Genomic DNA, 72,089 nt, shown 5'->3' on the forward strand with positions numbered 1-72,089 from the left:
CGATGAGGGTTGGTGAGTAGGCAGCGGCTGATAGTGACTTTAAGTACTAGAGCGTGCTGCTCGTCGTACTGTTGTCAGTGAGCTGTCGCTGCTTTGGTCAGATCTTTTGTCCATACCTTGGCAGGTACAGTACAAAAGATCCTCCAGTAGCGTACGGACTGGCTCATTTGGGCGGGAGTATTCCCGGCTTTGGGCGGGAGTATTCCCGGCTTTGTGCGGGAGTATTCCCGGCTTGCTCATTCCTTCTTCAGGTGACTACTGAATTATTTGAGAGTTAGTGCCTTGTGCGTGTAGCCTTGCTGTTAGTGCGGATAGCCTTCCCTGATGGCTAGTATTCGCAGCTGCGGGAACATGCGGAGTACGTTACCATTGGGAGGCTTTTCCTGCGGGAACAGCTTGCGTACTGCGCGTAAGGACGTCATCTCTCTGAGCGTGGTGGGTCCTGCAGATCCAGTTGGTCTTTGCGCAGACGTCCCTTTTTAAGGTGAGTCTTGTGGGTCCAACCGCACAGACGTCCCTATTCAAGGTGAGTCTTGCGGGTCCAACTGGGCTCTGCTGGAACCTACCTCTTCAGTACAATAAAGAAACTATTAATAGCATTATAAGGTGACAATAAATAGCTTTATGGCAACTTAGTGTAAGTTATTATACATCCATGTTCTTCCATAAATGACAATAAATACTATTTATTAGCACTTAATAATGTACATAACACGGTATGAAAATAACGCGTGACAAAATAATGTGTAGTTTACATCGTTAAAAAAAAGAGTTTGGAACGGGAAGGGGGACTCGAAAGCCCATGTATCGATAGGAACACCTGTACAGGTTTTTTAGTATCAAATATATTTTTCCTGATTGGGTTATACACACCGATCATACTGGTGAAGCCAATCATACTATTACCTTTTAAAAATTAAAACTAGATGTTGGCTATTCTTATATGTTCGTGTTTATTAATGATATTCTATGAATACGCTAGTTAAGTCCCGCAAAATAATTCGTAGACATTAATTGAATCTTCTTTCTATAAATGAAATCAACTACCCCACAAGGATGGAAGTCAAATCTTGATCCCAATAGAGTTAGAATATACCACTACATAAACACTAAGATATGTGGTGGTTATGTTGAATATAACTTTACAACTATTGTTGATGTTCAATCAAGAGTTATCTTTGCACACTTCGTCTTAGAAATAGATACAAATCGTCTTATACAATCTTCTATTTAAATTTATATGTAAATCTACAAGTAATTTCTCCTTAATTACACTTTACACATCATCCATGATGTTTGAATGTATTATAAAAAATTAAAAATTGCAATTAGTTTAAGAAAATGTGTTAGTTTAGAACTTGAAAACAAAGTCATACCAAAAGCCCCAACAAACTCTTTCACTTGTGATGTTTATTAAATATCCAAAAGTGATATATATATTTTTTATGTCCACTCTTCTAAACATATTTAAGAAAAACAAAGCAAATAACCACCATTTTATCGATTTACAACTATACAATTATTCAGTACAAGTACTACTGGTGTGTTTTTACCATTTATACTATTATAGTATTTTGGCTTCTTTTTAGCTAAATCTTTTGACCCTCATAGTTTATTTATTTATGCATATATGGGTTTAACATAAAAGGTCGAATACTTAAAATGTTTTTATGTATTTTTATTTAGGAGTGTAAATGAACCGAGCTCAACCTCGACTAGGCTCAAGCTTGGCTTGCTGGACTTATGTGTGCTCGAGCTCGGCTGGTTTTGTGCTCTTTTTCTACAGTTCGAGTTTGGCTCGTGAGTTGTTTTTCAAGTTTAGGTTCGGCTCTTTTTTAAATTTATTAATTAACTTATATTTATTTATAATTATTTTTATATATTTTGAGAAAGACCTAAAACGAGCATAAGCTCAGCTCGAGCTCGTATAGTACCTTAAACGAATAAACATGCCAAAGCTTACCTGCGCAATGTGAAATTAATACATAGAAGCCTAAAAAAAGTAAAACTTAAAAAATACACATGTAATGCCTAAACAAACTTCACATACAAGGCTCGAGATTGGCCTCGATAACTAAACAAGCTTTATTTTGAGGCTCGAGCTTGAGCTAAAAACAACTCATCTAATTTCGAGCTTGATGTCGATTCGAGAGCAGCTCGGCTCGTTAGCACCCAAATGTTACTCTTAAAAGAAATACGAATTAAATTTCAAATAAAAATTGGAGTTGGTGCACCGGTGTTTGTCACGGGTCAACCGCCCTATTGTTAGTTGGCTGGCTAGTGAAATTGTATTATGGTTCTAGACACCGATAATTTAAAGCAATAAATGCCATCACATATGCTTGTATTTGAAATATCTTATATTATTTACTATTATATTAAAATGTATGATCATAAGTTTATTTTCCTTACAAATATGTGACATGTGACATCATTTTATTAGTTAATTAAATCTAACCGATGCATATATTTTATTAGCATTAATTAACCCAAAAAGTTCAGTAAGATACAAATTTTTGTATAAGGTTGTAAGGGGCCTCATCAGCAACCCAATTCGGGTTCGTCAGATAGTTCTCCAACGGTCCAACACTGTCCTGTCCCTTATTATTCGTCACACTCGTTTTATATTTTTAACTAAATAAATGATTCAATTATAATAAAGAGGCAGGTAGGTGGTCAATAAGTTGCGCTGTCACCCCTTTTGAATGACAAAACCAATCATACCAAAAACAAAGTTATCGTTCTTCGGTGTCGTTGAGTTACTGTGCACAACCCGCTGAAGGCTTTTTAAAAACGAGACCCAAATGTATCAAAACAAAATGAAAATTAGGTAGGCGAACTCGAATGTGGAAAGCTGGAACATTATTGATTTGGGTGGCAAATTGAATCGGTAAATTTGGATACACCGTCTCCGCCTCTGCCTCCGCCTCTTATGATTCGGTAAACTTTGGGTAAAAATAATGAGATGTAATAATTTAATTGGTCAGTTGCAATCGGTATGTTTGGATGGGAGCACCCTAAGCATGTTATGATAGTTTTATGTGGTTTTATGAACAACAACGCCATTTGTGTCCCCACATACATGGTATATTAAATGTTCTTGTTAGGATGTCATGGTATAAAACTATAAATTATTTTAAATATATTTTTACGACTAAATAAACATCGAGTGTTATCGATAGGTTGGGGGTCTATTGATCAAAACAAAACCTTTAAACTTCTTGGGTTAAGAGGGTATGGGAGTTCCTGGTTTCAAAACTATAAATTCGTCGTTCAAAAAATTTTTAAGTGTTATTCATTACTATATTGTATTTATAAAATAATTGGGGGGGGGGGGGGATTCTGGTGCAAATAAACTTACGAACTAAACAAACAAATAACTTGAGTAATTACAGTTTTGAAGTAGAGTAATTATGTTGTTAAAAATAAAATACAATAGTGTAATAATAATTACTTTATTTCGAAAGTTATAGAATAATAACAATTACTCTATTGAAACACACCGTAACACACCTCCAAACTCAAGGAATTCCCTACCACTTTCAAAAGTCTTCTAACAATCTTTTATCATTCATGTTGTAAGCTTTAGGTCTAATTCAGGTGTTTGTATCTTTCATGGTAGTACTAATTGCTTCGGCTGTTTTATTTTAAGAATAAATACGTTTTTTTGTTTGAATTCCTAATATTAATTTTAAAGAAACTAAGTTGAGCACGAATCCTTAGACATTAACTTATGTTTTTCATCTTCTTTTTCCATTTTATTTGTTTTACTTTATCATAAATGCTAATATTATTTTACTGTTTTCCTTTTATTTTGTATTGTATTACAACTAAAATGTTTTTTATTTGTATTATTCTACGAACAAAAGAGTGTGAAACCTGTTTGACAACAAGTCAAATGGATAAGGGTCATATGTCCACTAACATTTTGTTTTGATTCTTAAGAAACACTAACCTTTTTACTTAAGTCTTAGTTATATCATTAAAATATAACTTAAAAAAATAACAACCACCTTTACATAAAAAGAAATTATTTAACTATGACCACTACCAAAGTTTGCTCATTAACCATTAAATACATAAACATTGTTAGATTAAAATTAAGATATATTTTTTTCAATCATAGCCTATTTTTTCTTTAAAATGACCAAAACAGTGTATAAAACAACTCGTTAGGAACCACGCAACTCAAGTGTCTATCGTTGTTAGATTTTTACATTTTTCGTTGGTCGCGTTTGTCACTTGCGCTATAATACATGCATTGCATTATAAGAGCTTCTCACGATAACATTTTTTAGCATAACTGCTCATATAGTACATATTAAATACTTAATTTCGAAATCCATGCACATAATTTGCATACGCCATTCTACAACTTTCATTTAGTTACACAATTAACCTCACACACATATTTACATATGGTACCCCACAACTTTAATTTAGTTGCACAAGTAACCCCACAACATTTATAATATGGTACCCCCTCAAGCTTCATTAAGTTACATAAACAACCTAGCAAGTTTTTAATATGACACGAACCGATACCATAACAAACCTGTAGAGATAGGACCTATCCGCACCGCCAAGGAAAGACAACATAAGTCCTAGACAAGGTCCGCGAGACAACCCCAGTCACCCACAAAACAATCATTGAACACATCACAAGAAACTCATGGGCATCGCCCGCGGACACGAGACCTGTCACACACGGGAGAAACAAACAATACCGAACGACTAGTCCTCAAGTCAATCACGCTGCAAGATTCCTTTAAGCGACAACCAGTATAAAAAGGATCACAAATGCACGATTGTCTTATCAACATACGCCAACACTGTACCTCCAGGTAACAGTAGCCTCTATCTATCTACCAGCTGTCACAACAATCAGAAATCTCATATGTCCTCTAATCAAAACCGGTACCAAATTCCTGTAATATTCTTGTTGTAACACTCGGGTTTAAAACATCTGGTTTACATATGTTATAATAATAATAATAATAATAATAATAATAATAATCATAATTATAATTAGAGTGGAAGTAAATATATGATGTAAAGTGGTGTGGAATCATGTGATCCTATTTAGGCTCTCCATCTTTTGTCTTTCTTTCACCTCACCAAAAATATAACACACATTACACATACATACAGTCCACCTCTAAAGTAAACACAACCTTCATTTCATTTCTTTATTCTCATACCCTCATAGGATCCTTTCTTATTATTTTCACAATTACAATAATAATAATATTGTGTTCTTGATTGGTTCAATGGCTTCAAGTGCCTCTAAGTTCATCAAATGTGTCACTGTTGGTGATGGTGCTGTTGGCAAGACTTGTATGCTTATTTGTTACACCAGCAACAAATTCCCAACTGTAAGTCCTATTATTATTATTATTATTATTATGCATCTGGTTTTTTCATAAAGTTGCAGCCTTTATTGTTGTTTTCAAGAATCTTGAACCTAGGGTTCTGGGGCTTCTTTGGTTTCATCTTTGGAATCTTGTGAATTGGCCATTTTAATATCTGGGTGTCTTTCTTTTTTTAAAAAGATTGAATTTTTGACACCATTTTATGGTATGTGTTACTCTTATTAATCCAGATTTGAACCTAGATTAATTGATGAATTAATGGACTAGGCTATGGTAACTAAATCTTTATCTGGTTTATTAAATTTGCACAAATTATTAACTTATAGATGGGCTTAAAGTTTTCAAATTCTGCCAAATATAATGTCAATTTTGCGTTAGAGAGTTTTGCTCTTGTGACGACGGAACGACTGTCAAGTGGGCCTTGGTGCCTGGGGTGGCCTCGGCCCCTCCCATTTTTTGCTCGATGATGTAAATTTAACATTTTTCGTTCGAAAATTTTTATACATAGTGTAAATTTACCCGGACCTAAATTTTGAGCCCGACCCCTCCGTTTTTCGCTTTGTAGTGTAAATTTTATCCTTTTTGTCCGAAAATTTTTATACATTGTGTAAATTTACCCATTTCGGACCAAAATTTTGAGCCCGACCCCCTAAGTTTTTTCTCTGTAGTATAAAATTATTCTTTTTCGGCCGAAAATCTTTATACATAGTGTAAATTTACCCATTTCCGACCGAAACTTTGAGCCCGACCCCGTCTAGTTTATGGTTTTCTTTATACATATTGAGTCCGGCCCCCTCGACATGTATGTGCAAGTTTCGCCACCGGTGGCAGTCGACAGTATGGTTACCCGGAAAAGCCCAAGCCAAACTCTAAAGCCAGCGTGGGCCCGGTTAAGACAACATAGTTTGTCAGATTCGGTGGCCTAACATACAAAGAAAGTCGTCGTTAAAAAAATAACAAAATTTAAATGCTAATTTCGAAAGACTGTTACTTGTTAATGATGGTTTATTTCAAGACACACATTTATGTGTTTATGAGGTGTAATTTTAAATTTTTAATAATATAATGTTGTTAAATCCAGGACTATGTACCAACTGTATTTGATAACTTCAGTGCAAATGTGGTAGTTGAAGGCACCACTGTCAATTTAGGCCTCTGGGATACTGCTGGTTAGATCTTATCCACAATCACAAGTCATATATTTCCATTTATAATTAAAAAAACAGTACTAGTTAATTATGGTAGTTCTAATTATATTTTGTAACATTTTGTTAATGCAAAAGGGCAAGAAGATTACAACAGGTTGAGACCGTTAAGTTATCGGGGAGCCGACGTGTTTGTTCTAGCTTTTTCGTTGGTTAGTCGAGCCAGCTATGAAAATGTACTTAAAAAGGTAAATTAATAAATAAAAAACAAATTATCATTTTATGGTTCAATAATATTTGTTGGTGTTTTAGTTGATTTTTTTAACTAATTATTACTTGAGCAGTGGATACCTGAGCTTCAACATTTTGCTCCCGGAGTCCCTGTTGTTCTTGCTGGAACCAAACTCGGTATGATTTTATAAAAATTAAGTTGAATGTTCCATTTTGACCCGTTATTTGACCCGCTCGTGTTGTCAAATCTGATTTGATGTATGATTGCTTGTTTGTTTAGATCTTCGCGAGGATAAACGCTACTTAGCTGACCATCCAGGACTAGTACCCGTGACCACTGCACAGGTTGGTTTTCTGCTGCTTTTTTAGTGGTGTGCATGAAACCGAATTAATCGAACCTAATAAAAAACTGATGGGTTGGTTTTATGTTTTTTGGAAAAAACAAGTTTTTTGTTCAGTTTCGGTTTCTGTATAACCGAATAACCGATATTAGGTAATATATAAGAAATTAGTAAGTGGTGTAGCCCAAATATGTTAGGTCCAAATGTGTAACAATTAATACTTATTAATTAGAAAAGATTACATCCAAAGTTTCTAGCCCAAATTCATTATTTTAGTCCATTTTTTTAACCCAAAATTTGCAAGCCCAAATGATAAAACTGAAACCGAATTTTTATATTTTGGTTCAGTTTAAGCCCAAAACTGACCCATGCACACCCCTACTGTTATTGCTTCCCAATTGTAGTTGTAACGAGATCGACCCATTTACTTATGACTGGATCTATACGAGTTGTGATCTATCTCAAACAACATTTAACTATAACGGGAATGGGCCAAATACAAGATTTTGATTGTTATAGTAATAATATTAATATTGTAATCATAGTCAATGCAATAATTATTAATAAAAAAAATAAAAAGTAGACAAAAATGACCTGTATCAACAACCATTTGACCTGCCACCTCATCACCTGTACAAATTAATATTCAGATTTTGGATGTTGGTTAACAATGTTATTAGGGAGAGGAGCTGCGAAAACAGATGGGCGCTGCATATTACATCGAATGCAGCTCTAAAACTCAACAGGTGTGAATATTATTCATCTGATCAAGTTTCTTGTTTCAGTAACTATTTATTAACTTTTTAATTTATCTTTTCTTGATGACAGAATGTAAAAGCAGTTTTTGATGCTGCTATTCGGGTGGTTATCAAACCACAACCACCACCGAAAGAGAAGAAGAAGACGAAGAAGCAAAACCAAGGATGTTTTGTGTTAGTTTCTTAAACTTTTATCCTCTAGATATATCATAATTTGCCATATGTAGACAGCTCTATTGGAGTAACCTTTTTTTGGTGAAATTGTTAAAAAAGTTATAATTTTTAAGCTAAAAAACATACCCATGGCCATGAGAAACATGCACATATTAATAAGTAAATGATTAAAGCCTTTTTATAAAATTTTTCATTTGTTGCTAGGGGTATAAATGAGCCGAGCCGGGCACAAGTTAGACTAGGATCAAGTTCGGCTCGTTTAACTTACGAGAGCTTGAGCTCGAGCTTGGATCATTTCGAGCTCTATTCTTAAAGCTCGAGCTTAGCTCGTGAGTAGTTTTTTAAGCTCAAGCTCGGATTGTTTATTGTTTTGTAATTACTTTATATACATTATGGTTATTTTCATATACTTTTTAGTTATAATTTTTTATACATAATATATACTATTTAGTTAAATTATATCATAATTTTATATACACTAATAGTTATTATAAAAATATATATTTAATAAATTAAAAAATATTTTAATAAAGGTAAGTGACTAGTTTTAATGGGATTGCAGGAACATGTTTTGCACAAAGAAACTCGCTTGCTTGGGATAAAACCGACACTGGATTTGTTCGTATTGTGTAACTTAACGCTTAAAGCTTTGATAGAATCAGGTGCAATTGTTAGTATATAGGCAAGCAGAGAAGGTATATTTGTTGAAATATATAAATATTTCGATTTATGCGTGTTTTAACAGTAACCGTTTTGTATAATATCAATAGCTACTTGTAATTCAGTTCCTAAGTATTCGTTTTGTTAGGGCTCTGAAACATCATATAATTAAAACATGTTGAATAATTGTGTATTTAGGTGGAATATGTTTTAGATGTTTGTGTTGATGTTGCAACAGTTTGCTTAAAACAATAATCAGTGACCACCTGTATCAACAACATTTTAGATAGTCCGTACACACTTTCTATAAATTGATACGAGTTAGAAAATGTGAGCTATACGCTTTTTCATAACTGTTCTTATTTCATCCATCAATAAACCCAGGGGCTTAAGACTTGAGAGGACACCGCCCGGTACCAACTTGGTATGGTTAATTGTATACAACTACATATATGTTTCTTATTATTTAATATCCAGTTATATAATGTACACATATGCACATTATCATTTATCATAATTGTGTATATGTATATAAAGAATAACATGTATTTACATACATGTTTAATATTGAAAATTAAGTATTATACATATATATATATATGGTTAACTGAGTTCTATTTTATAAGCAGTGATAACCTAGTTTATTAACGGCAACATAAATACATCATTTGGTCTATTTGGTCTAGTTTTGTTCTTACATGGCACTTTATGAATTCCTAGCTTTTATCCTCCGGGAGTTATTTTACATTATTCATTCTAATATTTAAATATTTTTTAGATTTAATTTTATTTATTGTAAGTAAGTTAATAATATATTTAGGATTTGATGATAAAAGAGTTTCAGAAATAAATGAGATGTTATAACCCGGTTTAAAAGTTATCTGGGTTTGGTTAGACTATGACCTGCTTAATTTTTCAAATATAAAATTGTTTCTTAATTATAAATAATACATTTTTAAAAAAAATCGGATATTAATTTTTAGTATATCCCTATTTTATAGGTTTTTCACATCAAATATATGGTGAGATTAATTTTTAATTTAATGAGATGTTATAACCCGTTTAAGAGTTATCTGGGTTTGGTGAAACCCATACCCATGAATTCGGGTCAAATGTATGAGAAACCTTTATTTACAAATAAACAATCTGGTGGTTTAAGAGAATGTAAGAGTAACCAGAGAGCTTTTAAAGGTTTCGTTTATTTAAGATTTAAGATTTGATTACTAATGTGAAAGTATGATATACAAAACCTACCAAAGATATATTGCATATATGCCCAAATATAATGAGTCAACTGGCTGCTTCATAGGTTTCAAAGTATGCAAGTGGAACTACTTGTGGGCTGGCTGGTCAATGGTCGTTATCACTTCTTATATTATTTAAAATTTGTTATGGAAATAATAATAATATTTTAGGTTATATGTCACGTATATGTCACATGTTTTATGAAAATACAACATCTGTTACACTTGAAAGACTCAAGGTTGCGTATTTGACTCGCGACATGTCTAAACAAACTGAAGTACGAGTTTTTGTTTTATAGGGAATTGGAATATCGGTGTCTCGGGTTTATTTGTGTAACGATAATTGTGATTTAAAGTGATCACTGAAATTCTGTTACTTCGTTTCATGTTATTTTTTATACCGTTTACATATTTATTACGGAGTGTTGGTTTTCCGCACTTTAGAAAGCCACATTAAACGACACATTGTTGGAGTACTAATGATTTAACGAATCCATATCGGCTATGGACCTGAAATTTCATAAGTTTGACCTTAGAGGTCAAATGGCACCTTTATTATGTGACCAGTTTAGTTTATTAGTGGGCTGCTTGCCTGCTAGAGTCATTGGGATCATTTATTGTTTATGTTAATTTTATGTAGATGCTGGGTCAAGTTAGAGGTGCACAAAATACCTGGTTCCGGACCCGACCATGAACCAGTTCCTATCCGTACCCAACCCGTGGGTATGACATGGTATTAGATTTCTCCCCGGAACCGGAAATACCCGGTCAAAACCTGACCTGATCCTACCTGAACCCGGTCAAATACCCGGAACCGGTTCCTACCCAACCATGTTTTGACTTTTTTTGAACATTCCCGGAACTGGTTCCTGAAAATACCCGGTTTGTGCACCTCTAGGTCAAGTTCTAGAACATTATGTTTAAGTTGTTCGGTTTGTTTCGGTCACATTTAGGGTTTGATGTTTGGGACTTTGGGCCGTAGGCCGATAAATGTGTTTGTTTAGAAGAGTTTAAACTCCATGATTAAGTAGTTATTGGCGGTTACTATCCCAAACCTTATATGTGACGGACTGACGGTAATCCACAACCATCATCTAAACGTTGTGTCTATCGAGTTCGTTTATATAGGATAGATTGGAAGTGTCAAACAAGTTTGTTAATCCACTTAAACATTTTCAAGTTCCAATCTTTTGTTATAATTGTTTACAATTGCGAGCGTGTACGTTTTCAATATGGTATCCAAGATCGTTAACACGAATCAGAAAGCTACCGAGGAACTAAAGGCCATCATAACATTTTGGTTTCTTGTAACTAAAGATGTAGCATCTCATTACTCATAATTAGTAACTGAAGAAACACTAAGTAACCCCGGGCAGATTATGGGTAATCTGGGGGCTAGGTAATGTTTCCCACGAAGGTTAGGTCCAGCAGAGTAAGTTGTACTTCAGGGAACCTGCAAAACAGACACCGTAAGCTCGTCACTGAGAAGGGGGGGTTCCTCCTTGTGACCACCCTCCGGCGTGAGAATCAGTCTATATTGCTCTTTGAATATAAAAGTATATGAATACTATTAGAGCAGTTATCAAGTAAGTTATACGAGATAGTAGATGATCTTACCATTCCAAGATATTGGAGTATTTATAGCCGAAGGTAGGTTTTCTAGAAGGTACAGCCGGCTGAATAGTATTCCTGTTCAACCAACAGTGGATTACGCACAGGCCATACTGGTTGGTGGGTAGGTTACAGCCAACAGTAATAAAGTCGGCTGCACTATTCCACCAACTGTAGACCATGCACGTCCCACTGACTGTGGATTGTACGCAGGCCATGCTGGTTGGTGAATAGGTTACGGCCAACAGTAATACTATTCCACCAACTGTAGGCTGCGCCTGCTCCACAGTGAGGGTTGGTGAGTAGGCAGCGGCTAATAGTGACAAACAGTACTAGAGGGTGCTCCTCCTCGCACTGTTGTCGGTGAGCTGTCACCCTGTGATTGGCTCATGGGCTGTTCTGGTCAGATCGTCTGTCCTATCCATACCTTGGTAGGTATGGTACAAAAGATCTTTCAGAATCAGACTGGCTCATTTGGGCGGGATTGTTCCCGCCTTGCTCATGCCTTCACGTGACTGCTGAAGTAGCTAGTGTCTTGTACGTGTAGCCCTGCTGTCTGCGGGTAGCCTTCCCTGATGGCTTGTATCCGCAACTGCGGGAACAGGCGGGGTACTTCACCATTGGGAGGCTTTCCCTGCGTGTACAGCTTGCGTACTGCGCGTAAGATTCTATGAGCATGTTGGGTCCTGCGGGAGCAGATGGCCTTTGCGCAGACAACCCTGTTCAAGGTGAGTCTTGCGGGACCAACTGGTCTCTGCTGGGACCTACCTCTTCAAGTCCCCCCAGTCCAATGTTCTTCTCATGCGTGTTTAATAAAGTGAGGTGAACTTTTGGACTTAAGCAAAGGGTTTTGAAAAGGGTTTTGTAAGGTTTTCCATGGGAAGTCCTTGTCACTTGCAGAAATGCCCGAGTTTCCTGCTTGGTCTTTGGGTATGATGCGGGTAGGTCTGTAACCTCCTCGCAAGTCAGGAGCATTGAGTCCCAGTTGTATGGATTTTCCATGAGGTTTTGGTAGTTTTGAACATAGTGATCAATTATGTTAAGACTACCAATTCCATCCTGGAGCTTCAAACAACGTAGTTCTCGACGTTCCCGCTATGCGGGGATGTTATTTCCGTTTCCGCAAGCATTGCCCAGAAGATCCTTCTTGGTTTCAATTCCCAGCGGAGCGCTAGGTATGTGAAGGGTTTTGCCTTAACACTGTACCTGCGCTCGTCTTACGTTTACTTTACTTCCAAGGTATTCCTGGCGTCAATTCTCTGCGGGTGCTAGGTATGTGAAGGGTTTTGCCTTTACACTGTACCCGCACCCGTCTTATAGTTACTTGGTTGCCAAGGAATACTTGGCTTCAATTCCCTGCGGGTGCTAGGTATGTGAAGGGTTTCGCCTTAACACTGTACCCGCATCCGTCTTACGGTTACTTGTTTGCCAAGGTTTTCTTGGCTTCAATTCCCTGCGGGTGCTAGGTATGTGAAGGGTTTCGCCTTAACACTGTACCCGCATCCGTCTTACGGTTACTTGTTTGCCAAGGTTCTTGGCTTCAATTCCCTGCGGGTGCTAGGTATGTGAAGGGTTTCGCCTTAACACTGTACCCGCATCCGTCTTACGGTTACTTGTTTGCCAAGGTAAGGGGGGGTTTTCCCGCTTACTTTTTAATATTTTCGAATTTTGAATTTTGAAATTCGAAGAGTTGGTGAAAAGATAAGAACAGTCCAAACCTCTGAAACGTCGTGCGACAGTTTCTTCTGACTGTCAGGACGTGCAGGAAGTTATGGTGACGTGACAGAACATGGTCATTCCAGTCGCTTTTTCAGGCGCGTGGGGCGTGATTTTTCGGGCGCGTGGCCGCGAAATTACTGGCACACGTCTTTTCAACAGCTGTTGCCAGCCTGCTTTTTGCCACGTGTCATAGTTTCATTGCACCTTTGATTTCTCTCTCCTCCGCATTAAATTCACCGCATTAATTGCGATTGCTATATAAAGGGGAAGAGAGTTATTTGCAATTCACACTTTCACCTTTCTTCTTCTTCTCAAGTAATTTCCGGCGAATTTTCCTGTTCAGTAAAGCCTTACTCTGAAATCTTTTTCTTTTTTCCACCATGTCTTCTCATGATACTGATGATCAGAAGACTGCTGGCGAATGCCAGTGTTCTCTTCCTGTCGATCTGTACCAGTATATCGTCAGGAAGTTCATGCTCGAGTCTCTCGAGCCTGAGTTTCCTGAACCCCACCATACTGTGTACGATGCCCCTAGTGGCAAGATCGGGGTTTATGCTGCATTCTTTGTCTACGGAAACCTTAGGTTTCCGTTGACAAAGTTTGTGTACCGTGTCCTGGAGAGGCACGGTGTGCACCTGACAGAGGTGCACCCCATGGCCATTGCCAAGGTCCGGCACTTTGAGTGGGTGTGCCGGATACTGGGCCTTGAGCCCTTTGTTGACCGTCTGATGACCTTCTACACTTGGAGGTGCATCCAGGGGTGGTACACTCTTACAACCCGTATCAAGGGTTTAAAGATTTGTACCACCGAGCGGAGTCTTCGCTCATGGAGAAGAGAGTTCTTCTTCATATCCGCTCGCGCCGTCCCCATCGCCATGAAGTTTAAGAATGGCCAGGCGCTTCCGAACCTTCCCGCCCTCAACTACGAGGAGGCGGAATGGTTTTCGAAGATATCCCGGGTCCAGTCCCCGGTTTTCCGTTTTCCGGAGTCGGCGATGGTGATGCTGGGGATGAGCCGGGTGTGGAAGGCGGCGAATGCGGATAAGGTTCCGATCGTCCTTGAATATGGTTCGAACTCTACCCCTTATGGTATGTCTTGTTTCTTTTTTGCTGACTACGATTTTTTCTAACTTTCTTGTTGATTTCAGAGGGTAACGATCTTCAGTCGCTCCTGAATCCGCGGGAGGAAGATGGTCCTGCGCGGATGGGTACTCGTGCTCTGGACGAGAACGAGTTGCCCATCCTCGAGCAGACTGCGGGTCGGTTCGTGGAGGTTTACCCGCCAGGCCAAGAGATCCTGAGCCACCGACGGCCAGGTAAGCCTATCTTCTACCCTGAACCTCTCAATGCTGTGCCTGCTGCTGGAGTTCATGACATTTCTTCTTCTGAGGAATCCGCAGAAGGTCCTCCGCTGGTGCGGAAGAAAAAGGCTGCCGTCGGGAAAGGCAAGGAGAAGGTGGCCTCTACGGCCGACCCGGTAGTCCTATCTGACTCGGAGTCAGATAATGCAGAGGTGGCGGGGAAGCCCGATGGTGAAGAGACCACCGTTCCGGAGGCTGCAGGTGTTACCTCCGGGGAGGCAGCGACGACGACGGTTACCGGTGTTAAGAGGCCGGCTCCATCGGGTTCGCCCCCACTCGTCCGTGCGTTCAAGCTCAAGAGACCCCGTAAGTACCCCCATAATTCTTGTCTAGATTTGTTTCGAACAAATTTTTCTAACACTTTTGCTCGTGCAGGTGCGGATGTTGACGCATTCCAGGGCGGAGTTGGAGCAAGTATTCCCCCGCCAATGACGGTAGGCTCGGTCAGCCTTCCCGAGGCGTCGACCCAAGCGTCTACGCTTGCTTCCGCTGGTTCCAGCCTTCCTGAGGCTGTTCCAGCTGCGAAGGTGTCTCCGCCGGCCGTGAGTGCAGTTTTTACAGCATCTTTCACGGCGCCGGCGGTTACTGTTGCTGAGCAGTCGGCGCCAACAATGGCTACCACGGCGGCTGCCACTATACCTGTGCCAACGGCACCGACGGCCGGACCATCAGGTACGTGCCGGGCTTCTCGCCGATCTATGCCACCTTCCCGTCTGCCTGACCTGTTGGATGGATTTCCTTTAGGTTCAGGTGATGGGTTTGGCGGCTATCGGCCTGTTATTGACCCTACAGGTACGTAGGGTTCTTTTTTTCTTTGTATATTTTTGTCATCTTTTCCTAACTGCCTTTGTTTCTTTTGCAGTGTCGGATTCCAATGAAGTGTATGTTCCAAGATGGAACATACGCCGAGGAACAACCCTTCGCACCCCTGTGGAGTGCGTGGACTGGGCTCGCCACGCTGCTCCTCATGGTGCGTTGGGGGAAGCCATGGCTAGCTACCAAGAGGGTAGGCTAACCAATGAGCTTCGGGTTCTCCAGGCCCGAACGCAGCCCCGCGTCGAGCTGCTTTGTCGTGAAAACGACAAGTTAAAAGCAGCTCGCGCCAAAGATATATCTGAAGCGCGGGCTCTTCGGGAGGAGAACCGGCAGTTGGCCGCTGCCGCAGCCGAGAAGGAGAAGGCATTCAAGGCCCTCGAGGTTGAAGTCCAGGCGCGACTCGAGGCCCGCTCCAAGGCTGCCCAAGCTGTGAATGAACAGCTTCGGCTGGCCAAGGAGACTGCGCGAAACTCAACTGAGAGGGCTGCCAAGGCTGAAGCTGTTGCTGAGCCACTTCGCGAAGAGAATGAGCAGCTTAAATGCAAATTAAAGGCTCTTCAGCATGCTCATGACGCCTTGGCAATGGAAGATGCCAAGAAGCTGCAGGAGATCCTTGACCAGAGGGGGGTGCTCGACCGTACTGAAAGGAGACTCAAAAGCGTCGAAGAAGCTGCCGCCAAGGAAGTTCAACTTGCCAACCTTGATAAAAGCGGAGCCGAACGTGCTTACAAAGAAAGTCAAGCTACCCTCCAATGGCTGCTTCGAGAAGCGTTGCCTCAGGTATCCTCTTTTTCTTTACGCTTTCTGCTTGTAATTAGAAAATGTTCTAACTTTATTCTTTTGTAGGTTGTGCGTCAGGTCCTTTCAGAGACCTCTTATGACGATGCGATGAGCGCAGCCCTCAACGCTTCTCATGAGGATGGGCAGAAGACTGGCTTCCTGCTTGGTCTAGGGTTTGCTGAGAGAGGCTTTCCGCCCTCCAACTTCCCTTTATTCAATGTTAACACTGAAGCTGCTTATGACCAAGCTGTGAACCAGTACGCTGCCTTCCCGCATCCAGTGGTGGAGAAGGTGAATGAAGCTGCTGCTGCTGATGATGGGCTAAACATCCTTAAGGCTTTCCTTGGGCAGCCGCGCTCTGATGGTGCTGGCCCAAGCGGAGGTGGCCCTGAAGCCTGATCCTGAAGATCCCTTCCCGCTGCTAGGATAGACTTAGCTTTGTATAGATTTTTTTTAGGCGGGTAGTTACCCAGCCCTTGTAAATGATTGTGAAATATTAATCTCTTTGCGTATAAGATTGTTATTTCCTTCCTTGGGTTCTTTGCTTTATAAACTTATGACTTGCATACTTAGTTTAAATTAGCAATTTCCCAAGTGTTTAGAATAAGAACCTTTGAACGTGGTTGATGATGGGTTAAAGTTTCGCCTCCTCCTTCGTGATTGTGCGGGTAAAACCGTCACTTGCACTTGGTAGGATGGCTAACCTTTACCCTCTATCTGACCTGCGTGTAGGTTTTTCAAAATTTCTAAGGCATTAAGTTAAACCTTTGAACGTGGTTGATAATGGACTAAAGTTTTTGCTCCCTCTTTCGTGATTGTGCGGGTGTAACCGTCACTTGCACTTAGAAGGATGGCTTTAACTTTAGACCTATATCTGACCTGCGTGTAGGTTTTTCTTCTCCTTTTTTAAGTGTTCATAAGTTAACCTTTTAACGTGGTAGATGGTAAGTTAAGTTTGGCTTCCTTGTTCGTGATTGTGCGGGTAAGACCGTCACTTGCACTTACAAGGATGGCTAAACTTTACCTTCATCTGACCTGCGTGTAGGTTTTCCTTAGAACTTAACATTTTGGCGTTGTGTTTATGCGGGTATTGCCGCCTTCCACACGCAACTACTTCTTCCCGTAAGGGAAGTTCATAGGTTACAAGCTATCAATACATCATGAAAGGAGAATCATTTCCATTAGAAGTGGCTCTAGGCCTTTTCTTTACAAGTTGGAATTGATCTACATATAACATTTGCGTAATTGAGCTCCATTCCATGTTCTAGGGATGGGAGTGCCATCGAGCCTTTCGAGCCGGTACGCGCCCTTTCCCAGAACTTCTTTGATGATGTATGGCCCTTCCCAAATCGGGGCCAACTTTCCTGGGCGTTGTTGGTTCGAAGCCTCGTTGTTACGCAGTATGTAGTCTCCTTCCTTGAAGTTGCAGAGTTTTACCCGCGTGTTGTAGTACTTTTGCATTTGTCGTTTGTAGTTTTCTTCACGCACGGCGGCTAAGTCTCTGCGCTCTTCGGTTAGCATAAGGTCTAACCGTCTTTCCGCATCATTGTCTGCTGGTTGGATTAAGACCCTTGGTGAGGGTAAACCGATTTCGACTGGGATCATGGCTTCAGTGCCATAAGTGAGACTGAACGGGGTTTCTCCCGTACTGGTCTTCTTCAGCGTTCTGTTTGCCCAAAGGACGTGCGGAAGCTCGTCCACCCAGCCGGATCTGTGTTCCAAGAGTCTTTTCTTAATGCCTTCGACGATGCTCTTGTTTGCTCTTTCTACCTCACCGTTACCTTGCGGGTGTGCCACTGAGGTAAAGGTGTGGGTGATTTGAAGTTCTTTCAGCCACTGCTGTAGCTTCTTGTCAGCAAAGTTGGTGCCATTGTCGCTTACCAAATTCTGTGGAAGTCCAAAACGACAAATAATAAATTCCCAAATAAATTTTTTGATATGCTTTGCGGTTGTTTGGGCTAAAGGTTTCGCTTCTATCCATTTGGTGAAGTAGTCAATGGCCACCACTAGAACTGAACATTCCCAGCTGCTGTTGGAAATGGGCCTGTCACGTCAATGGCCCACTTCTGAAATGGCCATGAGGAAGTGACAGGAACAAGTTCATTTTTCGGGCGATGCGTGTTGGGTGCGTAAAGCTGACAAGATCTGCATTTTCTGATGTATGCCAACGCGTCCATATGCATACCCGGCCAGAAGTATCCCGCGTTGTTTAGCTTGGCTACCACAGCGCGGGGGCCTGCGTGTACTCCACAGATGCCTTCGTGAACCTCCCTTAGGAGGTAGTCAGCATCTTGGTTGTCCACGCATCTTAACAATGGGCCAAGAAAGTTACGTCTGTAAAGGGTGTCATTGACCAGCTGATAATTCAGTGCTTTACAGCGTAGTTTTCTTGCCTGTGACTTCGACTCTGGTAACGTTCCTGCTTCAAGGTATTTTATTATTGGGGTCATCCATGTTTCTGTACCGGTTTGGATGACACAAATTTCCTTGTGCGGGACTGATGGTGTTTCGAGGAGTTCCACGCGGATGTCCTTACCCAAGTGGGTGAAGGCCGGTGATGCAAGCTTGCTTAACGCATCCGCAGATTTGTTTTCGCTGCGCTTGACATGTATCACTTTACAATCATTAAAATCGCGCATGATGGCTTTGGCCTGGGCAAGGTACAGGGCCATTGTGTCATTTACAGCCGTGTACGTCCCGTTTATTTGGTTTGCCACTAGCATGGAATCTACATGGGCTTCCAAATTTTTTACACCCATTTTACGCGCAATCCTCAATCCGGCCAGGAATGCTTCATATTCAGCTTCGTTATTCGTACTTGGGAAATCCAGCCGAATAGCATAAGTATATTCCTGGCCTGCTGGGTTTGTTAATTTTAACCCTGCGCCTGAACCCTCGTTACTAGCTGCTCCATCAGTATAGAGTCGCCAGACCTCATCGATTTCGTGTGCTGGGGAGGGTTGAACCTCCTCCTGGCACTCTTTCTCCCGCGCAGCGGGGACTTCGGCAATAAAATCAGCCAGGACCTGGCCTTTAATGGCTGGTCTCGGCTTGTATTGAATCGCATATTCTCCCAATTCAATTGCCCATTTGGCTAGGCGTCCCGATAACTCGGGTTTGCCTAGAACATTTGAGAGTTTGAAGTTGGTGAGAATAGTGATTGGGTGACCCTGGAAATATCGTCTCAACCTGCGTGAAGCGTGTATAAGTGCCAAGACCAGTTTTTCCAGGGTAGAGTACCGGGTTTCCGCGTCTGCCAGCACGCGGCTAACATAATAGATTGGCATCTGGATGCCTTTTCGTTCTACAAGCAGGACTGCCCCGGTTGCTCTATCTGTTGCGGAGAGGTATAGGATTAACTCCTCTCCCGCTTGTGGTGCTGTGAGTGTTGGGAGTTCGATCAGGCGTGATCGAATCTCCTGGAAAGCTGCTTCCGCTTCTGGTGTCCAGCGGAAGTGCGTTTTCTTTAAACAATTTCTTAGTGGACACAAAAGGGAACGACCTGTCCGCATGGTTTGCCAAAAAGCGGTTAAGCGCGACTAGTCGTCCATTAAGTGTTTGAGCCTGTTTTATGGTGGTAGGTGATTCCATTTTGACAATGGCTTCGACCTTTTCAGGGTTCGCTCTGAAGCCATCTTTAGTAATAATGACCCCTAAGAACTTCCCTTCTTCCACCCCAAATGAACACTTGCTCGGGTTGAGCTTCATGTTTATCTTTCTGAGCGTGTTGAAAGTTTCCTCAATGTCTTTCAACATCGTCTCTGGCTCGGGGCTTTTGATGACCAAATCATCCATATAGACTTCCAAGTTTCTCCCAATTTGGGCGTGAAACTCTTTGTCCATTAGTCGTTGGTACGTGGACCCCGCGTTCTTAAGTCCGAACGGCATCATTTTATAACAAAATGTGCCATCGGGCGTCCGAAAGGCGGTTTTGTCCTGGTCATCCACAGCCATGTGGATTTGGTGGTACCCCTTATATGCATCCAAGAAGCATTTAAGGCGAAATGGTGCCACCGAATCCACCTTGAGATCAATTTCTGGCAACGGATAACAATCTTTGGGGCATGCTTTATTCAAATCTTTGAAATCTATGCACATGCGCCATTGTTTATTATTCTTCGGTACCATTACGGGATTTGCAACCCATGTTTGATATTTGCTAACGCGCACGATGCCCGCATCAAGGAGTTCCTTGACTTGGGTTCTGCACGCGTTGGTTTGCTCGGGCCCCATTACTCTGCGCTTTTGTACGATCGGCGTAACGGCCGGATCGCATTTGAGCTTATGCTCTGCCTTTCCCCGGGGTACACCAGTCATGTCGGCTGGTGTCCACGCGAAGATGTCGGCGTTTCGCTGCAGTAAGCGCTTGAGTAAGGTGCGTGTTGGATCAACAATTGTCGGGCCAATGGTAACGGCCTGATCGGGATATTTCCCATTGAATGCCCACTGTTCAGGTTCAGTGATGGTTTGTTTGGCCATCTTCGGTTTGGGTTTAGAGGAGACAGATGCGATGCATACCTGGGGAATGCCCGTGATCATCGCTACGCCTTCAGCTGTTGGCCATCCCATCATGCCGTGGACTGAGGATACCACGGCGTTGAACCTTGCCATCCCGTCTCTCCCGAATAGGATGTCATACGTATGATGTGGTTTTTTCATCACAACAAAATCCACATCCTCCGTGCGTGAATAATTCCCATCGGTGAGAGTGACGGGGAAAGATAGGATGCCCAAGGGAGTGTTCATGCTGCCGTCAAACCCTTCCATCGAAGCGTAGACCGTCTCCAGGCGCTCCTTGTCTTCATCATCGAGCTTGTCGAAGAACTGCCTGTACATCACTGTCGACGATGCGCCATTGTCAACGAGGGTACGGGAGGTGATGTAGTGCCCCAGCTGGCTTTTAATGACAATGGGGCCTTCTTTGTTTGGGCCTCCCGGCACTCGCGGGAAGCGCACTTCTGCTTCCTTCCATGCGCATGGTTCGGTCATTGGTCTCTTTCTTCCTCTGACCTTACCATGGACCATGTTGATGCTAATGTCGACGGGCTTCCGTCCGTTACCCCTGTACCTGTTGTCGTTCCTTCCTCCCTTCTTGATAGATGCCACGAGGTGTGCGAGCCTCCCATCCTTGACGAATGTCTCGACGATGTCCCTCAAGGATGTGCACTCCTCAGTGCTATGGCCCTTTGTCCCATGGAAGTCACAAGACTTGCTTTGATCCGCATTGGGTTTCTGTCGGATCACTGGGGCTTTTGGCCATGGCAGTTTTTCCGTGGCAAATATCTCCGTGACGCTCTTGGTGAGTGGCGTCCAACGGTTTTTCCGGTTCAAAGGGTGCGTTTTGTCCCTTCCGCCAACCAGAGGGCGAGAGCTTGAGGTGTCAAAATTTATCCTTGACTGCCAAATACCTTGCCGCCTCTTTTTGTTTAGCCGGGCGGTTCTTACATTATTCTCCCTTGTCCTCTGCGTGTAGAGGTTTGTATTGTGGGGGAGATCTCTTCCCAGCTGTTTCTCTGTTTCGGCAAAGCGCTTGGCTGCCGTCATTATGGCATCCCACGTGGATGGCATACCGTCTTTACCCGTCAGAGTGCGGATGAGTTCTGGGTATTCAGCGCCCTGAATGAAAGCGGCGCGAACGAGGTCTTCACTGATGTTGCCCAGACTCACCTTCTTGGAGTTGAAGCGGGTGATGAAGTCCAGTAAGGATTCATCCTCTTCTCTGACACAGTTGAGGATCGTCCACTGCTCCTCAGTGTGTTTCCTCTGTTGACTAAACTGTTGACTGAACTTGTTCTGGAAGTCTGCCCAGTCATAAATGTGGTGGACCGGTAAACGGTCGAACCATGCTCTGGCTGCTCCTACCAGAGTCATCTGGAACATGTAGCACCACGTGGGTTCTGTCCAGTTACTGACGGTTGCCCCCGCAATGAACCTGTTCAGATGGTCATCTGGGTCGGATAGACCATCGTATGTGCCAATGTTGGACATTTGTTTGGCACTCCTCGGGGCGATTGCTTCTGCAATGTCCCTTGCAAATTTTGACTTTCCTGCGTTTGTAGCAGTAGGTCTAAAGGCCTTGGAGAAGTCACGCTCGCTTTTTTCTGTGACTGGTTGGAATGCTTCCCCAAAATTCCTTTTTGGTTGGGGATCCGTTTCCTTACGCTTCCCTTTCGCCCTATGGCGAGGGTTCGCGTCGGTGTCGGAGTCTTCCCCCTCGCCGTCTGAGTACTCGTACTCACTACTCATGTTGAGGTGCTGGCGAGTACTACCGAATTCCTCAGCTTGTTGGACTGAACGCAAGCGTTCGTCCAACTCAGCCTGAAATTCTCTTTGACGTGCCTCGGCCCATGCCTTCACTTGATCAAGTGTTTGGCGAGGGGCTCGAGGTCGTTTTTCCAGCTGGGCATCAGTGAATCCCAGTGGAATATTTACTCCACTTGCCCCTACATGAGTGACTGGGGTAGTGTTCGTAAAATGTATTTCACTTGCCCCAGCTTGGGTGGCTGGGGTAGTGTTTGTAAACATTGTGTTGCCGGTGTTTACCCCAGTGGCTGGGGTTGTGGTTACCGGAATTTCTCTAGTCATCTTAGAAGTTTTGAAAAACTGGAGAAAGATGTAGTTCTAGCTTTATGCACGGATGGCGCCAATGAAGAAACACTAAGTAACCCCGGGCAGATTATGGGTAATCTGGGGGCTAGGTAATGTTTCCCACGAAGGTTAGGTCCAGCAGAGTAAGTTGTACTTCAGGGAACCTGCAAAACAGACACCGTAAGCTCGTCACTGAGAAGGGGGGGTTCCTCCTTGTGACCACCCTCCGGCGTGAGAATCAGTCTATATTGCTCTTTGAATATAAAAGTATATGAATACTATTAGAGCAGTTATCAAGTAAGTTATACGAGATAGTAGATGATCTTACCATTCCAAGATATTGGAGTATTTATAGCCGAAGGTAGGTTTTCTAGAAGGTACAGCCGGCTGAATAGTATTCCTGTTCAACCAACAGTGGATTACGCACAGGCCATACTGGTTGGTGGGTAGGTTACAGCCAACAGTAATAAAGTCGGCTGCACTATTCCACCAACTGTAGACCATGCACGTCCCACTGACTGTGGATTGTACGCAGGCCATGCTGGTTGGTGAATAGGTTACGGCCAACAGTAATACTATTCCACCAACTGTAGGCTGCGCCTGCTCCACAGTGAGGGTTGGTGAGTAGGCAGCGGCTAATAGTGACAAACAGTACTAGAGGGTGCTCCTCCTTGCACTGTTGTCGGTGAGCTGTCACCCTGTGATTGGCTCATGGGCTGTTCTGGTCAGATCGTCTGTCCTATCCATACCTTGGTAGGTATGGTACAAAAGATCTTTCAGAATCAGACTGGCTCATTTGGGCGGGATTGTTCCCGCCTTGCTCATGCCTTCACGTGACTGCTGAAGTAGCTAGTGTCTTGTACGTGTAGCCCTGCTGTCTGCGGGTAGCCTTCCCTGATGGCTTGTATCCGCAACTGCGGGAACAGGCGGGGTACTTCACCATTGGGAGGCTTTCCCTGCGTGTACAGCTTGCGTACTGCGCGTAAGATTCTATGAGCATGTTGGGTCCTGCGGGAGCAGATGGCCTTTGCGCAGACAACCCTGTTCAAGGTGAGTCTTGCGGGACCAACTGGTCTCTGCTGGGACCTACCTCTTCAGTAACCTATAAAACATTGTTAGCCATATTATATCAAGAAATATGAGAATTATAAAATGCATATAGAACTAGAAAGAGTTAGTCAAATAATCAACGCATGAGCATGTTAGTAATGCACTTGATTAGTCTAGAAAGCAACAAATCCAACATTAAGTCTTAAAAGGCTATTATTGCACATAATTCTTCCAAAAAGAAAAAGGTCCAAGTCGATAACTTGCTTATCCAAAACAATACATCACTTTTTGGGAAAAAAAATTACATTATGTTAAACTTCTTGAATCCGTCAATTTTTTTAGTTATACAATATAATTTAGATCCATAATTATCTTATATTTTCAATTGCAATTCTCATACAAAATAAAAGTTTTGTATTAATATAGAAGGTGGTGTGGGAGTTATTATGTTTGAATAAAAAAATTAAGAGAATTAAAAAGTATATAAATTACACAACTTTTTTTGCATATAAAATATCAACTTTGGCATGTAATACTACATAGGTGGGCCCCTAAAGGACGGATTAGAAACACCAAAGTAGACATTTAATGGGAAAAAGACTTTAAAATTAATGAAGAGGGAAGGGATCCTTAAAAGCAGGTTTTTTCTCTGCCACGTGGGGACCACAACTTCTGTCGCTTTATGGCCGGCATCCCACTCAAATATATATGAATATTTTTTGGTATATTTAACAGAACCCATATTATATATATGGTTTTAATAATATTTTAATAAGATTTGTAAATGTTTGTTGTTGTGGCAGAAAGTTTGGGTTTTTGTAAAAAGTTTAGAATCTGATATGACGCTGATGTGTCGGTTTGTGAATGTTTGTTGATGTGAATGCTTATAAGCACTAACTCCATATCAAATGACACATCACATTTTAACTCATTTATAACTTTACAGTAAGTCATTAGACCTACCAACCATCACTATCTCATATTTTAAATATTATATATATATATATATATATATATATATATATATATATATATATATATTCTTTAGCATGCCTTTTAAGAGTGGGTATGAAAATTTTGCTGAGAGAAAAATGTAACTCACCAGTTTTATAACTCCATTAGTTGTATAAACGCAAAACAGGCAAGGGATTTATTTTAAGCCATTACTTATAATGTACATCAACTAGTAATTACATTTATTATTTATGTTTTGTATACAAGCTAACGCCCTGTTTGCGGTGGGCAAAAGTAAAATTGCACTAATTTTGATATTATTTTACTAATCTCATGAAAATAACGTTAAAAGTGGCGGAAGGTTAATCAGGCATCATGTGGTGGCGTTGATAGCCGAAAGACAAGGGCACATGCACCAATCAGCCGGTGTCCCGATGATTGAGTGCTATGTGCCTTATGTCCAAGGCTTGATGCAAAACTACTTTCGAGCCGGGGGCTCACCGGAAGCAGTCTCTATATCCCTATGGGATAGAGGTAAGACTGTCTACATCTTACCCTCCTCAGACCCTACCATAGCATTGCTATTGGTGGGATATACTGAGTACGATGATGATGATGTATACAAGCTAACGCATAAAAAGTAAAATTATTTTCTAAAAATATAACATGCTTTAAGCCAATACAATCTGTTTTGAAACAAACTTAAGTTGGTTCAATATTCCTTTCCTAGGACTTGATCATGCTCAACTCTAGTATATGTTTTAAGAATCAAGAATTAAGCTTCAAGAATACTTACAATAAAGTTTTCTTCACTTGTTGAGTTGTTGGTTGCTTGATCTTCCAGTTACCTCTTTTCAACAAATCAGCACACACTCTTCTTTTTGAGTCTCAAGACAAACACCACATGCATGGCTTTCTTTAAGTAATCAAAACTTTGCTAGAATCCATAAATAGTCCTTCATGTTTACTATATGTCATAATTGCCTCTAATTAAGGAAACTTTTACTTACACTTGGTGAGTATTACTCAATCCAGTGTATCATAAATGAAATTCCGTGTAATATAACATGTCTTAAATGTTTATAGTCGATAACATTTGTAAATAATAATAGCAAAAGTAATAATAATAATAAAGGATAAAACAAATAATATTAGAGATAACCACTTGGGCTAGCTCAAGTGGTCAGCCAAATGATGGGCAAGAGCTTGATGCCGGTTGGTCTCTCAAGTTCAAATCTTGATGGCGACACAAGTTTTCTATTAGAGTGTCCCTTTCCAGAGCGCTTGCTCTTGTGGGCGGACAACGCCTATCAAGTGGCAGGGGTTCGAAATTTTCTCGTGGAACGCTTAGCCAAGCTCGGATGCCAGGCGTGGGCCCGGTTAAGACAACATAGTCTTGATCCGAGTGAGGCGGTTGGGGCTTTCTCCGAGAGCTGTGACTGATTAATCAACCACTATGAAAGTCACCATTCTAAAAAAATAATAATATTAGATGATTAATATAAGCAAAATTGAATGGATCGATCATGGATTTTTACTATATATACAATTTTTATAATATGATATCTTATTTATATTTATACAAAATAAATAATTTCATACATTTATTATTTCTTAAAAACTCCACCAAGCTTCCAGACCCATACATCATTTCTTTTTATTTTTAGTGCTTAGACATCAGAACATCATTTAATAAACCATTAATGTGCCTAATAGTTTGTCTTGCCACGTAAAGGCGATTGGTACAAAACTCAAGTACAACTATGTATATATGTTCTTTTTTAAGTGATCAAGAATTCAAGTTCTATGATAAGCATTAGGGTAGATTTAAGAATAGATTTAAAGGGTGTACGAGTTAATGGTTTTAATAGAAAAACGACTATATGAAGGTTTGATTGTTTTGGCATAGTGTATTTCTTGATGCTAAAAGAAATAAACGTTACAAACTTGTTTTGATTGTTTTGAATAGACGTATGAATATTGTTGAGTTGAATTTGGTCACTAAATCCAAAAGGTGACTGTTAGCAACTAAATTACAAAAACTATCTAAAAGAGATTATAAGTAAAGGTAAAATACCTTTTTCTTAAGTACAATTTGAACTCAAACCATTTTAAAAGACTTTGGTTAATAAAAAACGAATATTATTATCTAGCTTTAAGTCCATCAAGTTTGAAAGTACCGGCCACTAGACCCAAATAGTAAACATGGGTTATTCAATATTCAGTGTGTAAAGAAATGTTAAGTCATATAGTGGGTAGCTTCTTTTAATGTAATATTTAAGAGTTTAAATGTCTTTTAACATATAGCAAAGTTGTTGGTTAGATACTTAAAGTTGCACGGTTAGGTCACAATGTAATTAAAGGTTAGATACTCCGCTATGCTCGAAATCCGATCAAGATCTAAATGTTATGCCAGTTAGCATTGATATTACGATCCGTGACCAAGGAAGCACGTTGGATACTTTTTTGTGATCTTAACTAAAATAACAATGTTAAAAATGTTGAGAATGATTCAAACTCAAAGTGACTATTGGAGCTAGCCGTTGGTGATCGTGGGAGTTGCTCTGAGAGTCAATAGTATGTCCGGGTCTTATGCATTTGTTTAGCACATTTATGTTTACCAAGCTTTCGATAAGTTTGTGAGGGTTTTGTTTTAGTCTTTTATTTCCATTGTAATTGTTGTCTATATAAGGCTATTTTCGTTTAATGAATTAATCAAATTAAGCATTTAATAATCGTGTTTTGTATCAATTTGATCCATCACAAAATGGTTAAAGAAATTATCGACACTAGACTTGTCCCTTGTTGGGGAATTATGAAGAAAAATGGGTATTTTGGGTTTCTAAGAGTCGTGTTTATACTTTCAAATCAAAATTATTTGTGGTTCACAAGTGAATTGATAAGATAAAACTCAAAATTGAGAGCAAAAGTTCAAGTATGAATGTATGATAATTGTGAGAGAACATTGAATCAGAGAACGGAATCGTATGACCAATATGCAATTTAGGGTTTGGGGTCATAACGTAATTTATCTACACTATTTAAATACAATTTTCAGACTAGTCACCAATAAACTTAACTATTACAAAAAATATTATTTACAATTTCCTAACACCCTAGCAAAAATCACATTGCCAGAATGTTACCGATACCGAAAAACCCTAAAAATAGACTATTACCGACAATTTTCGGTATGGTACCGAATGCATAACTTCGGTAAAATCCTGGAATCGTAGCGATCCCAAAACTTCAAAAAGTTGGTGCCAAATTGGCTCTTGATATTGTTGAGCAAGGTGCTAGAGTCTCGTCTACGAGGATCTCATAAGACGTCGAACAAGACGTAGGGTTGTCTCCGAGAATCATGAAAAAATTTTGGTCCGAAAGCGAAAAAAATGAGTATTGGGTTTGAACATTAAGAATAGAATACATAGTTTTATTCAAAAAATATATATAATTTTTTTTTAAATAAAAAAATTCAAGCCTATTGAGGTATTGAGCCGGGGTCAGTCGACCACCTAACCCTACCTCATAGTCGGCCTTGAGAAGACGAGTAGCACAACGGATTCAAAAACCAAATAATTTTTTCATCACTTTAAATATTAAAACAACACAAAGTAACAAAAACTATTAAGTAAAAGATCTATGTAGCTGGGCTAAGGAGTCTTGATGGGCTATTGGACTAAAAAATAGGCGAATAGCCTTGGGCCAAGATTAAACTTTGTTGAAGATTAAGAGCCCAGTGTGATGATATAAAAGCTTTGTGCACTCATTTACTGATTTACGTAGATATGGTCCATACTCCATATGGACAAGAGAAACCGGTTTGGGCCTGGTAAACCAGTTGCTAGCCTGCTAGCCCGACACGTTAAGTAAACCGGTTTGACCCAGACCGATACCAACCGGACATATAACATATTAGATAAGCTTTACATGTAATTATTATGATATCAAAAAGTTGCTATACAAACCAACAATTAAGGAATCGCCATTCAAGCCTTAACATCAAGAACTCAATACCCAATTTTAGTTTTTCTATTATTAGGCTTCTATCCACCTCTACATGTTTTGTTTGATCATTTTGCACCGGGTTTTGATAGCTTGGCATTACAACTTTATTATCACACATAAGTTTATTGCTTTCTTTTGAGGGAAAACCAATTTCAGTTTTTTTAGACCAACGACTTTCTTGTATTTAGGCTACCACACTCTTTAAATTTGGAGGGCCCCGTTGCCCCATTTTGGCTAGACTATGTTGTCTTAACCGGACACACATTGGCTTCAAAGTTTGGCTTGGGCGTTCCCTCGGGAAACCATACTGCCGGTTGCCGCTTGACAATCGTTGTCCCACCATAAAAGTATAACTCTCTGGCGTAAAACACGGTGCGACGAAAACCCGAGTAGGCTTGGGTGGGTTCAAACTGTTAGCCTTTGCATAAAGCTTAGCTCAAATCTTTCATTGTCAATATCCACCCAAAAGAACACAAGTGAGAATCGAACTTGATTCTTAAGTTATGAGCCATCCTATGAATAAAACTTTGCAATTTTTTTATTAAAATCATTAACAAGATATTAAAACTTTATTTATAGCAAAGTACTCGTAATCTAAACATTAAATTCCATTCAAATAACTTGTACAAATTAACTAGAAACTTAAATAAAATAAAAGACACTAATCAAATCAACATAACCGATATACTCTAAACTTAACTAAACAAATAATAAACACCAACAATATAAAATAAAAACTTATATATTACAAAGGTTTCATAACTGACAACGATTATGTTTGCAAGTTAAAGATCGTTTTTCTTTTACACTTTTTTATATATTTCCACCGATTCATACATACACGAGTCTTTCAATTAAGTTATCGGTCCCCTATCATCACGCCGGGAGTTGGGCATATCTGGTGTTGATTGTTGTTGACAGTGCTAGCCAAATCCAGCACAAGATATAAGAAAATGACTAGTCGCAAAATGGGGCTTCATTTATGTCGAAGCATGAAATGAATCTGACCTGATTCATGACGATGTTTCCACGGATTTTCGAGATGAACGAACCACGTCTTGATCTTCTCCTCCGGTTGCTTGTGACCTGCAATGGTTTTTCGGGGGTGTGGAGGTGACTGCTAAGAAATCTCAAGGATCTCTTGTTTACAGACACAAAAAAGTGGTGGTGGCTCTTATTGAGCATGACCCCTTAATAAGGAGGTGGAGACCTCCTTATATAGAGAGTCTCATGGCCACCATCATGGTACCCTAATGGGCCTAGCCCAGTTAGGGTTACCTCCACAAGACCCCCTCAGCCCAATAACATTGTATTAGTCCATATAATAAAATAAGCCAAACATAATAAATTTAGGGTCGTAAAACCGGGTTTAGTACCATACCCCTACAATTTACAAGTCATAATTATTACTAGTCAAGAAATTTGAAAATGACAATAAGAAAACCAACACTAGTGTCATTAATTATCAAAGAATGCGACTTGTGCCACGTATTTAATCATCCAAGCAATGCCGACATCGTGGTTTTAATTTCTACTTTTAATCATTTACAATGAATAAACTTTGTAATATTTAATCTATGTTTTAACGTTGTTGGCATATATATGATTGTTTAAGTTGTATCAAATCACGTTGTGATCAAGGGAAAATGATATTAGATATTATGATCATAATTATAGAGAAAAATGGAATACACTAATTGGTTAATGTACGTTAGGTACAAGAATACTTATATTCATGAAATCGATCCACAAAATCATATCACAAGATCTCGAAATCATCAATACATATCCAATTAATCATTAGTTCACCGAAATAAACAGTTTTGGATCGTTAATCGATCAATTTTTCGCCTTTCTTCATGAAAACCGTTTTTGAGCGTTTTAGGTTTTTTGGCTGAGCGTTTAAAGTTTTTGCTGAGCGTTTTGAGCGTTTTAGTATTTTTGTCTTTTAACATCTCGTGAACCTATTGTATATTAAATAATTATTGTATAGTAGCCTCACCCTGAAATTACATTTAGATCATATTCATATTGATTTATAATTGTCTTTTCCTAGTTTAGAGTCTTTAGCCTACTTGTAAGTTATACCCTCTATAGTCTATATTCACGGATTATATTGACACCATAAACACTTTTCTAATGAGAGCTAATTAATAAAACACCAACTTTAATTTCATAAAATCTGCAAGATTTCAAGCGATGTGGATACTTTCAAACGAGACAAGAATGATATATGTTGAAAATAATAAATTTTATTGGATAATATGGTAACAAGAACACTAAATAGATGTAGGTAACTCATGATTCATCTATAGATCTTCACCTATGATGTTAGTGAGAACGGTTCAGTTCAGTTACGTGTTTAAATCGAGTCTATAGTTATATTCCAGTTTGTTGGTTTTATTATATAGTGAAAAGATCCAATACACTAATCCTTAACGTATATTAACGTACGCGAATCCTGTTTTTCACGAATCGATCCATGAAATCATATCCCAACATCTCGGAACCGTCAATACATATCCAATTAATCATTGGTTAACCGAAAAAAACAGTTTTGGATCGTTAATCGATCAATTTTTTTATTTTTTTCACAAATACCGTTTTTTGAGCGTTTTCTGAGCGTTTTAGGTTTTTGGCTGAGCGTTTAAGTTTTTGTGTGCGTTTTAGGGTTTTGCCTTTGAACGTCTCACGTACCTCCCGTATGTTAAGCATTAACGTACAATATCTCCACCCTTATTATTTGAGACGGTTTTTTTTTTAAATTATAATTAAAAGAACGGATCTGTTATTTTGGTTAACTGCTGGTTTTTAATCGTGGACCGATTCAAGACTGTTTTAGTTAACACATCTGTACATATTTCATGTCATGTTAATCTATAAAAGTAATGTCAAACAAGATGTTATTTATAAAAATTATAACCAAACTTTTGTATGACCTATAATATATTATTACACAAAAAAAATGCAAAGTTTTTTTTATAACAATGGTATAGTTATTTTAATTTGATTAATTCGGTTATGATTCAAACTTTGGTTTTTCAATAATCTCAGTCACCTTGCTAGATGTCGACCTATCTAAACATGAGATCTACTCGTCATTGTTCCAATAATATCGAGGTTTATATAAAACCTTGATTCACAAAGAGCCCATTTATTGTTGCAACTTACACGGAAGCATAATTGATCAAGCCACGTGTTCAGGCTTGCTTGTGTTGAGTATTTCCCTCGTTTTGTTTTCATTCTTTGTGTAACATATACCAACAAAGAACACGATCATTGTGTTCCTTAAACGCAGGCAAGGTGGGTTCAAAGAAGCACCTTCGATCAATAATTCAATGATAAGACAAAACATTAAGATATGTTCATGTGGTTGTGGATTTGGATAGAGTGGTACATCTCATATAGAAGGTATGGTTGGGCTTCCCACCACATTTAAGCTATTGTCGTCCAAACTCATCAACATATTTCACACAAAAAAATAACAATTATTTATACCTTTTCTTCTTTAGAACTACACTTCAAATGTGTATAATGTGTTAAGGAAGTTAAATAATAAGTTTAAGGTGTTTCTTTTTTGTTTTTGATAACACTGAGATTTTCTTGTGTTGTGGGGGAGAATTAAGTATAGACAAACACGAAATTAATAAAAGTTACAAACATAAAGTTACGAGTAATTATGTTGTGGTACTATACCGCAAAAATATCAAAAAAGAATCGTACCGAAACAAAAAAACATAAAATTAAGTACCAATACCGATGATATTTGGGCAGTATCACTTTGTTTCGGTAAAAAGATATGTATATTACAAAATTAAAATCTTGTATGCAATGGTTGATTACGCAAAAGTTATCTCCCCAAACTCAATTAAGTTTTGATCCGACTGAAAAGGATATTGATACATGTTTGATATCGACCAAAAACCTTAAATTAGGAATAATAATACCAGTTCTGAAAATAGCGATACATGTACATATGTTTTGTAAACAATATTGTCCGACAAAGAGTGGGTATAATACTAACAATCGATATAGTTTACGATATTAAAAGTGTTTTATTTTGAATACAACTTCGTTTTTCTAACATTTATATTGGAATGTAAAGAAACCTTATAAATTTCATGTTGGTGTGTTGGTCTAAATTACACAAAATCACAATAAACAAAACATTTTGTGTTAAAGTACATATATGTGATGATTAATACACTAATAGGCCTTACGAGCATTGTAACATGTTAGTGGCCGGTTTGTTTAGGTTACACAATGTCACATTTGGTGGCCCTAACAAAGTCATTTGTATTAAATAAATAAATATGTTTCAACACATTCACCCCCGCACATTAATGGCGTCCTAAATTTCATTTTTCAATTTATTTATTAATTGTAATAAACTACATATATGGACCAAGAGGACCATATATTTATCATGTGTACCAAATTATGTTATCTGATCACATTGTACTCCAAAAGACGTGGCATACACATTACCATGTGTAGTTAACATAATTTGGTACACATGATAAATATATGGTCCTCTTGGTCCAGATATGTAGTTTATTACAATTAATAAATAAATTGAAAAATGAAATTTAGGACGCCTTATAAGTCTAGAGTAGTACATCATCGGATAACATTATAAGTTTAGACTAGCACACACAAGGCTCCTAGATACAGGTCGATTTTAATAATGGTCACACCAATTTTAGCAATTATATAGTTACCACCAAATTAATAAAGGTATAAATGTATAATACATGTGAAAAGTAGAGTGGTTTGGGCGGTGGTAAAACCTAAGCGTTGAGGCGGTAAGTCAACGCGAATTCGGTCCGTTTTAGTTACTCGTGTCATTGTACCAGGACAAAAACCCAAAATAAAACAAAGAGTTATAAAAATTGAGGTAGATCAATCAGGCAATGTCGGTCGATAAAACTCGAGCGTTGGTAAAACCGACTGCTGGCGATCCCAGTCATTGAGTTAATCAGTCTACGTAGATTAGGTCGGTTTTTGTCACGTTCTTTACCACACCAGAACTAAAACAAAAAAAATGGCATTCGGTTGGTTTTCGTTACGTTCACTGTAAAACTGAAACTACAACAAATGCGGTGAGTCTACACAAAATTCGACCAGTTTCTATCATGTTTGTTACGATACTAGAATTAAAACAAAACAATAACAAAAAACAAAAACAAAAAAAAAAGAAAGAAAGAAAAATCATTTCCACCACTAAGGTGCCGCAAAGTGGCCCAATAGGGTCTTGCGACACCAAAGTTTTTAAATATATATATATTAGTAATAGTAATAGTAATTCCAGGTTCGAAAGAGTTTTGACAATTATATGGTATATTACATTAGTATTAATGATGATAACCCGTTGCAAATTGGTATCACTGACAAACGACTAAAAAGCATGGGCGTGAATCTTATTATAGTATTATCGACAGATTACCGGGAGCTAATCTTATTATTTTTGGGGTTTTGAAGAGCATGCAATACACTACCTAGCTAACAACATAATTAATTATACGTACATCAATATTATACATCAAGATCTCAAACCACTAAACCAAGACATAACTACTACAAAGTAGCTAGACAAGTACATCATCAAAACTATATAGGAAACAAGACCGTTCCACCTCAAAATTTATAATATTGGCACCATTCACATAACCGAACATGCGTTTGGATTTTCGTCACTGAACATAGCATCGTACCTCTCGCTAGGAGAATTAGGAGTATGAAATGCTTGAGGGACGTTCTTAACATAACCCGAAGGGGCTTTTTTGTCATAGGCTTGAGGAGCATAAGGGTATGATGCAAGGTTATAGGGTACGTATGGCCACATTTCGGCTTTCTTTCCCGTATTTTGGACTTTCTTTAACACCTTTTTCGGCTCCACGTAACCCTTCACTGTTACTCGGCTTTGTTTCCGGTTCACTTCCACCGATTTCACGCCTATATAAGATGTAAACGAAAATATGGTTATATACTGTAGAGAAAATAAACAACTGATGATAGCAATAAACGTCAATAACTATCATATTATTCAAACTAGAGACAATAATAACCAAGAATAAGAATACAACTTAAAAGATAAATAATATAAATAAATGACAATCTTATCATACTTCTTATCTTATCTTATTATACTAATAAAAGAAAATGTTGAAACTTAGCACTGTGTTCCAGAGTCTCATTTAATGAGTGGAGGGGGGGGGGGGGGGGGAGGAAATTAGGACAGAAAAGAAATGAGACGAAAAACTTATTTTTGTGTTCTTGAGTTTAATGAGAATGAAAGGAAAATCAAGGAATTTACATATTTCATGTGTTCTCGAGTTGAAAGGAAAAGAAAATAAAGTTATAGTTTTTCTATTATACCCTTTAAGTAAAACCAAAATAAAATTAGTTTTTTGAGGAATTTTGTAACTGATAAGATTTTCTCACCTAATCTCTTCAATTTGGGAGGATGATAATATACTCAAATTTTATAGCATTTTCCCTCCTTGAGTCCTTTCCATTCCCTCCATTTTTTTTTAAATCTCTGGAACATGATTTTTTTCTTATTTTCCACTCTTTTCCTTCTCCTCCCTTTGTTAAATGAGACTCGGGAACACAGTATAGGTGTCAAGCTTACATTTCTTATAATTCATAATCTCTCATCTCATTCATTTTAGCTATCAATGGATCATGGGTCAAAAATATTTTGTCAAGTGAGTTATAACATAGTGTAGATTTTATTCATTATTAAATTAAGTGTCATTTTTATACATAAGGTTTAACTAACTACGCAACTTTAGTACATTTTTTAAATTTCTTACAAAACATCACTTGACGTTTCCATTAAAATCATATTATTTTAGTATATTTTGTTAACCCAGTTTTTTCCATTAAATTAATTTATAAGTATTTTGAAAATCATAATTGAAATAACGGACATTATTTATTTTTATCATTTAACAAATCTCGTGTAATACACGGGTTCAAAAGCTAGTAATCAGATAATTAAATAGGACTATGTTAACATAATAATTGTGAGAGTGGTGTGATGGTTTGTGCAACATGTAATGTTTTGTGATAGATTTGATTAAAATATGAATAAGTTGTAGATATATGTTGCAAATTATAAAGAGACGTTTAAAACAAGATAAAACAAAATAATTTGATAATTAATTAAAATATTATATTTGAGTCATTAGTCATTACACTTGGCAAGTAAGATTTAAATATATATGAAGATAGTTACATCAATTATTTTGAAATCAGTGGTGAAACTGTGAAAGACACATAGGCATTCCCATGCGACAGGAAATAAATGATTGATTGCGAATAAAATTGATAAATTTATAAAATATTTGGTTTCTTGCGTTAATCAAATGTCACCCATGATTCGCTTGAAACTTAACATTTTGGTTAACATTTTGGTTTGGTAAATGGTTATCGGTTCTTGAGTTTTTAAAAAATTCGTTTTGGTGATTTAATGATTCAAAAACCAGTTCTTTATGTGTTCGTTTTGACTTATTGGTTATCAATAAGTAGTTTACGGATCTATTTTTGTTGGTTACCCGGGGTAACTCAATGACAAAATGCGATCAATACGTACGTTCGTGGTCGTAGATAACGCTAGTTAGCCCAAGCTTATCATCTCCTGCTCTGAGAAACCCCGCCCACCAGAGGTTCATATGATATTTATTAATTAGGGTATATTATAAAACTTTTACCTTAATTAATTAAAGATATATTATTTGATTGAGTTTTATTGATTTTTCTCTAGTCATCACCGTCTCGTCACAGTTGTAGTTGTAACTTATACCGTCATAGTCCTAGCTAGCTCTTGTTACCGTAACCTGGTCGTTGAGCCTTATGTCGTCACCACTATGGCTGTATATACGTCGCTATTATCTATCATCATGATTTTCCATTTGCCTTCGACACTTTTGGATCCCTAGCTCCCAAGGCGGTTCAATTCTTGGAGCGGGTGCAGAAGGTGGTCCACAGTGACTCGCAGAGCCCGAGGAACCAAGGATTTATATTTAGTAGAATAGGCTTTGCGATTCAAAAGGGGATAGCGGCGCAGCTTGTTGCTCGCTTACCCATTATCCAGATGTAGCTCGGTTTGTGTTATATATAAATGAACGGAATTTTATATGTTTTTTATACTTTCATTTTTATCATGTCCAGCTTAAGCGTCTGGTTTCCTCTCACTTTGACTGTGAGAGAGTATTAGATAGAATATTGTAATACTTTCCCCCTAACTAGGATATATGATTTGATTACGTTTCTAATGTATCATTGTTACAGCTGATCAATAATACATAAAGTTTCGCGCCTCACGTGATTTTCGTTATTCTATCCTTCCATCCATATAACCCCCCAAAACACATTAACAATATATATTAGTTGTGCCATTTTTTATACACCAATATCCCTCATGTGGATAGAATAAAACATAACTTGGGATATATATTAACCTAAGATGTGCTCATGCCACATAGTTTAGAAATAACAAGTGATGGAATGGCAAACCTATTAGTTGATTAATGATTATGAAAATCTTGTGTAATTTGCATGGTTTTACTATTGACACAATTATCACTGCATAAACATGTCACAACACTTATATATTGGAAGATAAATTAATATAACTAACCTTTTAAAGAAGAAGCAGCATTCTTGACCCTCCTTTCACAGCCATCACAGTCCATCTTCACCTTGATCTCAACTGTCTACAAAACTCAAAATCACAACTTTAACAAATCTTGAAATTAATAAAAGAAACCAATATATTTTATTAACATGAAACAGGTCACGATACCTGCATAGTTTTTCGTTTGCCTTTTCTTGTACTGGTCACAGAGCATAGATCCGAGATATGATCCAAATATCCCATGTTTGATTTGATTATAAAGTGGGTGTTTATGGGAATATGAAGGGTTTTAGGTAAGGGTGAAGGAGAGTGTGGTTGGGTATTTATAGGAAACAAAAAGATGAAAAAGAAAGAGTTGTCAGCATTCAGCAAGATGTGATAATTAAAATTTTAAAGGCAACCATATTTTATTACTTAGATTTCCATCATCGAGTTGTTGCCCAGTTGTAAAGACAAAGTCTTTTAAATACCCAAAGGTTCTGGATTCAAGTTCTAGGAAGTATAAGACCTTTGTCTTTTAGAAAAAACATGAAGTGCTTCCCATGGGAATATTTATTGTTTGAGAATCAGTAAACATTTAAAAACAGAAGATTCCATATAATAAAAGATTCGGCGTTGAAACTTTAACGGTTATCTATCTAAAATTTGTTTATACGTCTTTTCATTACAATAGAGAGGCGGATAAGTGGACAACAAGCTGTGTTGTAACCCCCCCCCCCCCCCCTTGAATGGTAAAATCGATCATACTGAAAACAAAGCTATAATTCTTCGTCGTCGATCAGATGACCCGTTGAACACTTTTTAGAAACATAACAAATTCATAGGCAAATAGAGTGTTATTTTTTTTAGCTATTTATGTTCTTATTGCTCAAACACCTTTTTTCATAACTATTTTAAATGTTTTTCTAGTATATAAGTCAGCATTTATGTTTATAACAAAATTAAAAAAAAAACTAAAATGTATAATTTAAAAAGGCCTAGATTATCCACACACCCTTTGACTTATTCACACACCCTTGAAACCATACGATAGTATGGCTCTTATACGATCGTATAAGACTGTAGCTTTTGTCAGATTCTCGCAGCCTTTGTCTGCTGTCAGGAACATTCCATACGATAGTATGGACACCATACGATCGTATAACTTTTTTTTTATATATTACAATCTGCAACTTTTGTGAGTTTTTTAAACAAGCAACTATATGATCTTTTTTTTTTCTGAACGTGTGAGTTTTGAGTAAGAGTATAGCTTTGGTATTAACTACCCGTTTATTATTCGAAACTTTGGGTATAACTTTTTTAAAAATTATAACTTTAAAAGGCTTAAACTTTTTATAATGTATAACTAGTGAACGACGTCCTGTTTGTTCGGCTCGAGACCCATATATTTAGAGGAAAAAACATGTGGCATATTTTTAGTTTTTGTTCTTTTGTTTCCATACGATCGTATGGGAGTCATACTATCCCAGTCAAACTCCGTACATTGCGCGTGCAAGTGTACTTTTGTTGTATTTTTATTCCATATGATCGTATAGCTCCTATATGATCGTATATAGGGTGTGTGAGTTTCTAGAAAACTCTTTAAAAAAATATACTGACACTGCCAATCAGTGGTCAAATGATGAGAGAGCAAAACAAAGCCAAAAATTTATGTATAGCTACCAACTTTGGGAACTTAATTTATTTATTTTTAAACCAATATCAATCATTGAAGCCAATGAGGATATTCTGTTAATTCCGTGTTAATTTTCTCTTATGTTTTTTTGTTTCTTTCTTTTTTTTTAAGCTAGCTTATGAAAATCAATAATTAGGAAAGGGATGTGTTAAGACATACACCATCTTATCATTTTGTAATCGCTTATACGAGTCGTATAAGGCCATTAGCTATTTGACTCAGAGATAGTTTTCGTACATGACACAAGTCTGTAGAGGCGTTAGGCCTAACGTTGACTAAGTGGATATACGAGTCGTATGAGTGCATAGTTTTGTGTGTCATTCAAGATTCTCCTCGATGTACCTGTCGGGCCATTGTTTGGCACGATACAAGATTATGTCAATTATTTGGTACGACACAAGATTCCGTCAATTAATTGACATGATACAAGATATCACAAATAATTTAAAACTATACAAGATTACGTCAATTATTTGACACAATACAAGATAACGTCGCTAATTATTTGACGCGACACAAGATTCCACCGCAACTATTATGATTAAACCTATAAGTTACTTCATTATATTCATTGTATGCTCGTTTCCTATGGTTTTATACACCCGCTTTGAAGTATAAACCGTAAGTCAGCCTCCTCGCAATGGTTTGAGAATTTTGGAACCGAACGATAATATATTAAAGGATCAAAACCATCACAAAACCAAACTCGTAAACTGATTAGATGGTTTCATAGTTTTAAATCAAACCATGAACACTAGCCTTTAGGGGCGTAGTATGAATATCGAAAGAAAATGCATAAAAAAATTGAAGATTTTAAAAATGATTGTATGATTTGATTGTGAATAAGTTGGCAGTGACATAAAACTATTAAATGATTAATAATTTAATATCCATTATTGACATTGGTTTTCATCTTTTAGTTCTTGGAGGTGACATGCAAATTTAACGTTAGCTTCTCTATTTTGTTTTATGTTTTGGAATTAGCATGACAATTAATATTATATACTTATTTTATAACACGTCGTAAGTTTAGGATGCCACGTAGTATTTAAACACTTAAACGCAAATAAATATTCTAAGTAAATAATGATTGTTAACAACTTCAATGATTTCTATTTTAAATATATAATAATATTATTATTATTATGCTCAACAATTGAAGCAAGATGTTAGCTGCCGATGACAAACCTATTGAATTAGTCAAAAAAATATTCACGGGCACGAGACACATATATTATTTAGCGATATAATGATCGATTACGTGAATATATGTATATGTTTATCCGAACTATACCTACAAACATTTCTTTTTAGATAATCTATAATTCAACACGTGTTTATCCCCTTCGCCTTTGACACTTTTGGTTTCTTAGCTCCGGATGTCGTGGACCTTTTGAATAGGGTTCAGAAAGTTGTGTATAGTAACGTATCAGCCCATAAGAATCAAAACTTTGTTTTTAGTCGGATTGGGTTTGCTATCCAAAAGGGGGTTGCGGCGCAGCTTGTTGCCCGCTTACCTGCCACTTCATTGTAAATCGTTTGGATGTTTCTATGAAATATAAAAGGAGCGTTATAATCTAAAAAAAATGAATAACTTTTACTAACCTAACTGACATACTGATCCTAGTGGGTAATTACCTGAAACATATCTTTCGGTATTGGATCAGACATAGAACCCGATAGTAAAATCGGATATGAGACTGAGTCACTGAGATTACAAATTTAAGCGCAATTGTCGCCCCCAATGTTTATATTATGTTATACTGTTTTGGAGAAACAAGTATTAACTAGTATAATTTCACTTTAGATCTCTATAAGGTGTTTATTTTAAATTATAAAACTATAGGGGTGAGATCCGGAAAAATAAAATTAACATACTAAACATATAGATAACGAGAGTAATTACCGTTGTAAACAAGAGTAACTATGTTATAAAAAATAATACAGTGTAATAATAATTAATCTAGTTCAAAAGTTATAATGTAATAATAATTACTCTGTGTTAACATAATTACTCTAGTAATTTGTACACTTCTCACAATAAAATTCATTTGTGCTTGATCCAAACCCCAAAACTATATTATTAAAAATATTTTTATGACTTGCAAAATTGACATGAAACTTAAATATGGGTGTCGAATTATCATATGCGTTAAAAATAGTTGGTAATTAACTAACTACTTTAGTTTTTGCATATATGTTCTAGAGATGCCACTTTTACCCAAAACCCGACCCGAAAAAACCGGGTACCAGAACTAACCCAACCCGAAAAACCCGAAACCGAGAAAAGACTAATCCAAACCAAAGTAATTCGGGTTGGTTCTTGGGTCTGATTTACTGGTTGCGGGTCAACCCGAATAAACTTTTAGTTTTAAAACTATATATATATATATGCATGAATAATAGAGAACTGTAATGGTTATTGATGGTGGAAGAGATGAAGAGAGACCTGCAGGGGCGTAAATCGTAATGGCATTACTCCTCACCTAACCCAAAAGTCCAAAAAGCAAGAATATCTTAACTTTATAGAAACTTTCCTCTTACACTTGGTGAAAAGTTAAAAATTAAAATAATTTATGAGTTACCAAACATCTTTTAACCTACTAACTTCTTTCAAAAGTTAATAAATCCAAAAGGAGGGTTCAATAAGGAATCCCAAACACCCCCTAAGCGTTAGCCATTTAAGTTATCATAATTTGTCTAAAATAAATTGTTCTCATTCTACCTATTATAGATCGATTGTTTATTGTTTATTTATATTTTCCGTTTATGAGTTATGACTAATAACAATCGTAATCGAACAAAATCACGCTTAATTGAAGACAATTATAGTTGGAGTTTGTTAAATGTAACTCTTTATCTGAATTGTTTTATAGGGTTATGCTGGTTTATTATTTGGTTATTTACATTACAACTTACAAGCAAAGAATAGCATGTTCCTTAAATTTAGGCATTGTGATTTATAATTTTTTTCTTCTTTGATACACAAAACCCGATTAACCCAACCCAAAGAACCCTACCCGAAAAACCCATGAGAGATTTAGGTTGGATTTCAGGTCGAGATTTAATTCCTAGAAACCCGAAAAACCCGAAACCCAAAAAATAAACCCAAAGAACATCCCTAGTATGTTCATTTATGAAATAAACTAGTCAAAATAACAAAACATGCATACACGTCTGCAAGTAGTTGAGAAACAGATTCAATCTCTATTAGACCCAAAGAGGGACCTTTATGTTTAAAATCAATTTTTGGGTTAAGATACTAAAAGAATATATCAGACACCTGATGGGATGCCAGCGTACCCATTAATAGTAAGTAACGGGTATGAGACCTAGTAATAGACACAATTTTATAATCAGATATGGAATTAAAATTATCAAAGCTCGTCCCATAAATGCTCTATTGACACGCTAACGATACGAAAGACCAGAGATCAACAAACTCATAACATGAATCAAACATTGTGTACAAACTTGAGCATATGTAAGCTTTCTTACCACACAAACATGACGTATAAGTCCCCATATATTCAGATATAAAGCCGTACACAACATGAGTAGTGGCTAATCAGCAGCACTAGGTTCACCTACTGAAAAATTACTCCCCGTTCGATTTCCTCTTTCTACCGAGAACCAAAGCTTTTTTAAACCTCGGTCCACCCATTCGCCAGGTCTTGAATGCTGCAGTTGATGACTTTGCAGCTTCATACACTTCAAAATAAAAAAAAGTGTACAAGATTTCAACTTTCAAGTCATTCATATTCATTATGTTTGGAAATAAGATGCAAAAAACAAGTCATTCAAATCTCACATTTTGTTTCTTCGTTTGTTAATAATGATAAAAACTTAGGGGCCATTGCAGATGCTGATGTGTGTGCCTTGATCAAAACTTCCTTATACCTTGTCTGGAAAGCAACCAAGAGTAAAGATCCAATAGTTTTGTCACCGATCCTGATCCGTTTAGCAATAAACAAAATCATAAAAGTGAAACCTTGCAGCAACGATAATATAAAGAAAAAGAAATTTGTATATGACCGCAAGAGTTGATGCTTACAACTGCACTATCTTGCATCCTAACTGATAAAAATATGAACATCGAGATCTTAAGTCCACGTGTGCACCATCCGCCCCAATCTCTTCACGAATTCTGACATTATAACAAGTTACATCATGAATTCATGATGAATTGATGATGATGATGATGATGATGATGATGATGATGATACAAACAGAATTAATATCGTTTTGATTTATAAATAAACATTAATCAAGAAAATCCGGGCTTATTACTTCTTATTGAAACAGTGAGGAATGCTGACAGATACTGCCTGTCTAAGTTGCAATTCACTAGCAAGCCAGAATGGTAATTCACCCTTTGACCTCGGTTCGACCTGTTTTAACAATAATATTAGCATTAAAAATCTGTTATTGTTATTGACAGATTAAAGTGAAAACTATTAAGTTTACCCTGTTTGTGTCACTGGATTCAAACAAACCAACTCCATTTACCGCTTCTAAAAACACCGCTGGAACAAGCTATAAAAAGCAAACACCGTTATAAACTTACGAACTTTTTTCAAAAAGTAATTTGAATGCAGAATTGAATAAAAGAAAGAAGTTTTAACCTCTTCTTCTGCTAGAATGTCATCAATATCATAATACCAAGACATGATTAAAGCAAGAGCCTGTTGTTATTAAGGCACTGCAACTCACTAACCGAGTAAGTATCAAGAACCGGACTGGACTGCAAATCAAAAGCTTAACTGTTAACTACTCAAATACTTATTTACGTAAGCTAAAAGAATTTGCAAACATAACTTTGTACAAGTTAATTGAGTCCGCAAATGCACATTTTCAGTCAAAGTTCTATGTGTTCATACGTTCACTCCAAATCTTAATATTTAAGCAACAGATCTTGTGCATTCAAGTTTCAGAAACACAATCATATATAACAGTTTACCAAGGCCGGCTATGAGGCAGGGCTGGCTGGTCAACCGGCCCTGGCCTGACACCCGATAGGCCCAATTTTCATTTTTTTTAAATTATATATATATATATTTTTGGGAAAAAAATGTATTTTTAATGTTTAAACTTCAAACCAAATTACTCAACTAATTTAAGGCCCAAATATTTTTTTTCGCCTTCAGCCAAAAAACTTCACAATTCTCGGAGACGGCCCTGCGCTTTACAGTATCTAGGAGCGCAAGCGAGCTGGACCGCTCACGAGCTACTCGAGATCAGATCATTAAAAAGCTCAAAAATATTCAAGCCTTATCAAGCTTGAGCCAAGCTCAAGCCTCAAATAAAGCTCATTCAGTTATCAAGCCCGAGCTCAAGTCTTGTACGAGAGCGTTTAGGCCTATCGAGTCTAAATGAGACTTGTGTATATTTAAGTTTAAAGTTTAAACTCTACCGGACTTTTATGTATTAATTTCACATTTCACAACCGAGCTTAGGCTTATTGAAGTTTTTTCTCAACATATAAAATAATTAAAAATACACAGAAATTAATTAATTATTTAATTAATAATAACGGGGCTCGAAACGAGACAATATGGGATATATAACAGATCTATGATACTAATTACTGAGACGATTGTATTAGACTGAAACAATATATGATAATGCGGAATAAATGACAAATCGAAACCCTAACCCTAATTAATAATCAATTTGGGCGAACGAGTTCACGAAGACAATACCTTGCCGATTGTGTGGATGTAAGTGAAGTGAAGAAGAGTGTAAGCCTGAATTTGTTGGAGAATAATGATAATAATAAGTGAGAGAGATTTGAGTTTTTGGGGAGGCGCCAAGTTTAGTTTCCGTATTTTCATATGAAAGCAACATTTTGTTAAGCGGGAGTGGAGCTGTATTGTATGTTTGACGGGAAGTTTGTTTATTTTGTTTGTTTAATAAACAAACCGAACATGGACAGAGGCCGCATTTGAAAGTGTTTGTGAACGTTTGGAAATGTGTTCGTTTACATTCGTCTAGTTGCGTCCGATAATGAAATTTTTTATGCTTGTTTATTGTGAAACACTAGAAGATTTGTGGATTTTGAATTCCAAGATATTTTATAATATGATTTAAATTAAAATATTTCACTTTCACATATAAACACAAACCAAGCTACATCTGGATAATGGGTAAACGAGCAATAAGTTGCGCTGCTATCCCCTTTTGAATCGCAAAGCCTATTCTACTAAATATCAATCCTTGGTTCCTCGGGCTCTGCGAGTCACTGTGGACCACCTTCTGCACCCGCTCCAAAAAGTGAACCGCCTCGGGAGCTAGGGAGCCAAATGTGTCGAAGGCAAATGGAATGAACACATGCTGATTCTCAAAACACGCTGTCTCATGCTTAGCAACCTTCCTAGATTCCGCCCTCAAAACTGCTTGTCCCGAAACGAATGCACTGTCTCTCAGCCCCATCAACGGGGACACCCCAGTGAGGTCGACACATGCATGCTTACCCCCTGCCTAGCCAAACATTAGAGTTGTTTATGTTCGTTTGTGCATTAGTGTTTGTTAGCGCTCCTTTGTCTACGTGTTTGTTTTTCCATTAGTGGTTCGTCCGTTTGTCTGACAAACGCTTAATGAGCGAATATGGGCATAAATTTTTGTTCGGTTGAGTGTTCGTGAATCGTCCGCATGTCAAGCTTAACGGACGAACACGGGCAAGGTCTCATCCGGTTCGGTTTTGTAAAAATGAAAAATATAGCCTGCTTACTATGTGTAGGAAGTGTAATGTATTATTTACCAGTGACTCACTAGGGTATAAAAGAGTGAAGCCGCTCACGAGCTACTCGAGATCGGCTCACAAAATGAGCTCAATTATAACCTAGAGCATTACTTTTTTCGTGGTCACAATTACCAAAACAAGCCTCATTGTAGCTTATAGTTTTTTTAGGTGGTAACGTGAGTTAACATTATGTATCTGACTCGTAAATATACGTCATCTGACCAAATATAGAAATACAGTCGTAATTTAAAATACATTTTGGCACTGAAAAACTGGCTTGGTGAAATATATCAAGGTTTCGTCATTTTGTAAATGAACACATAAGTTTTGTTGTTTGTGTACTTTCACAAGTTATTGTATAGATTTCTTATTTAAAGAACTTTTATTTTATAAAGTGCAAGAAATATAATTTTAAACAACACATTTTAATTAATCATTGTATGAAGAGCAAAGAACTAAATTTCTAAAATCACTCTAATGTTAATAACTTCATAAGCAACAACCAACAAGTACCAATCCTGAAAGCCTTCAAGCCCAACAATATAAGCCCATCAGTATGGGCATATATACAGCCCAGTAACCAGTTTTTCATTTTCACATATTTACAGCCATTAACATGGGTTTAAGAAACCTAGCCCATTTAACCCAGAGACAAAATGTTATGCCATTGTATCACCGAAAACAAACAACCAAACCGAATGCAAGAGGAAACATTAATCATGGCTTTGTCTTCCCCTATATAAGAATATTATAATTAGCTAGTAATATTAAAAATGAACCCTAAGGTAAATGTGTTGTCAAATGTAAAAGTGATATGCTTATAAGTATTGTTAAGTTAGATGTACGTACACACATTACTTTTCATCTAATGGTCGACTTCGCATGACCGCACTTGGAGCATGGTGTCATTGAATGCATGAACAGTAGATCATAGCATATGTCAATGTCAGGGCCGCCTTTAAGAATCCTAAAAAAAACTGAGCTTTAAAAAAAATTCTTGCCCTCATAGACGGCTATGGTCGATGTGATATTAAGTTTTTAGCCCTTCTTGATGCACCATAATGGTTCTACTCTCCTTGTAGTATGCCAATACTATCTTATAGATATGTCACCTTATGAATGTTCCCAACTATGAACTAATTAAATGCATGTGGATAACCCTTGTGAGAAGTTCGTATTCGTAGTCGTCCACAACTATCCTCTTCCAACCGTATAAGTGGATACAATACTTTTAACTTTTTTAATTTTACAAGACGTTTTCAGTTGAGAGGTTGTCACTATGTGGTTCGACTATATTTACGGTGGATGCTTGAGTAGCGGAGATAACCAAAGATTAGGTAAATTTTGAGCTTTGATTTTGAAGGATTTAGTTTATAAATGGATTATGGGTTGTATGAATTTAGCTTGTGAGATTTGTGGAGTGCCATTATATATTTATATCCAAATTGATATTGGTTGGTATTTATTTTGAGCATAAGATGTTTGGAACACATAATCGGGTTTGGGGTTAATTTCTCATCGACAATGCCTTCGTTTACTAAAACATAATAAACGTTTAACATCTTGCGCCGTGGATAGTTAATCTTTGGGATTAATTCCCAGAATAGTCCAAAACTGTTTAAAATTCCCAAAATAGTCCATTGAAACCTATCTACAACGTGACATTCGTACTTGCGACGTGAGATTTTATTAACCACTCACAGTTTGACACGTGTATAGGTAACGTGAAAGTTTCAACGAAATCTGTCTTCGCCGAGCGTTTTCAACCCAAAATCGTTTTCTCATAAATTCATCTACTCCGACGCATTTCAAGTGAATTTCATCTTTTTTTGCATAAAAAGAAGAGTTGTCATAAAAGATAGATTTTGTACAAATTATTAAAATTCGATGGTTTTTAAATGAAAGTTGTCTTTTTTTACATAAAAAGTATAGTTGTCTATAAAACTTTTTTTTGAAAATCATATCCACCACTCACCACCACCATTCACCACCACCCACCGCCATCATCAACCACCACCACCCACCGCCATCATCCACCACCACCACCCACCGCCATTATCAACCACCACCACCTACCACATTCTTAACACTTGCCATTTAACCCTCACATCGGATTTTTAAAACTTTTATAAAAATTATCGGAGGAGATTAAATTCATTGGGAAATTATATTTTTTTTTTTGAAAATCTTCTAAAAAGACTAAATTCATTGGAAAAATATCTCTTTTTTTGCAACTTTTTTGAAATTTCTCGTATGAGACAAAATTCACCTGAAATGCGTCGGAGGAGATAAATTTCTGAGAAAATGATTTTGGGTTGAAAACTCTCGGCAAAGACAGATTTCGTTGAAACTTTCACGTTACCTTTACACGTGTCAGATTGTGATTGGCTACTCAAATCTCACGTCACGACTACAAATGTCACGCTACAGATAGGTTTCCATGGACTATTTTGATAATTTTAAACAATTTTGGACTATTAAGGGAATCTCTCTCATGTTTTAAACTATTTTGGAAATTATCCCTAATCTTTTGTTCATATTTTAAAATGTAAGGACCATCTATTCTAATTTCTCTTTAATACATTATGACACGTTGTACTTAAGATATTGTGATTTAAGATATTTTCTAACATCAGTGATGTAACACATACTATCATATATAATAATTTATATAGTGAATTACTATCTATTAAAAAGTATAAGTCGATAACATATATATGAAATAAAATAAGCATCGTTTAAAAAGTTGATTTACATAACAACACAAGAATCAGAATCAATAATGAAAATATCTTGATTAGTGAATTGAGTAATTTGATATAACACAATAACACATTTGATGGTCGATATTAAGTGCCCATCGTTATCATAATACATTATTCATATGAATCAATCAGTCTTAATCTTAAGATCATAAATTTTTTAAATAATGAATTAAAAATACACCTGCCGACTTCTTTTGCAAAATGGTCATCCCATGGAAAAAACAATGAAATATAATTGTGTATATTTGACTTCAATTTTAATTTTAAGTATCAGCAAATTTCTCATCAAACTTACCAAAGCAAAATCAAGACAGAGCCGGCTCAACATTTTTAAAGATCTAAAATTAACTAAAATGTTGAAGTTTTATTTCTAAAGCTATTTGATATAAACCATCTCTCTTTACCCAAACTTTATGACAGTGACAATAATAAACTAACAAATTTATAATTAGCGGAGTTAAATTTTTTTGTTTTTTTAGTTATATTATGTGTAAAAATATATTGAAATAACTTATTAACCCAATATTAATATATCATTTATTATATAAAACATGGAGGCCTTGGTTTTTGGGTGGCCGAAAGCTAGGGCTTGGGTTAGATATATGATCAAGCCGGCTTTGAATCAAGAACACTCGTATGGTCTATTCGCTTACTAATTAACAGACCGGGCACAAGTGAACGGTTGATTTTGAACCAAATCAATGAAAACCCACCGATCTTACCTCCTCCCTCTGCCAATCTTCCACTTCTTAAGACCGGGTTAACTATTATCTGTTAGAACTTGGGAACCGTTACAATCAGAATTTTAATTTTTATTCTTTTTTTAATCATTTTTAGATGTCAAAATACTAGACATGAAAATTTCGAATCAAATCTAAATTCCATTAAAAAATCAGCATCCAAAATAAACGAATACAACTACGAATAAATAAATTATTGATGTTTAATAATTGTTTCAAGTTGTGTATAATTAGGAGAGAATCAAGGGAAAATCTCTTTTTTTTTTGTCCACCGTCCAAAACCATCGGTTTCACTAATTTATTAATTAGATAATCAACTATGACAATGTCCAAGATTCTTGTGACAAGTACTATTTTTTTTGGTCGTTTTCTAGGAATCGATAATTCGAATGAACCATCATTATTTTAGTTTATAAAATTTAATCTTTTTTATCATTTATGCCACCTTATGATGAGACGCTAAGCCATTAATAAGTCTAATTAATTTATTTTTTAATCAGTCAACATGTTTTTAAACTTTACTTATTAACATACTAGATGAACCGTTGAAAAATGTATTTTAAATAAACCAAGTGTAGTTTACTTATGACCAAACAACCCATAATTACACTAAAAAAATGCGTAAGTGGGATGTGATTGTTCTACAGATCGTCCAGGTAAAACAAAAAAAATCACTTGTTTTAACTGATTTTACTTCCAACTTTTACTGGTTTTATTTGACCCGTTCAAAACCGACATGTTTAATTGTGACTATTCTATCCAAATCGAAGAAATGTACACCGACCTAAGTCTAGTGGAATTGTGGAAACATCGAAACAAGATCTACATATGTGGAACCCAATTTTGGTATTTATTAAGTGAAGAAAGTAGGGAGTAGTAGTTAATATATTAAATACTAATTAAATTAACACGACTTGACCATTATGTTTTGTGATATTCTTCTGCCTACCTATAATTCTATCGTAGGATACAACATGAACCTTTCATTTTATATTAAATGCATGAACCAGCCACAAAAACCACAAGCTTTTATATATTGTTTTATAGGATATTGCCCGTGTTACACACTGGTGGAAAATATTTCAAACGTCGTATATATGTGGATATCATAAGAATTATTTATCGTGTTCTCTGCAAAACCACAAGATGTAGAAAAAATATGTCTAAATGGTGGAATTAGAAGTATTAATATACAAATAATTGAATTGCTAAAATAATAGTCATGCTAAAAAAAGAACACACGATCAGTTAAAAATAATTAATTATGGTCAAAATCGGTTTTTGAATCATTTGAAAGAAAATAGCTAGTTATGATTATAGAAAACATTAATTATCGAGATTATAATTCTAGAATACATTAATTAGTAAATTATGTGGCAATTCTATAGATGAAAACCGGATGACTTGGAAGCCTATGTAGACATTTTAGTTGAAGGCCATATGGATATCTTGTATTTTAATAGTATAGTAAGATTATTTTCCAAGCTATGTAAAAATGTATAAGCCAAACTCAATGATATTCGGGTATGTAATAGATACTTTTTTTATTTGAAGGTCAATGGTTCAAATCCTATAATAAACAGGTTAGGTAAATTTAGGAATAGTTTTGCTTGTGTGTTAATGGTTACATTTATTGACTTGAAAGCCAAATATTATGTTTGTGTAAATATTTATATATTAGTGTATAACATACATATCCATGTATGTTTGATTGGTTTTAAAATGATAATACGATACTAAATGTTAACAAAAACATATTGAATTTTGAGTTTTGTATTTGTATACTTGCTACCCTGGTAATTCTATACTTGTTAGTGTTACTCTAGTATTCGTCAATATCTCAAAGGTTGCAATGGCAACGTAAGATACCTATCCGTCTATGTGTTTTATACAGATTAAATTTGATATTAATTAAGAACCTAAATTATATCTTATTGGCTGATAATAGTACTTAGTATAAATTTAACCAATGATAATCTCACCAACATAAATTCACACTTGACTTTCACTTGATTTCACTTAGAAGGCATCTATTTTTCTTCATTTCACTTATATTCATCCAAGAAAACAAAATCGAACTTAAATGAAGTACACATCGGTCCATCTATCTATCACCGGCCACGACTTGGACACCACCTCATAATCAACAAAAACATGACTAGTAGATTCAACATAATTAACACAAATCGAAACTCAACTCCTTTATCAACCAGACTTAATCTCGTAGTTATGCCATTAAGAATAATTCTTTAAGCCAAAATGTTTTCTAGGGAGAAATAAGTTTTTCTCGTAGCAAACAACCCACCTGATCATTATCGATGTGCTTTCGAGCAACACTAACCGCCAAATCCTCTCCGTCCAAATTGTGTATCCATTTATCTTAAAGCATTCTCTTCAAATCTTCCCTCATAAAGATGACCACTCTTTAACATTAACCCCACTTCTATCATAAATAGTACAAGCTAATAAATGTGATGTTTTGCTAGCTATTTCTTAGTTGTGACAAAAACCTACATTTGTTTTTATTTATTCTTCATTTAATTCCCTATCTGGATCCAGATATTATAATGACACAAAATGTTGAATTTTGACATGGGTACAAAAGATAAGGACCCCTAACACATTCATCCCTAACACATTTTGACATGGATCCAGATATTATAAAGACCGAAAAGCTTGTATGCCCACAAAAGATAAGGACCCCTAACACATTCATCCCAACTTGGGTTAATTGACCATTTCTTAACCACATATTATTTTACCCCAAGCATATATTATAAAAGTCTTAAGCTGAACAATATATTTTTTTCTTTTATTTGAAATTTGTATCACTATATGTAACGGTTTACCTAAAAAGTATAAAACACGTCACTATCACATAGACATAGGGACTAACTTTTCCCTTATATCTACATAATAACTACTATAAAAATCCAATTGTTTTTAAATATTTTTCTTTATGTAAAAATAAGAAAGAAACATGATTATTGATTCGAGAAAAAAAGTAACCCGACATCCCAAACCATCACACCCATAAGCATGGCGCCTTGGTGCCCCCTTCCTCACCATGTGTAATGATGTTTAAGTCCATAATAGATAACGTGAAGTAAACCATGAGTCTAATACATCCAGTACGTTTTCAAACAAAGAGAAATGTGTTGAAAACTTATTAACTTGGTTATGTACCCATTAAACTTTTTCTTCACTAAGAAGTTAACATTTTATTAAAAAGTTACACAACATCAAAACAAGTAATAAAAACTCATTTTTATATATAAAACAAACTTAGGGGAACTAACTAACAAAATACTCGTTTGTCTCATTAATAAATGTTCATATTTTCTTTTCTGTTTGTCCTATTATAAATGTCAACTTTCACCCAATTTACAAGTTTACCTTTAAACACACAACTAACATTAATAAACAATACTTATGAACTCAATTTTCAATGACATTGTCAATTGATTGAAAAAAAAAAGTAACCAATTCAATCTAACTAACTTTTTATTTTTTCAATTATTAAAAAAATAGATAAAAATAGATAGATTATATTAATAAGTTAGGCCAAAATAATAATACAAAACAAAAACATGGAATGTCACAATCACATGTATGTGGCCCCCCCACAAGTGAAAGCGAAGACCCTCCCACTCGTTAGGTTTATTTTCAAACTCTCTATTCAAACGAGTCCTATATAATATAACCAACGCACACTTCCTATTATTATCATAACCAAACTTAATTCATACACCCTCGAACTCATTCATGGGTTTACAAAATCACCTCACCGACGTTTCATCCAACTCTCTCCCCATTTTCCTACTCGCAACCATCGCCAAAGGCGTATATTATCTTCGCTCACTCACCTTCACCTTCCTTCACACGTTACACATCTCTAGTAACTCCCAATATGATGAGGTTGATCATGACGTCATCGGGTCAGGTTTAGCTGGACTTATTCTCCTAGCTGATCAGCTCAATCTGAACCGTGTGTTTTCATACAAGTACAGTATGATAACACACGGTCCAGATACAATGAGTTCTGGATGTATAGTGTGTTTGAATAGTTTTGTTGATGGTAAACATGTGAGAAAGTTGGCATGCCAACATGTGTTTCATAAGGAGTGCTTTGATGGATGGCTTGATCAGTTAAAGTTTAAATGTCCTTTGTGTAAGTCGTCTTTGGTGTCCGATGAGCGCGTGGCGATGACTTGCCGTCGTGTGACGGATGATGTCATGGATTGGTTCTCTTTGAGATGAAGATGTTAACGGTAGACTTTACAACGGAAATAGTTAATTTAGAGTAAAGATTTAGTTAGTTACATGTACTTGAAGCTTTAGAAAATGTATCTGTTGCTCTAGATTTGAATATTTTGGCTATCAAAATTTTATGAGGTCGATCGAGTTTTTTGTTGTATAATAACGATACAATAAATTTTTATGAAGGGCAAGTGCCTCCATTGTGGGCTTGCCCCTGCTTCGGTAAGGCAACCCGTAGTGGGCGATGGATTTTGGCGAATTGGGACTACAACATCGTTTCCTGGGCGATTTTGGGGACGAAATGTGGAGGGGCTATAAGTTTTTTTGTTGGGCGATAATGTTTGTGTGTGCAGTGTATATATATATATATTAAATATTATTATTATATATGTTTGCGTGTAGTATGTATATGTGTGTGTATATATATATATATATATATATATGTATATCAGCCAACAATACCATTACACTCCAAAAACAAATTCTTACCCTTTGCTAACTGGACGCCACGTGTCAGAATTCACTTAATTTGTAGCTCCTCCACTACGCATAGCCTAATAGATGTAGAAGAAAGTTTTTGATAACGTGGATTAAAATTTTTTAAAGAGTAAATAATACATAAAACGATGAAAAAAATATATTGCACTTAAAATGAATCTACATATGTGTCCCGGGTTTTATTTCACCATCATGTATGATATGGTTTTTACTATAAAGGACTATGGTAGGTTTATTAATTATTATAGGTTTAGTTTTAAATATTAGTCACGATTTAGTTTTATTTAATTTGTGAATAAAATAAACTAGCTTTTTTTTGTTGTTTTATTTGTTTGATCACTGATTTCCTAATTATAAAGCCACACGTTGAACATAAAAGTCACACAACTTTCCATGACGACAAGAACGAATCATCATTATTGTACACAGTAAATCGCACTAATAGCAAAATTATGGTGAGTCAGAGGAGAGTAAGTTGTAGACAACTTTACCTCTAATTCGTAGGAATAGAAATGCTAGTTTCGGTGAAACCCCTGACTCGGTAGCAGTTTTACATCAAGCCTTAGACATAAGGAGCATAACACTAAACCATTGGGACACTGGTCGATTGGTGCATGTACCATTGTCTTTCGACTATCAACGCCACCACATGATGTATGATTAACATTCCACCATTTTTAACGTTATTTTAACGAAATTATTAAAATAACGTCTGAATTATTGCAATTTCATTTTTGACTCCTGAACCCCCCCCCCCCCCCCACACACACACACACACATATATATATATATATATATATATATATATATAATATGCGCACATAATAAGCAGAGGTCAACAACAAGAACAACATGAAAAAAAAAACGTCGTGTAAGCCTTTTCATGGTCCACTACATGATACCAAGAAGTCATGAAGCATTTGAAAATGATCCGATCCCAAAATTTTAAAACACAACACCGAACATGCATTTTAAGTAAATTGTTTTTTTGTGTTTTTTTTTGTTATAATTTAGTTACAAATAATAGCATTTGCAAGCAAGTAATAACTCTCATGCTAATAAAAGGAGCGGATTCCGGTTCTATTGTCGTTGGCTAAGCGAAGTATTCGATCAGTTGTATGTCCAACTTGTAAAGAGGTTGAGTTGGTGGAACATTTGGTGGCGTCATGTCAATTTTCACAATCAAATTGGAGGGTCACTACTACATGGTGTAAGGTACCCCAAGTTTATGCTTTTTTGACTAGAGATTTGTTGGAGTTGCATAAGTTGCCATCGTTATCTTCCCGGAAAGCGAATGCATTTCATATTGCGGTGTGTCTCACAACAGTTTGGTGTTTACGGAGGACAATATTGTTTCTTGGTATTGCAAGGAAGCCAGTTAATATTAATAATGTGATTAGTGAGATTAAAGCGTTAAGTTTCTTGTGGGTGAGTAGTAGGTCAAAGAATTTGTGCCTAATGTGGGAGAGTTGGAGGGACTTCAATTTCAGCGCAGAAGGATGGTAATGTTTGAGTGTTGGGTGTTTATATTGTCGCTAGTATCTTGCTTGTATCAATTTGGTTTACGTAATGAAATTATTTCGTTTGTTGTAAGGATGGCAAAAAAGTCCGAGCCCGACAGGTATACACGAACCCGAAACAAATGGAACCGGCATACCCAAAACCCGATGGGTATGGGCCGGCTATGGGATTAGATGATACCCGGCCCGATTACTCGAAAGCGCCTACCCGTTTACAGGAACCTTATAGCCGAAAAAATCTGTGTATTTTGTAGATTGTGAAGCATATGTATAAAAAAATATATAAAAATTATAACGATATTATTTATTTAAATATTGTAACGCTTATATATATTATATAGTGTAATATATTTTAATTTGTAATAGTTGTATGAATAAAAGTTATAAAAGAATTATATAATATAAAAATGTATTTAAAAATCCAACGAATATACCTGATACCTGACGAGTAATGGACCGGCTATATGACACGATTTTACAAACAGGTAGTAGTATGACCCGTTGCCATCCGTCGTTAAAAAAAATAAAATATAATAATATAAAGTAGCCCAATAAAATATACCAGAGTATCATATAAACAAGAAACAAGTTTAGATCAGACCTGTACGAAGCAGTTAATGCGGAAAAATATCGGATATCGGTCAAGGACCGACACATGAGATATCGATTTTCACGGTGATATATCGGTTATATATATATATATCACACATTAAAACATTCATAATATTAATACTTAATAGTAAAATCAAAACTTCAAAAGTGAATATACACGTATCAATACTGAATACTAACTAATATTCTTAGAAAATAATATACGTAACACAATGTTTTAGATTAAAAGGTGTGGTGACTAGGCTTATTGTGCACGAGAATCATACATACACCATATTTAGGATTTTAGGTGAGCTGGGTTGTGTCTTCATATTTAAGATTTTAGGGGTTAATAACTTAACATAATATATGTGGGCTTTAAAAGCACTCATAACAGGCCCAACCGATATATCGGTGATATGGCCGATACACACAAAGTAAAATATCGCCGATATATCAGTACTTATCGGCGATAATATCGGCTCCGATATTGAAACCAATATTTTGGACCGGTACGCTGCCGGGGGACCGAGAACCGATATATCGGTGATATAGCACCTATATATCACCGATATTGATAGCTTAGCCTGTACCTATATATATGGTGTCGTTTAACCAACAGTGTAGAAAATGTTCCTTATACAAAAACCCTAGCAAGCAGAGCAGTAATCAAAATCAAAATGTCAGACAACATGCCTTTGGAAGTCCAAGAAGAAATCCTGAAAATGCTTCCTATGAAACCATTAATTCAGTTCCGATCAGTCTCCAAAGTATGGAAGTCTCTTATCGATAGCTCTCATTTTATTGCTCATTATAGCTCCCCACACACTCATCTACTCGTGCTGGAAGACCCAGCATATGCCTACCCAACATGTCTCACTTGTTGATGGCGTTGGCTTCTCTTTCCGCATAGATTCTATTATTCATCCGTTGGTTAGCACGCACAAGTGTTACAACATAATCGGCAGCTCTCATGGCTTGGTGTGTTTTTATGAGTATCGTGACACTCGCAATGGCATTAATGTAGCAGACACGGCTATTCTTTGGAATATTTCTATTAGAAAAGCTGTTGTTGTTGTTGTGCCTAATGTGGCCGATCCCAAGGAAAGGATATATTTTACTCATTTAGGTTTTGGGGTTTGTCCTGAGACTGTAGACATTAAGATTGTCAAGGTTACACAAATTGCTACGTGGAACCGTACGGAAAGTATAAGTTGCATCCCTTGGCAAGTTGAGGTTTTTACGTTAAGCACACGAGTTTGGAGAAGTCCCCGTGGCAATCTCCCTCGTAAATCAATTAAGTTTGGTTATGGGCACGGTATAGATGGGGTTTTTTACTGGCTTGCTACTAATAGGAGTACTATTAACGATGGATTTATGTATAAGTATAATTTGATTATTTCATTTGATATGGTGAGTGAAGAATTTAGAGAAATAACTTTTCCGAATAGTTTAGTTCACAAGTCTAGGGATAATTTGTGGTTCTCTAGTCTAAGGAAGTCTCTTGTTTTGTTGGAACATAATGATGAAATGACTAATGTTGTTGTATGGATGATGGATGGCGGTGTATCAAACTCGTTTGCAAAGCTATTCACTATTCACGCACCGCATGCAAAAATACTACGCGTACGGGAATTTAGGAAGAGCGGTGAACCTATAGTTCAAATCATGGAAGATCCTTTTGATCCAGATCGGATTTATGTTTCATCGTCGCTTTTTGTTTATGAACCCAATTCAAAGCGCTTTAGTGAACTTGGGATTAGTGCAAGAGGTGCACACGATTTATTTTCTGTGCATTTCTACATGGAAACATTACTTCTGCTTGATCAACCAGAATTTGCGGTTTATGACAAAGGTGAACGCTACATTGCAAAGGGAAGACCTAAGACAGAAGGCTTTTGAACCATACAAGCAAAGTATACGCCCTTTAACACGAGCAGAGTGTTTGTCTTTTCTGTTTTTAAACCTTATTGAAAAAGTTATATATTATCATGGATTTAGCTATCCACTATTTGGTGTTTTCGGTTATGTTCTGGCATCAAGATTTTTTGTTTTTATCTTTTTGTGATTATATGATGCAATTATGATCCGTTTTGTGTTGATATTTAAGGTTTAGCAAACTGATCTTTGTTCATGGGATTACATGATATTATTATTATTATTATTAATATTATTATTATTATTATTATTGTTATTATTATTATTATTATCATTACTGGTATGCTTACTCTATTAATACCATAGAATCAAGAAGTAGAAGACACAAATGAAGTGGCTACAGAAGTCGGATGTTTTGCAGGGTATGAAATCTATAATAACTGTTTTCGGCTCACAGTATACGTTTTGAAATTAGCTTATACGTGTCAGTGTGTGTCCGTTGCCTTCTGTTTGATACAATCCTGCAGTTACCTATGAAGGAAACCTATTAATTGTTTCAGTGCTTAACAACATAGTATAATGAATTCAACAAGAAAATTTTCAGATTTTTTTTTGTCATCCTTTCAGTATCACATGATCTGTAAATGTAGTATTATTCGGACATGATTATTGATTATTGTTGAGTTCGCTGTTTCTTTTATGTAGTCTTGGAAGCGGTATTATTATTATTTTTGTTAACAACCAAAGCACAATTAGATACATCTTTGTTGTTTGAATAACCTGGACCTTTACACTTTACATAATTAATGTGAGGATAATTTTCATGAAAATCTGTAGTATAGATTGTTGCCCAAGAATGCCTTGATTAATCGTTATGCTGCTACGAGTATACCTGCCTCGACGGTCTAAAGTTGGACATTTTTTTAATACTGTCATGGCCTCATGGGTTGTTTTGGGTTACAGTTTATCTTAGGCTGCTGCCATAATTTCTTTAAATGCTACTTTTGAATCTTGTTTGACTTGATCATATCAGTTTGCTGCTGCTGGTTGTTTTGTTTTGTTTTGTTTTGGTTCTCATGAATTTTGATGATGTTATATTGATTTTTGTAACACTTTTCAGAAATTTGATAGTTTATATCACAATTTTTTATTAGTTTTTTTTTTTACTTTTTTTGTCATTTCATATTTGTGACCCCAAGCAAGTTGAACTTTCTTTAAATTAGCTAGTTTTGACCCAATCCCGGTATGACATGTTACCCGGCCCGACCTGCCAGGTATAGCTATGAGACTTAAATTAAAAGGGTTCTTTTTCCTTACGCATGTGAAACAAGTATAGTTTGTTCTTCTTAGGGAATTGTTTGCCTTTGGTATTCATGATCACCTGGCCATCATGACTTATTGACTTATACGGTTATACCAACACTCTCGGATAATGAACCGTGATTCGTAGGAGTGTACATGGGCATGAGCTGAGTAACTCGTGAGCTAATGGTTAATTTAAATTTAATTAAAATGAATAAATAAGAGGCATAATGGTCATAGTCTTATTATAAGTATTGCTCTTAAATGAGCTATTAGTTGTATTACTCTGCAACTTGTATACTATGTTTCGTGACATCTCGAAAGTCCATTCCTCGTATACTAATATCCATCAAGTTTACAATCAAAGAAGTGCTATTAAAGAACCGAGGCTATTAAGAATACTTAAATGTGATATGGAATGTTAAAACTCTGAAGCAAAGAATGCGTACGTGCAGCTGAAGAAAGACAAGGTGGTTCATTGCCAAACCCGGCATGCATCATTGAGATCTGATACTTAGGCTTCACTACAAACTAAAGCATCTTGTTTTTACACTAAAACAAACTTGTTTTCTAAGGCCATGTGTAGTGGGGCTACAATTTGGGCGATTTTGGGCGCGAAGGAGCGCGAACACCGCCCCCTGGGCGATTTTTGGGTGAAAAGGGGCGGGGGCGAGGTCTTCTCCTCGCCTGGAAGAAGGGGCGAAGTTTAGGGTGGTGGGGCCGGCATGTATGGATGTGTGTGTGTTATATATACATACATACATACATATATACATACATATATACATACATACATACATACATATATATATACATACATACATATATATATACATACATACATATATATATATATATATATATATATAGGGGATGGATCATGCGAGAAGTGCGAGAAATATATCTTAACCATTGATCTGGAGTAATCAATGGTGGAAAATAGAAAATGACACTTTTGTAATTTTATGTACATTTTGACATCCTCATTTATAATAAAAGGGTAGAAGTGTAACGCCAAAAATATGAATAATATAGAATTTATGAGATTCCCCCTTTTATGCCTTGTCAACAACCATGAAACCGTTGAAATTCAACTAGTTTCTTTTTCTTTTTTATTTTTTCTTTTTTTAAGTGTAGGTGTTGAAAATATTTTCTTGTTTGGTTTATAACGTGTAGCAGTTCCAAGGTTACCAGAATGTTATGTTTTCTTAGGTAAGTAATATGCATGTGTTTCTTATTTAATGTGTAAGTTATTATATTATAAAAGCATACGTGGAGTTTTTGTGTATGGATTTCCTTGATAATGTGTAACGATTTTTACAATGTAGGTTATGCTTTGTGGTATATGTCGTGAAGGAATTTTCTTCTTGTAAATTGTGTAGGCTTTACTCAATGTGTTACAAATACTTAAAATACATTACATAAATGATCCTACACATAATAAACATTATACATACACAAATTTATAAACTACCTACACAATATATATATATATATATATATGAACCTACAGACGATAAAATTTACCCATACATAATTCGAAATACCACCTACACAATATATATATATATATATGTGTGTGTGTGTGTGAATCTACACACGATAAAATTTACACATAAAAAATAAAAAATACCACGTACATAGTACATAAATAATCCTACATACGATAAAATTTATATATACACAATTCGAAATACTACCTACATAGTACATATATGAACCTACACGTGATAAAATTTAAACATACACAATTCGAAATACTCCTACACAACATGCATGAATCTAAATTTGTATTTTGTAAAATGTGTGTAGTGAATTTAATTAACATGCACCAATTTTTTTTCTTTAGTTGGTTAAACAAGTTTTTATAATTCAAGCACCTAGATTATGATTGAACTTACAATTATTGTACATGGTTATAATGTGCACTGTTAATATATAACATGTTGTGAATTTTAATGAAGAACCGGATGGAATAATATGCATTAAATTATAGTATAGTGAAAGTTTCAATCGAATTCGACAAATAGAATAAAACGAAATGGATATATGATTATTAAATATCTTGTTATTGTGGATTAAGTTACACAGTTTGAATTAAAATATTTGTGTTTAAATGGATGATCCATAAAAGGTGTTTGCTAGAATTTGGTTGTACATAGGCTATATATATATATCAAAATTCGAAACATAATTTGAAAAAGGTGATAAGTTATATATATAAAAAAAAGTAATCCGTAACCTTCTCCAATTAGTTGTTTCTTACCAAAAATATAAAAAATCGTTTTTTACTAATATACCCTTGTAATAAAATAAATGATAAAGAAATAAAAAAAATGTGATTGGTTAAATTTATTTCTCGCACTTCTCGTTCTAAAAAAATTTCTGAAATGAACTATATATATATATAATTATATATATATATATATATATATATATATATATATATATTATATTACAAGTTGTAGCCCTTACACCATTGCACCTCAAAAACAAATTCTTACCCCTTGCTGACTGGGCGCCACACAGCGCAATTCGTTCTCAATTGTAGCCCCTCCACTACGCATAGCCTAAATGTTTGTTAAACATAGATTTTATTGAGATTAGTTTAGGAAAAAAATGTTCGAATTTATAACACTGTTATTTAGCTATCTCGTACGAGAGATTAAAAAAACCTCTAATGTGATTTCTCATCATATTAATACGGTTATTGTTAGTTGTACGTTCTATAAGTGATAGTCTAAAACGTCTATAACTCCACTTATGTCAAGAAACTACACAACAATTGCTGAACTCATAGATCATCATCATCGTACTCAGTATATCCCACCAATAGCAAAAATATGGTAGGGTCTGAGGAGGGTAAGATGTAGACAACCTTACCTCTACCTCGTAGGGGTAGAGAGGCTACTTCTGGTGAAACCTCCGGCTCGATTTGAACTCATAGATGAATTCTGTGAATCCTGATTAATGATTTTGTAAATAGACTTGTAAGAGACAAAACAATTATCTTTACTAATCTTTGAATATTTTCGTACTCGTGTTAGTAGCAATCTCCTATAGTCACAAAAGGGCGTGTGGTTTTGGTATATAACGAGCATATACTGGGTATGTATTAGAGCAATCCCAATTTTTGAGAATATGATTGTATTAGCGATTCATGATCATACGAAAGGTGTTGGTAACCCTTCGAAAAGTATGAAGCTTGGTATTATTAGTACGGTTTAGAACCAAAGAATAACCCACTCCGCGTTTTGGGAAAAGCAAAAGCAATTTCCAAAACAACTACAACTATTGAAGTAGTTGTGTTTGTAAGTTGTAATAGGTTTGGTTATGGATAAGTACAAGGCTAGTTGTCACACGCTAGCTTGTAACCTCTACAACACTTGGTGCAAGCTGATGTGTTAACAAGTGGCGAGGAGTTTGCCATATGTCTTTTACATGCTTTCAATTCAATGTCTTCTCTTATTTTAATAGATAATTAAATAAGTTATAAGTACATGAAATTGCATTTGCTAACATGATACATGAAAAGTGGTATGAATATCTAATCCAACAAACATTAACATAACTAGGGGCTCCTTAATCATTCGGTCAATCAACTTTTTATTGCTGGTGGAATCAATTGTCCTCGTTTTCTAGAGAGTGAGTTTATAAATTTTCACAGGGAGATCACAAGTTGTGTGATCACTACAATCCCAAGGTTGTAGAGATAGGGTATGGCCACCTGCCAATCTGTCACGTTGGGCCATCCACCAATCAGGATCCTTAGACGTGTGCTAAGGATAGTTGGTGGGCAGTATAGCCGACTGATGTTGACATGTTGTACTTTGTAGTACTATTGACTGTGTGCTGTCAAACCATCATCGAGTGGGTGTTCTTTTCGATGATTATATCTAATAGATATTGTATAGTTGGCATGTATATCGGTTAAATATAGATAATATTGTTAGTTGATTTCATCCCTAATTAAATGGGATTTCCTGTGTATATATGGAACCGGTTTGGAGATAATGAGAAGCAAGCAAATTATACCAATTATCTCTTTCTACATGGTATCTATTAGACCCCCGCAGTCGAAGCTGGAGGTTCACGAAGGCTGAGACTGGCACGAAAATCTTCAAATAGGGCTTTAGGAAGGCCTTTCGTAAATATGTCAGCAATCTGGTAATCTGATGGACCGTTTAAGCTCCGAATTCGCAATGAAAGATTTAGGACCGTTGAGCTATTTCTTGGGGATATATGTAAAACGAACGGGTAACGAAATGTTCCTCTCACAAAAGAATTGCGCGCAAGACATAATAAATCGAGCCGGCATGACCTCTTGCAAACCCGTTGCAACTCCGGTTGACACTAAAGGAAAGCTTCCTTCAGATGGCCCCGAATTCGAGGACCCGTCCCTTTATAGAAGCTTGGCCGGAGCCCTCTAGTATCTCACCTTTACAAGACCCGACATCTCGTACGCGGTCCAACAGGTTTGCATGCACATGCATTCCCCGCGCCTTCCGCACTAGGATAGTTTAAAACGTATCATACGATACATTCGGGGCACCTCTCATCTTGGACTTACTCTTGGACCGATGACCTCGACCTCGTTACGTGCCTACACTGATGCCAATTGGGCGGGGTGTCCCGACACTCGTCGATCCACGTCGGGCTACTTCGTATACTTTGGCAACAACTTGCTAGCTTGGTCCTCGAAACGCCAATCAACCATCTCACGTTCAAGCGCGGAAGCCGAATACCGAGGTATTGCAAATGTTGTTGCAGAAATTTGTTGGATTCGAAACCTTCTTCTGGAACTTAATCGGCCACTCACTCATGCTTCATTGGTGTATTGTGATAACTTAAGCTCCATTTACATATCCGGTAACCCAGTCCAGCACCAACGAACTAAACACATTGAGCTTGACATCCACTTTGTTCGTGAACAAGTTCAACGAGGTCTCGTGCGCGTTCTTCACGTTCCATCCCGTTACCAGATTGCTGACATATTTACGAAAGGCCTTCCTAAAGCCCTATTTGAAGATTTTCGTGCCAGTCTCAGCCTTCGTGAACCTCCAGCTCCGACTGCGGGGGTCTAATAGATATTGTATAGTTGGCATGTATATCGGTTAAATATAGATAATATTGTTAGTTGATTTCATCCCTAATTAAAAGGGATTTCCTGTGTATATATGGAACTGGTTTGGTGATAATGAGAAGCAAGCAAATTATACCAATTATCTCTTTCTACAATATCCCCTTTTGCCACTATGCTTATGAAGATCTTTGGCACTCCCATTCCCGAGATGTCAGGGAATGATTCCCTGGCGCTTGGAGACATAACATCTAGCGCCAAGACATACGTATGGCGCATGACATAATGGTCATCGGAGGATTTTATTTACTGGTGGGTGAGTTTGATACCCTACCTCTACAAAGATATACAAAGACAATTCAAGCAATGAAAAAAATAATGCATTAATTCACTTATTCGTCTGCTTTAACTCACTCCCCGTATTGATCATTCTCACGTTGCATGATTGTTACAAAGAAAGCCCTCTCTCAAGGGGGTGTTCAATTGTTCATCTTAGAGATGAGGCTAATGCCGCTAACCGGTGTTGGTGTTATCGAAGCCAAAGGTGACCAGCGCATAAGTTTTATGGTATATAAGATATCTTTGTTAAAAGTTATCGTTTTCATTTTTAATAAAGAAATGTTTCTAATACTAAAGCCATATATTAAGCTGATAGTCCGACAAGAGAACCCCATAGGCCATTTTAAAGTAGAAATTGGGCTATCTTCTTTGTTGGTGGATGCATGTGTTTCTAAATTTGGTTTCATAAAAACTAGCCATCAGCAAGTATTTTCTCATAGCTGATGTATGAGAGTTAATTTTGTTTATATATTAATGTAAATCTGGTTGGTTTAAATTTTATTTAATTTAGTTGAACTCATCTAAATTTATTTATATTAATAAAATATTCATATTACAATAAACACAAGACCACTAATATAATTCATAGAATGAACTAAATGCTGTTGGATTCTTAGTTCTTACAAACATATGAAAAGGAAAATCGAACAAAAAATTGACTAATTCAATATATTATCTAATGATTTAATGTTTATTTGTTTGTCTGGGATAAATAACAAGACGATACAAAGAATATTATACTACACTAGAAACTAGAAACGACCCACTCAATTATTCATAGAATTAAACAATTAATATCCAAGAACAGTAACAAACATTCTTGACAACAAAAGTACAAAACTAGCACTCATGAGACGATAATGTAACTTTAATATATATATATATATATAGAAACACAACAGTCTTAACAACATGTTCTTCTTCGTTTACATGTTAACACACTTGGAACACAAGATTAACAAGCAAAACATAAAGAACTTTAAGGTTCATCATGAAGAAAAAAACAACAAACACACACACACACACACACACACGTACATCACAAACACATAATAACCCTAGAACTAAAACCTATAAATCATGAATGAAATGAAGCTTAAAGCTTATAAAAGCTTGATGCTTGATCTAACAAACATGAATCGGACCGAGCGGCTTAATTCCTCCATAAATAAAACATACGTTGTGTACTCGTGTTAGCTTTGAAGACGTTGAGCTTCAAGTTTGAGGATGATGCTCATTTGTTTCTTGTGTGTGCTTATATTTGGGTTGGTGGTGATAAGCAAAGTTAGATCAAAGGGGTAATGATTACGACGGTGATGGTGGTGGTGGAGATTGATCGTATTCGTGACGGAAGATGGAGAAGAGGGGTGGAGGAGGAAGTCATGAAGATTGTTGTTTGAAATCATGACTAAAGATCTAATATTGGATGCTCATACTCTCCTGTATGTCTATATATATTTGTAATTGTATGTGTGGATAAATATCAACTTTTGTAACATAATATTTGTATATGACTAAAGGAATACAACATCCTAAAGTAGGGTAAAAATTAATCAAGTGCGTTCTGATTAACAAACATATGCATCAAAGTAAGTAAATGCTCAGATTATTAGGTGAATGACTAATTTAATAAGTTTATAAGATGTTATATAATTATTAGATATTAAATCTTAAAAAAAACAATCTTCCTCCAATGAAATAATTCATTTTTAAACTTAATTATTTGTTATCTAATGACTAACATACATACACACACATATATATATACATTCCGAACTAGACTATTGTCCATAGCGCACGGAAGTCCCAATAAAATTTTCATTTATTATAAAAACTAGGCCATAAACCCGTGTAGGTTAAACAAAGAAAATAGTTTGTAGCTCATCACAATAAGCACACTTAAATACCATTAACAAGATCAAAACTAGAACTTAGTTTTCTGGTCGAGTGCAAACATTATTCAACAAGAATCTAATTATTAAAAAACATGCATTACACAAATGTAATAGCAACATCAACACACTAATGTACTCATCGTTCAGAACAACACATTAAAATAAAAATAATCATCGTTTATATATAGCTTTGAGCCGGTAGTCAGCGAAATCTTTGAACAAAAAACTCTAGAAATCATAAAATCAGAACATCAGGTAAAAAAGGCACAAATTGTTTGTAGGTTATACATGCATAATGATGAATTACAATGATACCTTGAAAGTACATTTTGAATGATTCCTATTGAAATTAGGACTCCAAATGGTTATGATAGTGTAATAATTATTATATTAAAAAGAAGCATTATAATTATTCTATTTTAGGCAACAGAAAAAAGGCTGTTTATGGACTGTATATGTGGAGAAGACAATTTGTTTAATCTGTGGTTGTAAGTTGTGAGCTTTATTGGGGTTTGCTAAAGAAGATCAAAGAATATTTGCCTATTTAGACATAAACAAACATCCACTTTATTTGATAAATTAAAAACAAACAAACACACAAAGGAATCTTTAGAGCATTGGTCAGTTTACAGACAGGCAAAGCTTACAAGCATGTGTGCTCTTTCAAAAAATTCTTTCATATTCATAAACAATCATTTATTTTTTTAGATATTTTATTTTGGGTTTAAGATTTATGGTTTACAGCCTTCCCCCTTACGCTTAAAGATATAGCGTAAGGGGGAAGGCTGTAAACCATAAATCTTAAACCCAAAATAAAATATAAAAAAATAAATGATTTTTTATAATGAATACGAAAGAATTCCTGAGACGATTGTTTGAAACAACATTTTAAAAACTTGTACCCGTCAATCTAACACTAATATAGGTGTTAACGAGGTTAGAAACCCGTATCTTACATGTTGAATGATAAAAACAATATAATTCATAAATCTTTAGATTACTTGTTATATATAGTGTATATTCATAACTATCAAAATTATATCTTATAATGTATGTTACACTTCTTCATCTCCACATCTATCAACCAGACACTTAAATTGTGTACCTTATGTGTCGGAGAATCGTTGGCGTTTTTGAAAGGAAAACACTTTAGACTGAAAATTAAAAGAAAAATGAATAATATTAGTAAACGGGCAACAAAATATTCCTCGTTTTAGTTTACTCACTTTCTGGTGAGGTTTTGTTTGGTTCAGAAAATAAATAATGTAAGTAGCAAGTGCGTGTATAATTATATTAAACGTTCATAGATATGAGTGTGTCTACAATGTGTTTGATAATAAGGATACTTCTTTATATCAAAGTAATTTAACACTTTTGTTTCATATTCTCTTGGATTGAAATGGCCTTTTGAGATAGTGTTGCAACTTTCATTGTAATTCAAAGTAAGTCTTTTGAGAGATTCAAAGACAAGAGTAAATGAAACAAGACCCAAAGCTTAAAAAACAAAAACAAATGTTCGGGGGTTCTTTTTCACTTTATGTCACACTTAGTGCCAATGTGCCATCGCATGCTACACCACCAAGCATGGACTTGTACAATTCAATTTTTCCCTTTCTAATTCTATTGTCTCCTTTTTTAATAGTCCTTCTTAGTTCATACCTGGCCATTTGCCATTTTTAAATTTCATTTGACCTCTTCATTTGAACAAATTTGTAATTTTTTATTATTTTTGTTAGTTAGAAATTAAATAGTGTCAGCCCACAAGATATGCTAATTTGGCTGCATCATACGAAGGGAACGGAATTTTATGCTCATGTTACAAGATGTGCTAACTTGGCTGCATCATGTGTTGGTAGAAATATAAAAATGATAAACTTAAACATGACTCGTATTTATGTTAAGGACATCAAACCTAACTCGAACATATGTAAAATCATATAACTAGAATGTGATGCATTAAACCTTTTTTTTATTATCTAAATGATTCGAACATATTTCCAAGTAAAAATGGGTTGACATGATGTAACTGGGTAGTAATAAAATTATAAACGACATATTCAACAAGTTATAAATGACTAAACTGAATACAAGTATCCATCTTAATTTTAAATTTAAAAGACTAAACTGGTAGTTTTAAATTTAAAAGACTAAACTGTTAGTTTTATATAAATATGATATGGTATTCGTAAGCCTGACTTGAATACAAGTAAATAATATAACTTATAAATTTGATCATTGGGGATCAATTGCTATACCAACTTCAACAATTAGTTAAAAGGTTTCATAAAAACTAGAATACCAAATGAAAACAAATCTAAGACTACAAAAATTTGTGAAATTATGAATTGGGTAATTGAGGTTGAAATCCATATAATATGCTGTAACGGTTTTTTTCATAAGGCTTTTGCTGCTTTGCACATCTCACCAATGACCAACCCAATATCCAGTGCCTAGTGAAAAAGTGAGAGTAAGTGAGAAAAGTAAGTAAAATCACACATCAAATGAAATTTCAACACTTTTGTCTTATTGGGGGGTAACATCACCCTCTCTTCGATCTTTTTCATATGCCATTATATTGGTGGCCCAAATATTCTCTTTATTTAAAAGCATTGATACACCATAGGTCCATAACTCTAAGTCTTTTTTTTTTTAATTATTAAAAGATTATGGTATTTATAATTATGTCATAACAACAACAATACATATAACATCACGATGATCAAGGTGCTTAGGTCCATATGAATGATATATGTGACTATTAGTGTTACTCCAAACCATTAAATTGTTAAGTCAAAACAACTAAAAAAATGCATATAAACCAACTAAAACAATGTCTCTAAAATCACTACTGTGTGTCTAAGGTGTCCATGTTTGATAATAATTTGTGCGATTATAATGATGCATCCAAACCATTTGAACTATGTTTTAACGTATATAAATTCTTTTTAAAATACATGTATGCCATTGTTGTAGACACAATTTCATAAAAATATTATCATTACTTCTTCATCGGTTGCAAGATCAATTTTGTACCGGAGACATTGGTGCATCGTCGTCTTTTAAAATCGCATCATGTAATATAATGAAGTGTAAATAATATTTTTAAATTTTGAAGGATGCAATGCTCGTACAAAACTCATATTACAACCCAACGAACTTCAAGACACCAAAAGCTTGTTCCACATTATTTCTTGTCGCTTCTTGTGATGCCTTAAATCTTTTCCACTTATCATCATATAGATAACCAAATTATTTAATAAAAGTTGCCCGATCAGTGTATATCCCATTAGTAAAATGAAATAATACCGTATGTCAGTTATGAGTTTTGACGGGTTCAACGACAGCGGCTGAGGAGGTAGCTGGTGATTGGTGGGCCGACGAGTAGTAACGGGGAGAGGTGGGATAAGAACTAGTTAATCTAACCGACCCGAAAATCAAACCGAAACTGAACCGATTTGAAACCAATTATATAGAAACTGGTTTGAAACCGATGTAGGTTCCGGAACAATTTGTAATTCTCTCCATTGAAACCAGTTCCAAACCGAAACTGGCCAAAATCGGTCAGGACTTGAACCAAAAACAATAAAAACCCGAATAACAAACGATTGAAACCTGGTAAAGAAACCGGTTTCAACCCAAACCAAAATCAATCATAAACCAGTTTTCATTTTTATTAACCGAATCGAACCGATTTTGGTTTTAAACGTGTTGCGTTTAAAAGGCTGTCTCAAAATAGATAATAGCCGGAAAACAGAAAACCAACTCACGGCGCCAAAATGCTACTGTACCGTACCAAACTCTTCAAATTGCCAGTCTCATATTCTCTGGGGACTTTCATCAAACACTTGGTGTGCACCACAACTCTCAAACCAACCAGACGATCCACAACCACAAAAGCTTCAATTCTCAATGCCTCTCACTTCGAAACCCTAAGTCCTCTTCAAAAGCAACAAGTTCACCTCTACATTGACACTCTTCTTGATTGGAACCAGGTATATTTCTTATCATCCTTATTATTCTAATTTACGCTAAATTTTTGCAATTAAATTTAGGTTTTATAATGTTTTGATTAGTTTTGAGTTATTATATGTAGAAAATGAATCTCACTGCGGTTAGAGATGTGAATGAGGTTATGGATAGACACATTGAGGACTCGTTAGCAATTATACCGCCTATTCGAAGCTCGTATGTACCGATTAGTGAGTCTCCGATTGAAAAACTTAATGTTGTAGACGTCGGAAGTGGTGCTGGACTTCCTGGATTGGTATTAGCCATTGCTTGTCCTGGTAAAGTGGATAATATGTTTTGTATGTTATTGAATGTGTGATTGATTCTAACTGTTGTTATAGAATATAAATAGGCCTTGTTTGTGTTCGTTCGTTAAGCTTTTATCGGACGAGTGAACGGTTCATGAACGGCTAATCGAATGGGATTTTCTGCTTGTGTTTGTTTATTAAGGATATGAACTTGTTCGTGGACGGCTTATGAACACAAGCAATGTTTTATTTTTATTTGGTTAACTGAGAATGGACAGCGTCAGCGGTTTGGTCCGGCTACCAAGTTTGTGTTGATAGTTATGACATTCGTGTTCATATGTAATTTTGATATATATTTTTGTTTTATAGTTAGTAGTTTTGCTTAAATCTATATGATAAGTCTAGAAAAGCCATTAAAAAGTGTTAAAAACTTTTAATGAACAAATATACACAACATAAACGGACGTAAATGAACACATCATCTAATGTTCACGAACATAATTGAACAGACATGGCACCTTTTCGTGTTCGCTCATTTAGTTAATCGAACGAAATTTCTTGTTTATGTTCGTTCATTTATTAAACAAACAGGCATAAATGAACTTCCCATTGAACAATTCATGAACAGTTCACTGAACGTTCGGTTCGTTTACAGTCTAAGTCACAGAGATGTTGTTTTGGCTTGTTTTTCTTCGATGTCTGCAAAGTGATTTGGCTTACCACATTGCTTCTGTAGATTGGAATCTGACACTACTGGAGTCATTAATAAGCGATGTGTTTTCCTAGAACATGTGGTTGGCTTGATTGGATTATCCAATGTTAAGGTTGTTAGAGGAAGAGCTGAGGTATGCCTTTCTGTAATTAATCAAGCATTTGTTGGTTTAATTTAAAGTAATGGTATTATGTTCAAAGAATTAGTACTTTAGTCTTATGTTTGGTTAGATTATATACATGCTAGGAAAAACACAAAAATGCATAATATTCTAAGTGTTGTTTTAGGGCAGGACGTGGGGCAAAATCTAGAATTCAGAGAAGTGTTTGATGTTGCAGTAGCGAGAGCTGTTGCAGAAATGAGGATATTAGGTACGTACA

General features: G+C 36.2%; 4 protein-coding genes and 2 pseudogenes across 6 annotated transcripts in view; 4 read left to right on the forward strand and 2 right to left on the reverse strand.

Moving 5' to 3' along the window:
• Positions 1-5,060: 5,060 nt before the first annotated feature.
• Positions 5,061-8,823, forward strand: LOC143564299 (rac-like GTP-binding protein ARAC8). 2 transcript variants are annotated; one of them, XM_077051616.1, is made up of 9 exons: positions 5,127-5,163; positions 5,282-5,375; positions 6,454-6,541; positions 6,656-6,765; positions 6,862-6,925; positions 7,029-7,093; positions 7,770-7,835; positions 7,918-8,021; positions 8,584-8,823. In XM_077051616.1, exons 2-9 carry the CDS (start codon positions 5,340-5,342, stop codon positions 8,621-8,623), a joined length of 573 nt encoding a protein of 190 aa, XP_076907731.1. In that variant the 5' UTR covers positions 5,127-5,163; positions 5,282-5,339; the 3' UTR covers positions 8,624-8,823. The 2 variants fall into 2 exon arrangements, with proteins under 2 accessions (XP_076907730.1, XP_076907731.1); XM_077051615.1 differs by having other exon boundaries at positions 5,061-5,375.
• A 25,471-nt stretch (positions 8,824-34,294) lies between these two features.
• Positions 34,295-37,775, reverse strand: LOC143564300 (heavy metal-associated isoprenylated plant protein 20-like). The gene is made up of 3 exons (XM_077051617.1): positions 37,625-37,775; positions 37,460-37,535; positions 34,295-34,767 (listed from the first exon to the last, which is right to left on the reverse strand). Exons 1-3 carry the CDS (start codon positions 37,697-37,699, stop codon positions 34,475-34,477), a joined length of 444 nt encoding a protein of 147 aa, XP_076907732.1. The 5' UTR covers positions 37,700-37,775; the 3' UTR covers positions 34,295-34,474.
• Positions 37,776-42,536: 4,761 nt separating this feature from the next.
• On the reverse strand, positions 42,537-43,894 carry LOC143564301 (DNA replication complex GINS protein PSF3-like). The gene is made up of 6 exons (XM_077051618.1): positions 43,757-43,894; positions 43,599-43,667; positions 43,422-43,522; positions 43,186-43,278; positions 42,943-43,082; positions 42,537-42,842 (listed from the first exon to the last, which is right to left on the reverse strand). The coding sequence occupies exons 1-6, from the start codon at positions 43,799-43,801 to the stop codon at positions 42,730-42,732; spliced, it is 561 nt and encodes a 186-aa protein (XP_076907733.1). The 5' UTR covers positions 43,802-43,894; the 3' UTR covers positions 42,537-42,729.
• A 9,233-nt stretch (positions 43,895-53,127) lies between these two features.
• LOC143564302 (E3 ubiquitin-protein ligase RHA2A pseudogene) lies at positions 53,128-53,646 on the forward strand (annotated as a pseudogene).
• Positions 53,647-55,731: 2,085 nt separating this feature from the next.
• On the forward strand, positions 55,732-58,151 carry LOC143564312 (F-box protein CPR1-like). Its single transcript, XM_077051624.1, has 3 exons — positions 55,732-55,757; positions 56,870-57,120; positions 57,275-58,151. Exons 1-3 carry the CDS (start codon positions 55,732-55,734, stop codon positions 58,147-58,149), a joined length of 1,152 nt encoding a protein of 383 aa, XP_076907739.1. The 3' UTR covers positions 58,150-58,151.
• A 12,164-nt stretch (positions 58,152-70,315) lies between these two features.
• LOC143564304 (uncharacterized) overlaps positions 70,316-72,089 on the forward strand; it is a 3,349-nt pseudogene continuing 1,575 nt past the window's right edge. The window contains exons 1-4 of the transcript XR_013140844.1: positions 70,316-70,733; positions 70,835-71,027; positions 71,734-71,842; positions 72,002-72,080. The product of XR_013140844.1 is annotated as an uncharacterized LOC143564304 (transcript). The remainder of the gene's footprint in view (positions 70,734-70,834; positions 71,028-71,733; positions 71,843-72,001; positions 72,081-72,089) is intronic.

The sequence above is a fragment of the Bidens hawaiensis genome, unplaced genomic scaffold (assembly GCF_021521415.1).
Source record: "Bidens hawaiensis isolate Kalapana, Puna unplaced genomic scaffold, B.hawaiensis_p1.1 tig00021984_1, whole genome shotgun sequence".
In the NCBI taxonomy this organism is placed as follows: Eukaryota; Viridiplantae; Streptophyta; class Magnoliopsida; order Asterales; family Asteraceae; genus Bidens; species Bidens hawaiensis.

Bases quoted from the DNA above. Each gene is read 5' to 3' on its own strand.
- LOC143564299 (XM_077051615.1), top strand. From the start codon at position 5,271: ATGGCTTCAAGTGCCTCTAAGTTCATCAAATGTGTCACTGTTGGTGAT. The intron at 7,094-7,769 runs GTTGGTTTTCTG...CAATGTTATTAG, and splicing joins TACCCGTGACCACTGCACAG to GGAGAGGAGCTGCGAAAACA. The intron at 8,022-8,583 runs GTTAGTTTCTTA...ATGGGATTGCAG, and splicing joins CAAAACCAAGGATGTTTTGT to GAACATGTTTTGCACAAAGA.
- LOC143564300 (XM_077051617.1), bottom strand. From the start codon at position 37,699: ATGGGATATTTGGATCATATCTCGGATCTATGCTCTGTGACCAGTACA. The intron at 37,536-37,624 runs GTATCGTGACCT...TGAGTTTTGTAG, and splicing joins GCAAACGAAAAACTATGCAG to ACAGTTGAGATCAAGGTGAA. The intron at 34,768-37,459 runs GTTAGTTATATT...CATCTTATATAG, and splicing joins TGCTGCTTCTTCTTTAAAAG to GCGTGAAATCGGTGGAAGTG.
- LOC143564301 (XM_077051618.1), bottom strand. From the start codon at position 43,801: ATGTCTTGGTATTATGATATTGATGACATTCTAGCAGAAGAAGAG. The intron at 43,523-43,598 runs GTAAACTTAATA...TTGTTAAAACAG, and splicing joins AATCCAGTGACACAAACAGG to GTCGAACCGAGGTCAAAGGG. The intron at 43,279-43,421 runs GTAATAAGCCCG...TTATAATGTCAG, and splicing joins CCTCACTGTTTCAATAAGAA to AATTCGTGAAGAGATTGGGG.
- LOC143564312 (XM_077051624.1), top strand. From the start codon at position 55,732: ATGGCAAAAAAGTCCGAGCCCGACAG. The intron at 55,758-56,869 runs GTATACACGAAC...TTTAACCAACAG, and splicing joins AAAAAGTCCGAGCCCGACAG to TGTAGAAAATGTTCCTTATA. The intron at 57,121-57,274 runs GTCTCACTTGTT...GCATTAATGTAG, and splicing joins AGCATATGCCTACCCAACAT to CAGACACGGCTATTCTTTGG.